This window comes from Triticum urartu, chromosome 1A (assembly GCF_056163025.1).
Source record: "Triticum urartu cultivar PI428250 chromosome 1A, HENAU_Tu73, whole genome shotgun sequence".
Lineage (NCBI taxonomy): Eukaryota > Viridiplantae > Streptophyta > Magnoliopsida > Poales > Poaceae > Triticum > Triticum urartu.
Window position 1 is genome coordinate 313,652,256 of NC_141873.1, and position 72,089 is coordinate 313,724,344.

General features: G+C 45.7%; 1 protein-coding gene and 1 long non-coding RNA gene across 5 annotated transcripts; one reads left to right on the forward strand and one right to left on the reverse strand.

Moving 5' to 3' along the window:
- Window positions 1–31,629: 31,629 nt before the first annotated feature.
- Window positions 31,630–32,154, forward strand: LOC147991016 (uncharacterized). The gene has a single exon (XM_087538491.1). The coding sequence runs from the start codon at window positions 31,630–31,632 to the stop codon at window positions 32,152–32,154; it is 525 nt and encodes a 174-aa protein (XP_087394617.1).
- Window positions 32,155–32,765: 611 nt separating this feature from the next.
- Window positions 32,766–49,876, reverse strand: LOC125510377 (uncharacterized). 4 transcript variants are annotated; one of them, XR_015602050.1, is made up of 6 exons: window positions 49,298–49,876; window positions 48,342–48,813; window positions 36,355–36,478; window positions 35,443–35,647; window positions 33,864–34,040; window positions 32,766–33,090 (listed from the first exon to the last, which is right to left on the reverse strand). It is a non-coding gene; the product is annotated as an uncharacterized LOC125510377 (long non-coding RNA). The 4 variants fall into 4 exon arrangements; XR_015602047.1 differs by lacking the exon at window positions 32,766–33,090 and having other exon boundaries at window positions 33,622–34,040; window positions 48,342–48,565; window positions 48,753–48,813; XR_015602046.1 differs by lacking the exon at window positions 32,766–33,090 and having other exon boundaries at window positions 33,618–34,040.
- Window positions 49,877–72,089: the final 22,213 nt, after the last annotated feature.

Consider the following 72,089-nt stretch of genomic DNA (forward strand, 5'->3'; position numbering starts at 1 on the left):
TCCATCAGCCTTCTTCCATCAAATCCATTCTGAAGAAACGCATCCTTAACTCAGCACGGTGACAATAGCATCAGCGGGCGATGACATCACGGATAACCGTGTTTCTGCTCTTGTCATTCCCATGAGCTATCATTCCATAGTTGATATCTCTTGCCTTAGGGTTTTCTTTGACAAAACTTCGAGTTCTCATACTCCTTGTTTCAGTCTTTCTCCGATACACCTTGATCTCGGGTATTGACAACTTCCATAGTCTGCCAAGTTCCATAAGGGTAGCCTTCCTAGGTTATACAAATCTGGAAATTCTTCAGAGCCTTCAAATTCTACTTGTCTTCGGTCTTCAACCGTTGTAGTTTCCATTATTCAGATGCACGAAAAATACTCTTCATTCCAAAGTGGTCTTAGTTGTCTGATATCTTGTACTTCTTGGAGTGGTCTCATCAGTCGAATCTTCGTGTGGTCAAAAGAGGAAAGGGGTATCTCACTAAAGGGAATTTTTGAATAAGCTCAGAAGAGAAGAGAGGTAAAAGATCTTTTTGAAAGGAAAAGTTGTAGAGAAAAATCTTTGCTATGGGCTTGCCAGTTTCTAGGGTCACGTCCTACAGTCAACATGTGCTCTGATACCATCTTGTAGCGACCTGACCCGAATGGATCAAGTCTCTGTGCTTAAGTGTCATCCCTGGATCGGTATGCTGACACACACAGTACTCGAGGATTTATAAAGAGGTAAATCACATGTGTAAAGTAACGTAAATACTATTACCTCAATCCAAAATAGCGGAAGTAACAAGGTTGTGGATTCCCATCAACACCAACGACAAACTTGAGTGTAGAAATCGTAAACCTAACGTATCACTTACTCGTCGTAAGATAATCCTGCAACATGAGACGTTGCAGCCACAAAGGGTCAGTACATTGAATGTACTGGAAAATTCACACCATAGAGAATGATGAACAAAGGCTATCACTACATGCATATTTGGCTGGTGGAAAAGCTCTATGGTTATAGTTTTTGCAAAAAGCCATTTTTTCCCTACTACAAAAGAATAAATTTTATTTAACTATCATGGTGGTTGTTGAACATTGAGAATGGTTGACAGCATTCTCAATCCCAATTAAATAACATCATTAAACCCAACAAACTTAATTTAAAGTAACGTGATGAGATCAACAGGATAATCCAAGTACCAGAGACTCATGATGTCCATAACCGGGGACACGACTAATCATGATTAGTTTGTACACTCTGCAGAGGTTTGCGCACTTTTCCCCACAAGACCCGATCTCCTCCATTGGATTTCTCGCACTACAAGGTGTTTGAGAAACGGATGACCGAGACATAGTCTTTCAGAAGCGTTTGCACCTTACGATGGGTAGACCGTTCCACCTACAACCCCTACATCTGCTAGTCTACCACTGTAAGAGTTCACACGACTTAATCAACTATGCTAGAGCCCATAATAGCTTGTGGCTGCACACAGAAGTTTCTAGCATGAATAATCTTATGATCCCTTTGAGCCTGGGTGGCGGACCGTAGGATGATCACACGGTATATCCCCGGGATCTCCTAGGACAACACTAGTATTTCCCCAGGTGTCCGGGCAAGTCCACTGGTATATCCCCAGGGTGCCCCTAGCAATCCACCCAGATGTGTATTAAAGTTGCCACCTTAAGTTGAACCATTAATTAACAATCTCACATTTGTCATGAAATACTCTCAAACCCAATCCACGTCTACGAGCATAGCATGGCAATGTAAGCATAACGTAATAGTAACTCCCAAGGTTTGAATGCAGGGCAATAGGTTCCTACCTCATCAACTACTTCCCAATACCCACATGTTATCGATCCTACTCATGCAATGTTTGAGGTTGAACTAATGCATAAAAACTGGGTGATAAAGGGGTATGATCAAAGTGTGAACTTGCCTGCAATGTTGATGAAGATGATTCGCACTCAAAACTCTTGATTTCTCTACTCGTCACACTCCGGTCAATCTATCGTAAGCAAGCAATAGTAACCACACATAAGCAATCACTCAAAAGATCAGAGAGATCGAAGAAGACAATTCGGAAAACATCAAAACCAAGCAAATAACTCTTGCAACATAAAACAATTTCTAACAGTACCAAAATTATATGTATTTGGCCTTATCAGAAAGTTTAGGTCAAGAGCTTCGATTTGCAAAAAGAATCAACTAAAACGGAGTTACGAAACTCAAGTTATGGTCAAATGAAGTTTGAATTCAAATCTGATCTAATTCAAAATTTTAAACTTTTCAAAAACATATTTAAGTTGTTTTACTGGATAGAGGAGATCATAACGAAGATGTGGGCGTTGGTTTCGTTGGATTTGGACAAACAAGTAAAAAGTTGTGCTTGTTTGAAGAACAGGGACTATTCTGTAAATAAAGTATTCACATCTAGGTCCCTGGCCGAAAATAACAGAAAAAGAAAAAGACTAAAAGGCGAACGTTCGCTTATAAGGTCTAAGCAGCAGACGTTCTCTATATAATTAAACCTAAACAAAACTGGTTTTAAACGAAAACTAAACCAAAAGAAAAAAACGGTGAACCGGGCGGTTTTACTCGGTTTATACCGGTTCGGTCGGTTCGGCGGTTCGGCGAGAAAAACCGATGACCGGTGACGACGGTTGGCGGCGGCAGCGGGGCTCCGGCGAGACGGCGGCTCCGGCGAGGCAGCTAGCGACGGCGAGCAGCGCTTGGGCGGCGGCTTCGACGACGAGCGGAGGCGGCGGCGTGGGAAGTGAAGCGCGGCAGCGGCGGCGAGTGCAAGCGGCAGCGGTGCGGTTCGGCGATGGTGGCGGCAGCAAGTGCGGCGGCGACGCGAGGCGTGGGCGGCGGGCTGCGGGTCCAGCGGCGGCGGGTTTTATAGGGGAGGAGCGGAGGAGACGTGCGGGAGGGGTAAGGAGAGGCGGCGCGAGGAGTCCGCAGCGGGGACGGCGGCCATGGCGGCGCAGCGGCGTGCTGCGGGCGGAGTCCCGCCCGGGAGGAGACGAGCGGGGCGCGCGGGCGAGCTGGGCTAGGCCTCGGCTGGGAGCTGGGCCGGCCCAGTTTCGACGGAAAGATTTTTTTTAAAACATTTCCAGAGAATTAAAATAATAAAACGAGATAATTAAAAATATTATATAGGCATATAATATATCAAAAAATTTAGAAAAAGATTTTCTATAACATGAACATTTTTCTAGCATTAAAGAAAATTCACACAAATTCAGATAAATCAAAGAGTGCTACCGGTCTATTAAAATCCAGCAAAAATCATTTTAAAAATACCAAAATGATTTCAATTTAATTTTTCTCCAATTTTCTAATGTAGGGAATCATGTTACCCTATTTTCCATGTATTTTATTTTTGGAGAAAAATAATTTGAATAAAACTCAAATATCTCCAAATTGAAAATAAATTCCAATGAACTTTGAATTTAATTCTTTGAACTCCCAACTCATATTTCATATAATTTGAAGAAGTCATTTTATCTTCGCTCGTGAAAATCATTGAGTTGCATAAAGTTGCAGAATTGGAAATATTTTCCAAATGAAATTCAAATATTTTCAACACCCCTGGTCATTTAAATAAATGGAAGAAGTCATATCATCTTCTCTCTAGGGTTTTGTGTTGAAAAGAATTTGAATTCATGGAGATCAGAAAGCAAATATGAAAGTTTGGGTAAGTCCTTTTATTCCCTCTCTTTTAACTTTCAAAAAGTTTCGATCACTCAATCAATCACACAGCAATCAAACAATAAATCAATCTATCTATTTATTGTAACATTCCAAAATTTAGAATTTTGGGATGTTACAGCATATTACGCCATTAAAGAGCTCAATTATGATTTCAAACTTGCCGGTGAGAAGAGGTTATTTGACATTATCTCACTTGATGAGTGGAGAACCCAAGCCTATGAGAATGCCAAACTGTTTAAAGAAAAAGTTAAAAGATGGCATGACAATAGGATACAAAAGCGTGAGTTTAATGTAGGAGATTATGTATTATATACAACTCTCGTTTAAGATTTTTTGCAGGAAAACTTCTCTCTAAATGGGAAGGTCCTTATGTTATCGAGGAGGTATATCGTTCCGGTGCCATAAAAATCAACAACTTCGAAGGCACAAATCCGAAGGTGGTGAACGGTCAACATTATATCTCAGGTAATCCTATAAATGTTGAAACTAATATTATTGAAACCGTAACCCCGGAGGAATACATAAGGGACACTTTTCGGAACGTTTCAGACTCCGAAAAGGAATAGGTACGTGGTACGTTAAGTAAACCGACTCCAAAATAGTTCTAATGGCAATATTTCTTTGTTTTGGAATATTTAAGAAAATAGGAAAATAAGAAGCAGACTGGAAAGGACACGGGGATTCCACGAGGGTGGGAGGCGCGCCCCTGCCTCGTGGGCACCTCATGTGCTCTCCGGACTCCGTTTTCTTGCACGACACTCCTTTTGGTCAGTAAAAATTCATTATATAATCTCCCAAAGGTTTTGACCACCGTATCACGCAAATATCTCTTGTCTTTGTTTCGAGCTATTTTTTGACAGATCTAGGTCGTCATGTCATCTTCAAGTGCCCCCAAGGACAAGTTCTTCGAGTAGGTCATCAACCTCTACCTCGCAGAGGTGATGCAACACCCTCAAACCATTGAGATGTGTGAGGGGTTGTTGCACATCCGCGATGTTGAGGGACCAAGGAGGACCGGAAGCACGGAGGCAAGGCTCGAGGCATGGGAGCAACAAGTTTTCAAGTGTCGGGAGATGGTGGAGCATGGACTCGACTCCAATCACATTATGATCACGTAGTTCACCAACAAACACAAGCTAGACGTCAAGGACATTGGGGAGGCCATCTTCAAGCTTCGTGAGAAAATCGAGCACCTCCAAGCCCAGATCTATGACCTGCAAAATCAAAACTGTGAGTATGAATATAGATTCAAGAGGATGAGTTTGGCTGCAGATTTGAGGATTCAGGAGACTCGGTCATCCTTCTAGGATGGTGAGCCTATGCCTTGGAAGAGGGACGACAAGCCTACATCATCAACAACTCCACCTTCTTCACCAACAAAGAAGAACTGGGTATCTGTTATGGGCACTCCCTTTGGCAACTGCCAAGCTTGGGGGAGTGCCCCGGTATCGTATCACCATCACTTTTATCTTTACCGTTTTTCTTAGTTCGATCCTTTTGGTAATATCTTGATCTAGTAGAATAAAGTTTTAGTATGATCTAGTTGTGAGTTTTGCTTTATGATCCGTCTATGTAATCGAGTCCGTGAGCTATATAATAAAGATTAGTTGAGTCAAGGGCTTGATTATTTTGCTATGATCTTGAGGGAATTAAAAAAAGAGAAGAAATAAAAAGAAATAAAAAGATCATATGGATCTTATGGAGAGTAATGAGCTCACTTATAAAGAGTATGATGAATAAAAGTTGTTGAGAGTTGACAAACATAGTTTTGGTCATCGTTGCAAAGAATAGGAAGTAATAAAGAAAGAGAGGTTCACATGTAAATATACTATCTTGGACATCTTTTATGATTGTGAGCACTCATTAAAGTATGACATGCTAAGAGTTGATGTTGGACAAGGAAGACAACGTAATGGGTTATGTTTTCTTTCATCTGAGATATATTATATTGTCATGGATCATCCAACATGTTGAGCTTGCCTTTCCCTCTCATGCTAGCCAATTTCTTTGCACCAAGTAGAGATACTACTTGTGCTTCCAAATATCCCTAAACCCGGTTTTGCCATAAGAGTCCACCATATCTACCTATGGATTGAGTAAGATCCTTCAAGTAAGTTGTCATCGGTGCAAGAAATAAAAATTGCTCTCAAAATATGTATGACTTATTAGTGTGGGAGAAAATAAGCTTTATACGATCTTGTGATGTGGAAGAAATAAAAGCGACGGACTGCATAATAAAGGTCCATATCACAAGTGGGAATATAAAGTGATGTTCTTTTGCATTAAGATTTTGTGCATCCAACCATAAAAGCGCATGACAACCTTTGCTTCCCTCTGTGAAGGGCCTATCTTTTACTTTTATCTTCTACCTTACATAAGAGTCATGGTGATCTTCACCTTTCCTTTTTTACATTGTATCCTTTGGCAAGCACAATGTGTTGGAAGGATCCTGATATATATAGCTAATTTGATGTGAGTCTTCATGAACTATTATTGTTGACATTACCCTTGAGGTAAAACGTTGGGAGGCAAAACTATAAGCCCCTATCTTTCTTTGTGTCCGATTAAAACTTCATACCCATAGATATTGCGTGAGTGTTAGAAATTGTGAAAGACTAAAAGATGGTTGAGTATGTGGACTTGCTTAAAAGCTCTTATATTGACTCATTCCTATGTTATGATAAATTGCAATTGCCTCAATGACTGACATTAGAGTTTGTTGGTTCTCAATGAAGTTTATGATTCATACTTGAAATTGTGATTGAATTGTTACTTTAGCATAAGAGATCATATGACAAAATATACATATGTTTATGTTCTAAGAATGATCATGCTGCCCTCATGTCCATATTTTATTTTTATCGACACCTCTATCTCTAAACATGTGGACATATTTTTTGATTTTGGCTTTCGCTTGAGGACAAGCGAGGTCTAAGCTTGGGGGAGTTGACACGTCCATTTTGCATCATGCTTTTATATCGATATTTATTGCATTATGGGCTGTTATTACACATTATGTCACAATACTTATGCCTATTCTCTCTTATTTTACAAGGTTTACATAAAGAGGGAGAATGCCGGCAGCTGGAATTCTGGGCTGGAAAAGGAGCAAATATTAGAGACCTATTCTGCACAGCTCCAAAAGTCCTGAAACTTCACGAAAGTTATTTCCAGAATATATAAAAAATACTGAGCACAAGAAGTACCAGAGGGGGGCCACCCACCAGCCACGAGGGTGGGGGCACGCCCTACCCCCTGGGCGCGCCCCCTGCCTCGTGGGCCCCCTGGTGGCCCTCCGATGCCCATCTTCTGCTATATGGAGTCTTTCGTCGAGGAAAAAATCATAAGCAAGCTTACGGGACGAAAATCCGCCGCCACGAGACGGAACCAATCTAGGGCTCCGGCGGAGCTGTTCTGCCGGGGACACTTCCGTCCGGGAGGGGGAAATCATCACCATCGTCATCACCCACGATCCTCTCATCGGGAGGGGGTCAATCTCCATCAACATCTTCACCAGCACCATCTCATCTCAAACCCTAGTTCATCTCTTGTATCCAATCTTTGTATCCAAACCTCAGATTGGTACATGTGGGTTGCTAGTAGTGTTGATTACTCCTTGTAGTTGATGCTAGTTGGTTTACTTGGTGGAAGATTATATGTTTAGATCCATTATGCATATTAATACCCCTCTAATTACGAACATGAATATGTTTTGTGAGTAGTTACGTTTGTTCCTGAGAACATGGGAGAAGTCTTGCTATTAGTAGTCATGTGAATTTGGTATTTGTTCGATATTTTGATGAGATGTATGTTGTCATCCCTCTAGTGGTGTCATGTGAACGTCGACTACATGACACTTCACCATTGTTTGGGCCTAGAGGGAGGCATTGGGAAGTAATAAGTAGATGATGGGTTGCTAGAGTGACAGAAGCTTAAACCCTAGTTTATGTGTTGCTTCGTAAGGGGCTGATTTGGATCCATATGTTTCATGCTATGGTTAGGTTTACCTTAATACTTCTGTTGTAGTTGTGAATGCTTGCAATGGGGGTTAATCATAAGTGGGATGCTTGTCCAAGTAAGGACAGTACCCAAGCACCGGTCCACCCGCATATCAAATTATCAAAGTACCGAACACGAATCATATGATCATGATGAAAACTAGCTTGACGATAATTCTCATGTGTCCTCGGGAGCGCTTTTCTCTATATAAGAAATTGTCCAGGATTGTCCTTTGCTACAAAGAGGATTAGGCCATCTTGCTGCACCTTATTTAATTTTATTACTTGCTACGATAGATCCCCTACACCTGTGGGTCATCAAGATGCTGCCCATTTGCTATTTTTAGTGGACGCTAACCCTGTTGTACTTAATATGCATTTCCATGTACTTACACAGGGTCATAACGGTCGATGTTGTTGTTTGCCGTCGAGGTTAGCTGCATCTCATGTCTTACAGTATTTCACATCATTTGTGCAATTGCAGTTTAACTTCTACCATTTAATGGTTGCCTGTAGGTACATCTGTCGGTGCCACTGATCCACGCTTCAACCCGGAGGAACAGCTCGCCTCCGCCGTCGCTGACTTTGGGCAGGCTCTGGCCAAGATGAAGTGCCCCAGCAACTACCTCTCAGGACTTACCAAGTATGTACTCACCAGTTCAATCTTACCAATACCAGTTGCAATTAATGGCTATGTTCTGTACAGTCAATGTATTAAGCATGTTCTAGTAAACATGCCTAACACGTTTTTGCTACTTTCCCTACCTTTTTATAGACATCTGGGACATTGTATGATCTGGTAGCACCTGCCTTGTGATGTTTAACTATGCGAATTGCATTTTTATTAGTACCGGTTTCAATGTCTATTAAGCCTGTTGCAATTAACAGTTGAATCCATTTTTAAATAGTTGTATTTCAATGGCTACAAACTTACAAAACATGACTTAGGATGTTGTTAAGCCTGTTGCAATTAACAGTTGTATCCATTTTTTAATCTCTCCATTTGCTACCATGCTACTCTCTGCAATGAAGATATACTAGAGATGATGCCCATTTGCTATTTTTGGTGGATGCTAACCCTGTTGTACTTAACATGCCTATCCATGTACTTACACAGGGTCATAACGGCTGATGCTGTTGTTTGCCATCGAGGTTAGCTTCATCCCATGTCTTATAGTATTTCACATCATTTGTGCAATTGCAGTTTAACTTCTACCATTTATTGGTTGCCTGTAGGTACACATGTTAGTGGCACTGATTCACGCTTCGACCCGGAGGAACAGCTCACCTCCGCCGCCGCTCACTTTGGGCGGGCTCTGGCCAAGATGAAGTGCCCCAGCAACCACCTGTCAGGACTTACCAAGTATGTACTCACCAGTTCAATCTTACCAATACTAGTTGCAATTAATGGCTATGTTTTGTACGGTTGATGTATTAAGCATGTTGTAGTAAACATGCCTAACATGTTTTAGCTATTTTCCCTACCTTTTTATAGACAGCCGGGCCATTATCTGCTCTGGCAGCACCTGCCCTGTGATGTTTAACTCTGCCAATTGCATCTTTATCAGTACCGGTTTCAATGGCCATTAATCCTGTTGCAATTAACAGTTGTATCCATTTTTAAAGAGTTGTATTTCAATGGCTACAAACTTACAAAACATGAATTAGGATGTTGTTAAGCCTATTGCAATTAACAGTTGTATCCACTTTTTAATCCGTCCCTTTGCTACCGTGCTACTCTTTTGCAATGAAGATATCACTACAGATGTTGCCGTTTTATTACCATTTGCTTTTTTGGTGGATGTTAACACTGTTGTAGTTAACATTGGCTTTCCATGTACTTACACAAGGCTACAATGGGCGATGTTGTTGTTTGCCGTCGAGGTTAGCTGCATCCCATGTCGTGTACACCATCTATTCCTAAATATAAGTATTTTTAGAGATTCCAATATATACTACATAAGGAGCAAAATGAGTGAATCTAGATTCTAATCTAAACTATATCTATAATTCTATATACATCCATATGTAGTTCATATTGAAATCTCAAAAAAATACTTGTACTTAGGAACATAGGTAGTTGTATTTTACATCATTTGTGCAATCTTAGTTTAGCTTCTAGCATTTACTAGTTGCTTGTAGGTACATATATGAGCGGTACTGATCCACGCTTCGATCCCTTTTGCGTATGGGGCAATGAGATATTCATGAACAAGCGTCAAGTGAGGAAACTAAGAAATATTGTTAGGCGAAAGAAACGGGTGATTGGAATTAAGCTCTTTATTTACACTTTGTCCAATACAACAATGAACTTTAGGATGGTAAGTAATGTGTTTCCTTTTCCCCCTGCCCACAACAAGTTACTCTATTAGACCTCAGTATCTGATATTTTTCTCTTTTCAGTGGTTTCCGAAGCTATTTACTGATGATTACCTTGCAAACTACATGACCAGAGTGGATGCAACTAAGATTAAAGTATATAATTCATGCTACCATGATAATGCTCTAGAAGTCTTACTGAAAGCGGTGAAGGATGGGCAGGCGATCGTCACAAGGGGTTGGACAAAAGTGGTTCGTGCCTATGGCATGCAGGAAGGCACATTATGGGCATTCCGCTTCTTCAACACCGTCGGCAATCAAAATGATTTACACTTGTATCTTCACCTTTACCGCCTTTAAATATTGTGGTTCATCATAGTTAATTGTTGCCTAATCCTGTAATTACTAAACATATTGTACTGGCAATTTCATTTATGGATTCGTTGTTGAACCATTGTGCTGAGAATTTGAATTGCACGTTTCATATTTCAAATTTCCAATTCGAATAATAAACTACAGGCAAAAATAAAAATATACAGGAGCTAATAAAATAGTGTGCACACGGTTACAAAGAAAACAGCATGTGCGATGTAAAAATAGAACAGGCGGTCATGGAACTTTGCAAACGGTTCTGGCAGTAAAAGCGCTTATGATGGATAGCCCAATGCCACACAGTTTTCTACATCAAATCGTGTGTGATGTAGTTCATAAAGCAAACAGTTAGCCAAGGCAGAGCGTGTGTGATAGTTACACCTTTCACACACGAGCATATACATAAAACTGTGTGGGATGTACATACGAACGGAAACATTTTCCCTGGATTGACTGTGTGGGATGTACGAAACGTTTTCCCTGGATTAACTGTGTGGGATGTACATAAGAACGGAAATGTATTCCTTGGATTGACTGTGTGTGATATACATACCTAGGGAAATGTTTTTCTGGGATTCACCGTGTGGGATGTACATACCTACAAAAATGATTGGGTTTCGATGCCTCGCCAGATCGCACCCGAGCTCATTTGGTGTCCGAGGATGGCCTATCCCCGACGATTTCTGGGTCGTGTGGGAAGGACCCCCTATCGCCCACACTCACTTGGCGACGGTTCCAAATGTCGTCACGGAAAGGGGTTAAAAACCATTTGTATAGCACCGACGCGTACCAATGTCCCCTCCAACATATATATATGAGGGGCGGCACCGCTAGAAAAAACATCAACAGTTGTTAGCCGTGTGCGGCGCCCCCTCCACAGTTTACGCCTCTAGTCACATTCACATAGTGCTTAGGCGAAGCCCTGTGCGGATCACTTCACCATCACCGTCACCACACAGTCGTGCTGACGGAACTCTCCCTCGACACTTTGCTGGATCAAGAGTTCGAGGGACGTCATCGAGCTAAACATGTGCAGAACTCGGAGGTGTCGTACGTTCGGTGCTTGATCGGTCGGAACGAGAAGAAGTTTGACTACATCAACCACGTTGTCAAACACTTCCGCTTTCGGTCTACGAGGGTACGTAGACACATTCTCCCCCTCTCGTTGATTTGAATCTCCTAGATAGATCTTGCGCGAGCATAGGAAATTTTTTGAAATTGCATGCTATGTTTCCCAACATGAACGGTCTTTGCGAAGGCCAGCCTCGCCCCTTCAAGGCACGTGGACTGCTTCACGGTATCAATCTGCGGCGATGCGTCACGCAGCCTCTGCACCAAGCCAAAGTAACTATCCGAAATAGGCTCAGTGAGCCACAACCGGACGCAGAGATCCTTTAGGGCTAGCTCTGCCATCCGATGCGGCTCCATCAGCTGCTTCATCTGGTTGATGAGGGGCGGAGGGTGTTCGGGTGCCTGGAACTGCGACCAGAAAAGCCGCCATTCGGAGTCCTCCTCCCACGTCGCGTAGTGCTCTGCCATAGCAGCCGCACTCTTCGAAAGCTCAGCAAAAATGCCTGCAGAGCGTCAGACCCGCATCAGCAAGGCAAACCGGTTGCCGCCAAAAACACTCTGCAGCAAGTACTTCTTACCATCTGCGATCCGCCCCACTTGGCGGAGCTTCTCCTGGACAACCCGCACCTTCGTCCTTGCTTCCTGGAGCTCTTTGTCCACCTTCGATAGCCTGGAGGACTACTCTTTTTGCTTTCTCTCAAGGGCCTCACACTTTGTGACGACATCCTTGAGCTCCACCTGCACTTCGGCCACTTGAGCCTCGTGCTTCTCTCCGGCGATCTTCGCCTTCTCAAGCTCAGCAGCTACCTTGCCGGCAGCCGCTCTCTTTTCGGCCGCCTCGGCCTCGGCCTTCTTCAGCGTCGCCTTCAGGCTCTCAACCTCAGCAGCGGCATCCGCATTCATCATACACCATATGCTCAGCATACAATTCGGAACATAAGCATCCAGCGGTGCCAACTATGTACTTTGATAGAAGCTTACCTTGTGCCTCGTCAAGCCATTTGTTGATGAGGTCAAGCTCTTGATCGGAGAGTTAGAGCTTCCAATCCATCTCCTCCAGGGCAGCGACGTTAGCAGCTGCGGCCAGGGATGAGGCATGCGACATCAAGTCAATTCTTATAAGTCTAACTACTGGCTTACGGATACTTGACCCTCTATAAGGTTTTTGCAATCCTCGTAGAGTCTCAGGGGCTATTATATATATATGACCTGCTCATACTTTGACTAAAAAGGGTAAAGACCGTTCTTTGGGAAAAATACATTACTAGACTAACCTCAAAGCCTGTTAGAAGGCCTTGGACGGCGTCGTTCAGTCTGGTTTGGACGGACTGAACACCCCGTAGAACCGCACCCATGAGGGCACGATGCTCATCAACCATGACGGACTTGTTCACCAGCTCCTCCAGCGCGCCCGGGCAACCCGTCACCGCCCGGTTGTTGGTGTCCGGCGCGGGTGGCAGGACCTCAACCCCCTCCCCATCGGAGGGCGGAACCGGCACCTGTGAAGGCCTTGGGCGATCAGGTGTGGTCGGCTGGGAGGGCCCGGACGACCCGGATTCCCCTCCCGCACTAGCCAGGGGGGACGCACCCTCCTGGTCTTCGGTGATCGAGGCGCCAGCCTCGGCCATGGTGGCGTCGCCCTCCTCCCCCGTGTTCGGACGGGGAGGGGTCTTCCAGGACAACACTTCCCCGACCTCTTCGGGGATCAAGGGAGGTGTGGAGCGCGACGCGGATCCGCTGTTCGCCAATTCGGCGGCAGAGACTTCCCCTCCGAGGTCTACTCCGCGGGGTGGCCACGCGGTGGGCTGAAACGTCATACAATCAGCTTCCATGAGTAAGGGACTATTGAAAATAAAGCAACTACAAATACCAAAATACGTACCTGGCAGCAGGGAGCTTGACCCTGGGTTCCCTCTCCGGAACTTTCTCGGATGCCACAGACTCCTCTTCAGAGTCCGAACTGTCACAGGTTCAGCTTGGGCCTGCACTGCCTCTTTTGGGCCCGAGGAGGTTGTTCCTCCTCGACGTCCCCCGACGACGCCCTCTTCTTGGAGTGGGAGGAGGCGCTCTCCTCCTCGTCCTCCTCTTCGTTCCCGTCTTGGGCAGACGGGGCGGCAGTGTCTCCGGACTTGGTGTCTAGACGACCTCTTCGGCGGAGGCCCTCTCTAGCCTCCGGTAACTCCTTCTTCTTCTTCCCCTTCTTTTCTGGCGCCTTGTAAGGCGCCAAGACAACCAACCCCTCCAGTTGAGCCGATCGAGGCCCTTCGGGTGGAGGAGTCGGGCTACTGATCTTCTTGGACTTCTTGAGCCAGCCCTGTAAAGGCCACAAACGGATGTTGAGATCAGGTTTTGTGCGGTATGTCCTCTCAAATATGGACCGGGGAAGGGATTAATTACCTCCTTCGGCTGGGTTGCGGCGTCGAGGCTGGCGTCTTCATTCTCGGCTGGCCAGTCCTCCTGGGACTTGAATAGTTGACCCCACACTTTGTCATGGGTTGTCCCATAGAGGAACTGCATGGTGGCGGGATCATCAGGCTTGTAAGCCCACGTGGGGCTGGCCCTTTACTGATGTAACACCCACGATGCAGATATATCTCCCATGTGTCGGGGCACGACTTAGAGGCATAGCCGCATGGTAGGTTTGTCGCAAGAGGGGTAATCTTCACACAATCCCATGTACTAAATAAGAAAGGGATAAAGAGTTGGCTTACAATCGCCACTTCACACAAATACAAGTTAAACATACATCATCCAGAATACAATCAAGGTCCGACTACGGAACCAAAATAAAAGAAGAAAACCCCAAATGCTAGATCCCCGGTCGTCCCAACTGGGCTCCACTACTGATCAACAGGAAACGAAACAAAACAACGATCAATATCTTCATCAAGCTCCCACTTGAGCTTGGTTGCATCACCTGCACTGGTATCATCGGCACCTGCAACTGTTTGGAAGTATCTGTGAGCCACAAGGACTCAGCAATCTCACACCCTCGCGATCAAGACTATTTAAGCTTAAAGGTAGGAAAGGGGGTAGTGAGGTCGAGCTGCAGCAAGCACTAGCATATAGGGTGGCTAACTAAGGCAAAAGAGAGCGAGAAGAGAAGAAAAGCACGGTCGAGAAGCTAATAATGATCAAGAAGTGATCCTGAAACTACTTATGTTCAAGCATAACACGAGACCGTGTTATCTTCCCGGACTTCGCCGAAAAGAGACCATCATGGCTACACACGCGGTTGATTCATTTTAGTTAAGTTAAGTGTCAAGTTTTCTACAACCGGATATTAACAAATTCCCATCTGCCCATAACCGCGGTCACGGCTTTTGAAAGTTCAAAACCCTGCAGGGGTGTCCCAACTTAGCCCATCACAAGCTCTCACGGTCAACGAAGGATATTCCTTCTCCCAGGAAGACCCGATCAGTCTCGGAATCCCGGTTACAAGACATTTCGATAATGGTAAAACAAGACCAGCAAGACCACCAGATGCGCCGACATCCTGATAGGAGCTGCACATATCTTGTTCTCAGGGCAACACCGGATGAACACTACGTACAGCTAAAACCATCCCTCAAGTTTCCCCGAGGTGGCGCCGCAAGTGGCTCTGGTTTGGACCAACACTTAGACAAGCACTGGCCCGGGGGGGTTAAAATAAAGATGACCCTTGAGTCTGCAGAACCCAAGGGAAGGTTATACGTTGTTAGGCAAATGTAAAACCAAGGCTGGGCCTTGCTGGGGGAGTTTTATTCAAAGCGAACTGTCAAGGGGTTCCCATAACACCCAACCGCGTAAGGAACGCAAAATCAAGGAACATAACACCGGTATGACGGAAACTAGGGCGGCAAGAGTGGAACAAAACACCAGGCATAAGGCCGAGCCTTCCACCCTTTACCAAGTATATAGATGCATTAATTAAACCAGATATAATAATGATATCCCAACAATATCCATGTTCCAACATGGAACAAACTTCATATTCACCTGCAACTAGCAACGCTATAAGAGGGGCTGAGCAAAGCGGTAACATAGCCAAACAACGGTTTGCTAGGAAAGGTGGGTTAGAGGCTTGACATGGCAATATGGAAGGCATGATAAAGCAAGTGGTAGGTATTGCGGCATAGCAATAGAGCGAGCAACTAGCAAGCAAACATAGAAGTGATTTCGAGGGTATGGTCATCTTGCCTGAAATCCCGCAAGGAAGAAGAACGAGTCCATGAAGAAGACAAACGGACGTAGTCGAACGAATCCTCACAACTCCGGAACGAAACCGAAGCTAACGAGAGAAGCAACCCGGAAAGAAGCAAACAACATAGTAAACAACCATCACATAAACATGTCATGATGCACAACCAAGTACGATGCATGTCCGGTTTAATGAGGTATGGCATGACAAAGTGCAACAACCAAAACTACAAATTAAGTGGAGCTCAAAATGCAACGGGTTGCATGTTGATGGAACACCACATCAATTATTTAGTTCACTCTCATTTAGGTACTCAACAATATTAAATGTTGTTAAACATGGCAAGAGGAGAAGCATAAAGAAATTATCTATTTTAGGCAAGTTTAAATGAGGCCGGAACGCCAAACAACAATTCCGGTAAAACCCCATATGCATTTAGCAATTTAAGGCAAACAACAATTTTAAACATTTCAAATGTTATTATCATGATGCGGATGACATGTGCAAGTTTTATGCAAGTTTATGAAAATGTTGATAAGAGCATGTTATGAAGCATTTGTCATCGTGACAGAAACGAAAGGGGTGCCACGGCAACGATAACGGGAATGGTACCACGGCGGCGAAACAGAAATGATGCCACGGCAACATTCCGCTGATCTGGTAGCTCACGGGGATACCGGTGCAAAAGGAAAAGTGACGGAAGCGTGTCATGCAAGGATGGTGGGGTGCTCCCGGATACCAGGTGTCCCACATGACGGTGGCAAGGCAAAAGAGGGGCTTCGTGCAACGAACAACTCCGACACGGAGCAAACACGGGCATCTCATACACCACACATGCATTCGTTGACGGGTGGTCGTTCTCGGCGGTATACCTTTAAAGCATGCAAACGGGACGGTTTGAGTTCGTCGAGGGAAGTAGAGGAAGTAGTCGTTCCCGCGATGGTAGTATAAGTAGTGGTACTATCGGTCCTCGACGGTAGTGGTACTATCGATCCTCGGCGATGGTAGTGGTACTTGGTGAATCTGAGTTCTTCGCAGGTCGTCATCGAACTTGGTCAAAAAAACACGGCGTGGGTAGACGTTCACTCGACGGTCTTTGGCAACGGTCGTCGCACACGGTTCATAGACGTTCAGGTCTTCCGTAGAGGTACTCGACGCCTCCCGGATGTGTAGTCGTACACGCACGTTGATGAACTTGACGAATCCGAACTCTTCGAGGGTCGTCGTGGTGCTCGTTCATGTAGTAGTCGTACACGTGTCTTCGGCGGGAGTCTTCGGCAGAGGTACTTGACGTCCACGGGTATATTGGGGTCTTCGGACTTGCCGGCTTGATGTGGTCGATGTGGACGGCTAGCAGGAGGTACTCGTGGACGTCGGTGTTGCGTGTACGTTCAACGGAATGGGACTTGACGAAAACCCCGAAGATGTCCTTGGCGTTTCCTGGTTCGATGGTTGCGGCTTGCTCCGGCGCGGGGAAAGGCAAGGAAGAAGGGCGCGTCGAGTAGAGCAGCAGCGAGGAGGTGTGGTCGTGGTAGCCGAACGAGGCAGGGGCAGAACTTGGGGAGGCGATGCGATGGCGGCGCGGTGAACACGTACGCGAGCAGAGGCATGACGTGAGGCGAGGACGAAGCAGAGACGACCCGAGCTCGCAGGTGACTGGGGCGCCGCAGCATGGTTCCGTGAAGCAGAGGCAACGGCGGCTTGCTGGAGGATCCTGGCGGCCGGAGGTAACCGGGACGGTCGCTGGGCTTGGGGAGGCGCCGGACTTGCTAGACCTCGCGATGAAGACCCCGGGGAAGCAGGGAACGAGGCGACGATGGCGGTGCTCCACTCCTCCCAGTGCACCTTCGGTGAGGAGAGTTGGCAGCGGGGACGTGGGCGCAGAGCGACGCGCTTTAGGGCCGGCACGGTGGCCTCCATGGCCGGCGGCCGTGCGGTCTGAAGGAGCTCCAGGCGCGGGCTCGAGGCCAAGGCGGCGGTGAGGCGGGTCGAGGGCGGCGGCGCTGGAGAGAAGCGATGAGGGGAGGAAGGGAGAGGCCATGGATCGGGCGAAGGAGCTCCTCTCCCTCGGCTCGATGCGTGCGGGCGTGTGTGTGGCGGCGGAGGAAGGATGGGATCGAGGGGGAGAGGGTGAGTGCCGAACGGGAGTGCTAGGGTTAGGATGGGCTTCTGGTAGTGGCTTCTGCTGGGCCTTAGGCGCAGATGGCCCAGGGGAGGTTGGGCTGGCGCAGGAGGTAGGGAGGCCCAGCTGGGCTGGCTGAGCTCTGGTGGTGCTGGACTGGGCTGCGCTGGATTGCTGTTGCTGGTACTGTTTCTGCCTCTTTTCTATTTCTTCAAACAGAAATAAAAGGGCAAAAAGTACGGAGGGATTGGAGGGGGTGGTGAGAGATATGAAAATATCCTCAGGACCCTAGAATTATGCCCTATTTCAATAAAATGATTTGGGGGGTTTTAGAGGTTGAAAAATAATTCAAGTTTGAATTAAATTCAAACTTAAGCCATTTTAAAACCTAACCAAAACATTTCCAAAAGAGGTGAAATTTGGCGGAGGGGTTTAGGACAATAAGTTTGACTATTTGGGAGAAAATGAACATTAAAGGAGAAGGGAAAATGGCACTCATAGAAATGGAAGAAAAGGAAGGAAGGAGGGGGTGATGGTGCAAGAACCACACATGGAGCATGCAACATGATGCATGAATACAAACACACAATGCACATGATGGGGATGCAATGCAAATGACAATATGCACAAATGCAATATGATCAAGATAAGCATGGCAATTAAATGAGTAGAAACAACATAACAAAAACAAAAAGAGACCAAAAGATGGAACCCCAAATGGAATTGGATGGAGATCAACATGGATATAATGCCAAATTGGGAAAAGTTACATATGGGGTGTTACAACACTCCACCACTATAAGAGGATCTCGTCCCGAGATCTAGGATGGCACCGGAGAGAAATGAAAAAGGAAGAGAAGAGGTACAACTAAGTTGCTTCTTTGACAAATGAGTGAAACCAAAGAACCTTGAGAGGTTGAACAACTTGAAAGAAAGAATACAATGAAGATGAACAAAGTTGAAAACGCTCCATTAGAAAAGAGGAACGAGGAAGACAAATTTGGACAGCACTCCGGTTGAAAAGAGATGCAAGACTTGATATGTTGAAAAGAACTTGAGCAGAGGACACAACACTCCGGTTAAATGGATAAGCATGAAAGAACATGATCCTCACAAATCGAGATGATTAGAGAATATTGCAACAGCACTGTCGGGGATATACCCCATGGCGTAAACCGGCCGGAAGTATAAACCGGCCGGACTGGATGACTCACTGGTAACCCGCCCGGAACTTGGCGGTTCACGGGCTACCCGCCCGGTCTTGGCGGTTCATTAGTAACCCGTCGGGCGGGCCAGATGGATGACGAGGCCCATGGCCCAGAAGGCCGGTTCATGTTTAATGGTGGGCCGGTTTATGAGAAAAGCATAAGGAATATTCCCTTACAAAGGAGGCAAGACTAGGACTCCACTTGTAATAGAGTAATCCTAGTCCTAATAGGACTAGTCATGTAAACCGCCCCTTCAACATATATAAGGAGGGGCAGGGCACCCCAAGAGGGAGAAGATTCACAAGTTCCACAGGTTGGACAAGTTAGGTTTAGACAATAGCTCTCGAGATAGAGCACTCTTGTAACCGTGATCATGATCATCAATATCAATGAAGCAGGATGTAGGCTTTTACCTCCACCGTGAGGGGCCGAACCTGGGTAAAACCTCGTGTCTCTCGTCCCGCTCAACCCCTCTCAAGCTACCACATAGATGCGTTGGCCTCGCGACTAAGTCCTAACACTAAGGGCCGGCTCATTACAATGTGATGAGTCGGGTCTTCAATAAGGTGAGCAAAAAATGACTTTGCATTAGCCCCCAAGTGTCATGGTGCATGCTTGCAGCGACATGAGACTTGCATATTTGATATAATCTTCAGTTGAATAATGTAGCCCCCAAGTGCCGGGTCGTGAGCCTGCAGCGACTCGGGACTATTCCTTCAATTGTCACGGCAGATGTCATGCTCGAAGAAATTGATGGGTTTAACTATCTCATTCTTGACAACTTGCGAATCATGAAACACGAAAGAAATTGTCAAGAATGACATAACACCACCGCAAGAGACAAGATAGAAAGAATTGCACTTCGGAATGCAAGATGAAGAGAGCTTGAACTCCTGATAACAAGACATGTGTTGAACACCATGTTTATTTTAGAGTATAACTTGGCAGATCAAAACTTCGAGGGAAATCTTGACGAACAACTGAAGAATGAAAGGAATCCTTGATGAACCACCATGTAGAGCCTCCATGAAGAACTCCAGTAAACAAAATGATGATAAAAAGAAAGAGAAGTTGACAACACAAGGTGAAGCCTTATAATGATTTAGATCGATCTCTGTGGTGATATAATTGCGAGAGCTTGGAACTCCGGGAAAGAAAGGATGAAACAATTTAAAACCGAGAACTTGATGAGCCTTCGGAATAAGGAATTGAATTTACTCGATGAAACAAGAATAAGAATTACATTATGCTTATCCTTCACCAATTTAAATTGATGACAAGCAACGGATTTGGCATACTACTTATTCTTGTAGAAATGATTAAGATAGATATAGCGTAAACTTGAGAAAGTCTTCAACGAACCACCGTCAGGATTTGAAAGAACGAATGAATTTATATGATAACCAAGGAATAAAACTCATGAATGAACCACCGTAAGAATTGAAAATGAACGTAGCACAGGCACAATTCACCAGGAAGAATTGGAAAACGAATGAAGATACTTGCTAGGATTCATATACATGAGAACGAAGAGATCACGAGCTGATTAGAGAATACTTGAGCGATGCACCGGTAAGATTTGGAGAACGAGAGCTAAAAGCTGGAACGAGTAATTCTGAGATGATGAGCTCCGGAGAATCAAACTGAAAAGACTCCTGAATTGTTCCTGATGGGTGAAAAGAATTTTCACAATTGAAAACAATTTATGAGAGGATGGCCTTAAGCTAGAACCATGAATCTTTGGAAGAATGGATATGATTGCAGAGAAACTCTCCTTTGGTCTTCAAATCCGAGAATGACGATGAGAAACACCACCATGAACTATTGAGACACTCCGGAATAATAAAGAATAGAAAAGTTGAACCAATGCTGAAAAGAATTTGAAAGATCTTGGAGAAAGACATATGACTGATGATAATTCATTCTTGCGTCAAACTTTGAAATGAATTTGAGAAGCTCCAAGAAAATTTGAAGAGTCAGGTAAGATCCTGGGAAAAGACCTGTGGGTTAGGGCCCACTCAAAAGAAACATCGTTGAAGAGATTGCTTGAAAAGAGAGATTGCACCGGTTGAAAAGGATCGACATGACAATCTCGATTATCATGAAGGATTAGTATTCACATAGAAATGTGAGAACACCGTTTCGGAAAGGTATGGAATCAACACTTGACATCGAAGCAACTCGAATACCACAACTCAAAACAAAACAAAGGTTTGGCTTGCAAAATAAGCCGGAAACAAACATATGATAGATCCCATATCTTATCATGTGTCTGTTGGAAAGATTATTCTAGGAGCTACTTAAATTACCACCTATAAAACTCCCGAAACTTTCTGGTTATGCAATCAGGTGTTGGGGATACAGGGGAAGCATAATATCTCACCCAAAACTAGCAAATCCTACATCCAGCTGTATCCATCCTTCAACACATAACCAAGAAAACTTCGGAAATCATTTACCTCAACCTTCGAAAAGCATCCGTTATACGAGTTATGGCAATACTCCCGAACTCCCGCCCCAGTACTGGGTGGCGTCGAGGTTATCTCACCAACAACTGCATAAAAGAGATTTTCAATGTCGGCAAACTCAGGTATTCCAGAACTGCAACGATAAAATTGTGACGACAACACCTCGGAGCTCAACTCCCCGGGACACTGCCACAACCCCTAAATGTCAGGAGGCACCAAGAACAAAGTTCTCGTCACAAAACCATCGGAACGATTCCAAGATACCCGCGTGATCCTATTTTTTCGTGAAATTTGAGGAGAGAAGAGTCAAAACTCTACGTCAGGAGGCCTCACCAGAGCGACAAAGGGACTGGGGAGTAAAAAGAATCCTACTCTCCGATATATATAATCCTAAGACTCAAAACATTTTGTTCTAGACTCAATAGCGTCAGTGATTCGATCAAGCAGGGGGCTCCTAAGTCGGGGAAGGCTCTGATTACCAACTTGTAACACCCACGATGCGGATATATCTCCCACGTGTCGGGGCATGACTTAGAGGCATAGCCGCATGGTAGGTTTGTCGCAAGAGGGGTAATCTTCACACAATCCCATGTACTGAATAAGAAAGGGATAAAGAGTTGGCTTACAATCGCCACTTCACACAAATACAAGTTAAACATATAGCATCCAGAATACAATCAAGGTCCGACTACGAAACCAAAATAAAACAAGAAAACCCAAATGCTAGATCCCCGATCGTCCCAACTGGGCTCCACTACTGATCAACAGGAAACGAAACAAAACAACGATAAATATCTTCATCAAGCTCCCACTTGAGCTTGGTTGCGTCACCTGCACTGGTATCATCGGCACCTGCAACTGTTTGGAAGTATCTGTGAGCCACAAGGACTAAGCAATCTCACACCCTCGCGATCAAGACTATTTAAGCTTAAAGGTAGGAAAGGCGGTAGTGAGGTGGAACTGCGGCAAGCACTAGCATATATGGTGGCTAACTTAGGCAAAAGAGAGCGAGAAGAGAAGCAAAGCACGGTCGAGAAGCTAATAATGATCAAGAAGTGATCCTGAAACTACTTACGTTCAAGCATAACACGAGACCGTGTTCTGTTCCCGGACTCCGCCGAAAAGAGACCATCACGGCTACACACGCGGTTGATTCATTTTAGTTAAGTTAAGTGTCAAGTTTTGTTCAACCGGATATTAACAAATTCCCATCTGCCCATAACCACGGGCACGGCTTTCGAAAGTTCAAAACCCTATAGGGGTGTCCCAATTTAGCCCATCACAAGCTCTCACGGTCAACGAAGGATATTCCTTCTCCCAGGAAGACCCGATCAGTCTCGGAATCCCGGTTACAAGACATTTCGACAATGGTAAAACAAGACCAGCAAGACCGCCCGATGCGCCGACATCCTGATAGGAGCTGCACATATCTCGTTCTCAGGGCAAGACCGGATGAACACTACGTACAGCTAAAACCAGCCCTCAAGTTTCCCCGAGGTGGCGCCGCAAGTGGCTCTGGTTCGGACCAACACTTAGACAAGCACTGGCCCGGGGGGGTTAAAATAAAGATGACCCTTGAGTCTGCAGAACCCAAGGGAAGGTGACAGGTTGTTAGGCAAATGTAAAACCAAGGTTGGGCCTTGCTGGAGGAGTTTTATTCAAAGCGAACTGTCAAGGGGTTCCCATAACACCCAACTGCGTAAGGAACGCAAAATCAAGGAACATAACACCGGTATGACGGAAACTAGGGCGGGAAGAGTGGAACAAAACACCAGGCATAAGGCTGAGCCTTCCACCCTTTACCAAGTATATAGATGCATTAAAGTAAACAAGATATAATAAAGATATCCCAACAATATCCATGTTCCAACATGGAACAAACTTCATCTTCGCCTGCAACTAGCAACGCTATAAGAGGGGCTGAGCAAAGCGGTAACATAGCCAAACAACGGTTTGCTAGGAAAGGTGGGTTAGAGGCTTGACATGGCAATATGGGAGGCATGATAAAGCAAGTGGTAGGTATCGCGGCATAGCAATAGAGCGAGCAACTAGCAAGCAAAGATAGAAGTGATTTCGAGGGTATGGTCATCTTGCCTGAAATCCCGCAAGGAAGAAGAACGAGTCCATGAAGAAGACAAACGGACGTAGTCGAACGAATCCTCACAACTCCGGAACGAAACCGAAGCCAACGAGAGAAGCAACCCGGAAAGAAGCAAACAACATAGTAAACAACCATCACATAAACATGGCCTAATGCACAACCAAGTATGTTCTACCTCTTGAGCACTGTGTTGGTTTCCCCAAAGAGGAAGGGATGATGCAGCAAAGTAGCGTAAGTATTTCCCCTCAGTTTTTGAGAACCAAGGTATCAATCCAGTAGGAGGCTACGCGCAAGTCCCTCGTACCTGCACAAAACAAATAAATCCTCGCAACCAACGTGAATAGGGATTGTCAATCCCTACACGACCACTTACGAGAGTGAGATCTGATAGATATGATAAGATAATATTTTTGGTATTTTTGTGATAAAGATGCAAAGTAAAATAAAGTCAAAGTAAAGAGCAAAGGAAATAACTAAGTAGTAGGGGATTAATATGATGAAGATAGACCCGGGGGCCATAGGTTTCACTAGTGGCTTCTCTCGAGAGCATAAGTATTCTACGGTGGGTGAACAAATTACTGTTTAGCAATTGACAGAATTGAGCATAGTTATGAGAATATCTAGGTATGATCATGTATATAGGCATCACGTCCGAGACAAGTAGACCGACTCCTGCCTGCATCTACTACTATTACTCCACTCATCGACCGCTATCCAGCATGCATCTAGAGTATTAAGTTAAAAACAGAGTAACACCTTAAGCAAGATGACATGATGTAGAGGGATAAACTCATGCAATATGATGAAAACCCCATCTTTTTATCCTCGATGGCAACAATACAATACGTGCCTTGCTGCCCCTACTGTCACTGGGAAAGGACACCGCAAGATTGAACCCAAAGCTAAGCACTTCTCCCATTGCAAGAAATATCAATCTAGTAGGCCAAACCAAAATGATAATTCGAAAAGACTTGCAAAGATAACCAATCATACATAAAAGAATTCAGAGAAGATTCAAATATTGTTCATAGATAGACTTGATCATAAACCCACAATTCATCGATCTCAACAAACACACCGCAAAAAGAAGATTACATCGAATAGTTCTCCACAAGAGAGGGGGAGAACATTGTATTGAGATCCAAAAAGAGAGAAAAGCCATCTAGTTAATAACTATGGATCCGTAGGTCTGAAGTAAACTACTCACACTTCATCGGAGGGGCTATGGTGTTGATGTAGAAGCCCTCTGTGATTGATGCCCTCTCCGGCGAAGCTCCGGAACAGGCCCCAAGATAGGATCTCATGGATACAGAAAGTTGCGGCGGTGGAATTAGGTTTTAGCTCCGTATCTGATCGTTTGGGGGTATGTAGGTATATATAGGAGGAAGGAGTACGTCGATGGAGCAACAGGGGGCCCACGAGGATGGAGGGCGCGCCTGGGGGGAGGGTAGGCGCGCCCCCTACCTCGTGGCCTCCTCTTTTGTGTCTTGACGTAGGGTCCAAGTCTCCTGAGTCTTGTTCATTGAGAAAATCACGTTCTCGAAGGTTTCATTCCGTTTGGACTCCCTTTGATATTCCTTTTCTTTGAAACCGTAAAACAGGCAAAAAACAACAATTCTGGGCTGGGCCTCCAGTTAATAGGTTAGTCCCAAAAATAATATAAAAGTGGATAATAAAGCCCAATAATGTCCAAAACAGTAGATAATATAGCATGGAGCAATCAGAAATTATAGATACGTTGGAGATGTATCAGTATGATGCATGTCCGGTTTAATAAGGTATGGCATGGCAAAGTGCAACAACCAAAACTACAAATTAAGTGGAGCTCAAAATGCAACGGGTTGCATGTTGACGGAACACCACATCAATTATTTAGTTCTCTCTCATTTAGGTACTCAACAATATTAAATGTTGTTAAACATGGCAAGAGGAGAAGCATAAAGAAATTATCTATTTAGGCAAGTTTAAATGAGGCCGGAACGCCAAACAACAATTCCGGTAAAACCCCATATGCATTTAGCAATTTAAGACAAACAACAATTTTAAACATTTTAAATGTTATTATCATGATGCGGATGACATGTGCAAGTTTTATGAAAGTTTATGAAAATGTTGATAAGAGCATGTTATGAAGCATTTGTCATCATGGCGGAAACGAAAGGGGTGCCACGACAACGATAACGGGAATGGTGCCACGGCGGCGAAACGGAAATGATGCCACGGCAACATTCCGCTGATCCGGTAGCTCACGGGGATACCGGTGCAAAAGGAAAAGTGACGAAAGTGTGTCATGCAAGGATGGTGGGGTGCTCCCGGATACCGGGTGTCCCACATGACGGTGGCAAGGCAAAAGAGGGGCTTCGTGCAACGAACAACTCCGACACGGAGCAAACACAGGCATCTCATACACCACACATGCATTCGTCCACGGGCGGTCGTTCTCGACGGTATACCTTTAAAGCAAATGGGACGGTTCGAGTTCGTCGAGGGAAGTAGAGGAAGTAGTCGTTCCCGCGATGGTAGTAGAAGTAGTGGTACTATCGATCCTCGGCAATGGTAGTGGTACTTGGTGAATCCGAGTTCTTCGCAGGTCGTCATCGAACTTGGTCAAAAAAACACGGCGTGGGTAGACATTCACTCGATGGTCTTCGGCAATGGTCGTCGCACACGGTTCGTAGACGTTCGGGTCTTTCATAGAGGTACTCGACGCCTCCGGATGTGTAGTCGTACATGCACGTAGATGAACTTGACGAATCTGAACTCTTCGAGAGACGTCGTGGTGCTCGTTTATGTAGTAGTCGTACACGTGTCTTCGGCAGAGGTACTTGACGTTCACGGGTACATTGAGGTCTTCGAACTTGCCGGCTTGATGTGGTCGGTGTGGATGGCTAGCAGGAGGTACTCGTGGACGTCGGTGTTGCGTGTACGTTCAACGGAACGGGACTTGGCGAAAACCCCGAAGATGTCCTTGGCGTTTCCTGGTTCGATGGTTGCGGCTTGCTCCGGCGCAGGGAAAGGCAAGGAAGAAGGGCGCGTCGAGCAGAGCAGCAACGAGGAGGTGTGGTCGTGGTAGCCGAACGAGGCAGGGGCAGAACTTGGGGAGGCGCTGCGACGGTGGCACGGTGAACACGTACGCGAGCAGAGGCATGACGTGAGGCGAGGACGAAGCAGAGACGACCCGAGGTCGCAGGTGACTGGGGCGCCGCGGCGTGGTTCCGTGAAGCAGAGGCAACGGCGGCTTGCTGGAGGATCCTGGCGGCCGGAGGTGACCGGGACGGTTGCTGGGCTTGGGGAGGCGCCGGACTAAATGGACCTCGCGATGAAGACCCCGGGGAAGCAGGGAACGAGGCGATGACGGCGGTGCTCCACTCCTCCCAGTGCTCCTTCGGCGAGGAGAGTTGGCAGCGGGGACGTGGGCGCAGGGCGACGCGCTTTAGGGCCAGCACGGTGGCCTCCATGGCCGGCGGCCGTGCGGTCCGAAGGAGCTGCAGGCGCGGGCTCCAGGCCAAGGCGACGGCAAGGCGGGTCGAGGGCGGCGGCGCTGGAGAGAAGCGATGAGGGGAGGAAGGGAGAGGCCATGGATCGGGCGAAGGAGCTCCTCTCCCTCGGCTCGATGCGTGCGGGCGTGTGTGTGGCGGCGGAGGAAGGATGGGATCGAGGGGGAGAGGGTGAGTGCCGAACGGGAGTGCTAGGGTTAGGATGGGCTTCTGGTAGTGGCTGCTGCTGGGCCTTATGCGCAGATGGCCCAGGGGAGGTTGGGCCGGCGCAGGAGGTAGGGAGGCCCAGCTGGGCTGGCTGAGCTCTGGTGGTGCTGGACTGCTGCTGCTGGTACTGCTTCTGCCTCTTTTCTATTTCTTCAAACAGCAATAAAAGGGCAAAAAGTACGGAGGGATTGGAGGGGGTGGTGAGAGATATGAAAATATCCTCAGGACCCTGGAATTATGCCCTATTTCAATAAAATGATTTGGGGGATTTTAGAGGTTGAAAAATAATTCAAGTTTGAATTAAATTCAAACTTGAGCCATTTTAAAACCTAACCAAAACATTTCCAAAAGAGATGAAATTGGCAGAGGGGTTTAGGACAATAAGTTTGACTATTTGGGAGAAAATGAACATTAAAGGAGAAGGGGAAAATGGCACTCGTAGAAATGGAAGAAAAGGAAGGAAGGAGGGGGTGATGCTGCAAGAACCACACATGGAGCATGCAACATGATGCATGAATACAAACACACAATGCACATGATGGGGATGGAATGCAAATGACAATAGGCACAAATGCAATATGATCAAGATAAGCATGGCAATGAAATGAGTAGAAACAACATAACAAAAATAAAAGGAGACCAAAAGATGGAACCCCAAATGGAATTGGATGGAGATCAACATGGATATAATGCCAAATTGGGAAAAGTTACATATGGGGTGTTACAACTGACTGGGAAGGATCCAACGCTTGAGCATTATTTGGACCCCATTAGTCAATTTGGTGCCAGTCTCCATCACGCTAGCGATGTGCTTCTCAAGCATCTTCACCTCAGCGGCGGATCCCTAGTTCGGACCTTTCGTGCATGAGGTCAATCTCACTAGGGGGACGGATCTGAACTCGTGAGCGGTCGTCCAGGCCGCATCCCTTGGTTCTGTGATATATAACCACTCCTTTTTCCACACCTTGACGGTGTCAACAAACCGGCCATCCGGCCGACTCGGGTCAGCTTGCTGATCATAGGTCAACCACGGTCTGCCTGGGCGCCGCTAACCACCTTGTGCTCGATGTTGAACACTTTTAGCCATAGGCCAAAGTGCGGTTAGACTCGTAGGAGGGCCTCAAAGACGATGATGAAGGCCAAGATGTGGAGGAGAGAGTTGGTGGCTAGATCATGGAAATCTAGCCCGTAGAAGAACATCAACCCCCTCACAAAGCGGTGCATAGGAAATCCTAGCCCCCAGATAAAATGGGGAAGAAATACTACCCTCTCACCCGGCTTGGGCGTAGGGATGATCTAGCCCTCCTCGGGGGGGGGGGCAATGGGCGATGTCGGTCGATAAGTAGCTGGCCCGCTTCAGCTCCAAGATGTCGTTGTTGGTGACGATGGAGGCGTCCCACTTGCCGTTTGCACCGGATTCGGCCATGGCTGGGGCTAGGGAGGAGCTGGACGGGATTTTCCGCGGAGCAGGAAGGAAGGGCGCTGGAGCTCTGGAGATTGCAAAGGCAACAATGGAAGGTGGAAGAAGGCGTAAGATGTTAACTGTAGTTGTTCCCCTCTTTATAGGCCATGAAGGAGCCTAGGGTTCCCCTTTTCATGCCGTGGGCTTCTCCACTTCCCGATGTACTCGCAGCGTTATGCGTGGGTGGGGAATCGAAATCATTGATCATACCCCCTAAAAAATAAGGCACGATCTCTGCCTTGATGAGACGTGCCAATGGAGGGGCGGCCTTGAGCCGCGCATCAAGAACTGACAGTCGTTCGAAGTTATGATCGGCCGTGACCCTTCGCTAAAAGTTGTCAGGCGTGGGCACTGTTCACACTCGAGCACTTTGGCCTCCAAGGCTAAGTAAAGTGGACGCTTCGAATTCCGAAGACTACTCAAACTCTGAGCACACGCAGGACATGATGAGGAACTTACCTCGCAAGCCGAAGACTATGAAGTGTGCAGATGCCGGACACAAGCCCTGACGTCGGAGGCTAGTTCGGGGGCTACTGAGGGAGTCCTGGATTAAGGGGTCCTCGGGCTACCGGCCTGCTGTATACAGGCCGGATTGATGGGCCACTGAGGGGTCAAGCTATAGTGTGGATGTGTGACCGGATAAGGAATCTTCGGAGCCGTGGTGTGCCCTCCAAGCCAAGATTAGACGAGATCTTTCCTTCCTTGTAACCGATCGCATGTAACCCTAACCCTACTGGTGTCTAGATAAACCAGAGATTTTAGTCTTTAGGCTAGAGCAACATCCATCACCCCATTAACCTAGGGTTTAGCTCGCCTGATCTCGAGGTAGATCGACTCTGTAACCATATCATACATCAAATACAATCAAGCAGGACATAGGATTTTACCTCTTCGAGAGGGCCCGAACCTGGGTAAACACAGTGTTCAACGTCCCTTTTTCCCCATTGATCCAAGATCCACAGTTCGGGACCCCCTACCCGAGATCCGCCGGTTTTGACACCGACACCGGGGCGTCTTCGGCGGCGCTGACGAGCTCGATAATGCGTACGTGCCAAGAGTCGTACCCAGCCTCGGTGGGACGGTAGCGCAACAGCACCTGTGCCATGAGCAACACAGCCTGTGGAGCCGGCGGGTCGCGGCAGGCAAGCGAGGACACGGTGGCGGTGTGGGCAGGCTACTAATGTTGTTGCGCCTGCGGCACGGACGGGTGAAGTGAAGAGGCTTGCTCGTCCCCCACCGCACCCTTGGTGGCCGCACGGGCACGGAGGCGGCGGTTGTCGTTGACGATGGGCTTCGTCTGGACCCGACCAGCCCTGCGCAGGGCGCGCTCACATCACGCGTCGGCCATGTCGGTGTCGAGCTTGAAGGCGCGAAACCGAGGGGCCCTACCTGGCGCGCCAAATATCGGGGGATTGATTTGTGCTAGGGGAAATCCTCCAAAACCCTAGTTCGAACTCGGTGGCCCTGTTTCACTACCTAGCAACTAGATGGCGATCTTGGCGTGGCTACAACGAGTGAGGCACGATGGAGAGACACAAGGCACGACAAGGACACAGAAAGTTACCCAGGTTTGGTTACACCATGTGGTGTAAAACCCTACTCCTGCTTGGTGGGTTTGCTTGTGTAGATAGTGCTCTTGGAGCTACAAGGTAGGTGAAGCTCTCATGGGTCGATCGTGTGATCCCCTTCTACGGTGGCAGCACTACCTCTTTTATAGTCGACTTGGTCATCATCCCCCGAAAATATGGTCGGGAAGGGTTGCCACACAACGGCAGTTCAAAGGGGCACAGGTGCTAAGTCTTATCCTGACAAAAGTAGCCTTCGCCTGCTAAAGACCCGATCCTGGCATGCGGGTGGGCTCGGCAATGACGCCTGCCCTAGCGCGTCGGGCCGTCCTAATCTTCTTGCACCAAAGTGGTAAGCTTTGGAGCCTGCTTTGGTGGCAGGCAGACGCCGCTGCTCCCTTATCACCAAAGAAGAAACTTGTCCTGGCCGCGCCCGCTGGCACAATCTTCGCTGTCGTCATCTGGTGCGGGCGCGTCACCCACGTGATGGTCACATGGTCACGCGACCGGCGCCGCGCAGCTCCCCCGCGCGAAGGGCCTTGCGGGGGGGGGGGGGGGGGGCTCGCGGGGCCGCCTGTCGCTTGGTCTTCTGTGGAGTCTCGCCTTGCGAGAAGGGTCCTCGCGAGGTGTCTTGCTTCGTGGCACCCATGGCTAGGCCGCCTCTTGAGGCCTTCTCCAGGTGTTGCTTCCTAGGCCGTAGGCAGTGGGCTCGTGGTACCCTGGTTTTCATTGGGTCGACAGTATGCCAACTCTCACTTAACCTTATCAATATTTGCCTTATATGTGTTGCAAGGAAATAATGGGAGACACTGAGGTTTACCATCGAGATTTGCACATACATGATCCTTTGGCTAATAGCACATTATTGTGCAATTGCAGAAACCATTCTAATATTTAGATTCTTAACAATTTAGTCTTGCACATGTAGGTCTTGCTATCAGAGGTTTAGACCCACTGTTCGACCCGTTTTGCATATGGGGAAATGAGATGTCCATGAATATTACTCAAGTCAAGAATCTCGGGCAGATTTTTAGGATAAAGAAACTAGCAACGAATAACAGCAAGAGTTTTGTTTGTACAATGAATAAGACATCAGTCAAGTATAGGACGGTACTAACTCTTTTACCATGTAGGTTGTCAGGCATATATCTCGTAACCCTAGGATTTGCGGCGACCGCGACGGAAAATGCAAGGGTCTGTTTGAATTAAGATGTCATCTAGCAAGTCTAGCGAGAAGAATAAAGAAGGGCAGAGCTACCGAAATTACGTATTAACGTAGAGGACACCTTTATCTGGTACTGGACGACGGATGGTCAGTTCTTGGCGAAGTCTGCATATGAGGCAAGATTTATGGGAATGGAAGTATCACCCACGGCCGCATTCACGTGGAAGTCAAGAGCTCCACTCCAGTGTTGTTTTTTCGCTTGGCTTGCCCTGAAGGGACGGGTGTGGACTTCGGACAGACTAGCGAAGCTAGGATTACTACACCAGGATACCTGCCCGTTCTGCGATCAGCATGATGAAACAATCCAGCACCTGCTGGTGGGATGTGTATTCTCGAGGCAAGTGTGGAGATGGTTGAGCGTGAGAACAGGCAGAGACGCTTTCGAGCCGAGACATGAAGAGATTTTAGAGGCATGGTGCATCAGGCAGGACCGAAGCAGACAAGACAAGAAGAACATTCAGGTCTTAAGCCTCCTTGGCATGTGGCTAATCTGGAAGCATCGGAATGGCATCGTCTTCAATGGCGCGACGCCATCGCTCGCGAAGATCACGCAGCGCGTGACAGAGGAGGGCATCTTGTGGGCGAAGGCAGGACTGCTCAAGGGTGTAATTAGAGATTTCGAGGAGGGTAGTCTAGCGTGGGCGGCACAGAAGTAGTTAGCCTACGAGATTGAGGTGGATGCGGCTTGCCCGCTTGTACATCTGATGTAAAATGTGGAGCGTTGGGGAGTCTCCCCCCTCCTTCTTTAATGTATGATATGCACACTCGTGCGTATTCGAGAAAAAAATGACTTTGTTTCCTACTGTTTTTAGCAAAGGATCCATGCCGTGTGATGATCCTGGCGGCGGCTCATATCCATTATATTCGAATACACGCAACAAGAAAATGAAGATACCCGTTTAGAGCTTTGACTACGGTACAACTTGAGTCTTTCTGAGGTGCTCATAGAGATAAAGTGTGCGTGTGTGTTTTTATAGAAGTGAGTATATGTACGTATATATAAGCGCTTGTGTTTGTAATGTGTTAAAAAACACCTGTCCCGTAGAAATCGGAGCCGCTAGAATTGTGTTTCCATGCTTGTCATGTATGGCTCTGGACCCATCCTTTGATTCCCTGGACGAAATTATAACAGATAACCTAACAAAACTAGAAGATACAAAACTAGAAGATTGCCCGTGCGTTGCTACGGACGTTTAATTTTTTTATCATATATATATATATATACTTAAAACTTGAAGAATTTTTTTGCCCCTTACAACGACATCGCTTTGGGACACTTGTTGATGGATTCCTTTTGAACGTCCACATAATCCCCTTTGTTACACCTTTTCTATTTTATTGTGCTACACACATTGACTTACGGTGATTTGTGTTATACAAATTAACTACAACACATGGAAAAATATTGCCAGACATATACTAATTATCATAGGTTGATGCATGCATCTCCTAATTATCTAAGGTACCAATAATCAACACGGGCGGATGTCATACATGAGTCATCGTGTTGCAATGCTGATTTGGCACTTGAACAAGACATGGTGTTACTACTTTTTAGCTCTTTAGACAATTCTTCTAAGGACAACTCCGCCCTTCATCATCATGTAGTTTTGTAACATGAACCAAAATAAGATTAGAGTTTAGAAAGTATAATCAATTGTTATGAGAGAATAGTGTATGTTATGCTAAAATACCATGTATACTAAAGACATTGCCACATGGATTAAAAATGAAGTAAAGTTATATATCAAAACTGTATCTCCGCCAAAGTTTCATCTCGAGCTTACTATTAACCTAAGGGATTGCAACAATTAAAGCTAAAAAATCATAACACAGTAGTAGGAATTCAACAACATTCATTATTCCATAGAGGTTCTGGAATGGACAAGATGCAAAACCAACAGGACAAGCAAAGCATAGTAGTTTGTATGAAAATGATTACCAACAGGAAAGAACAATTTTCTTGAAAATTTTCCTTTTGGAGCTACTGAAATGCACTTTACTATTAATCTAAAAATACATGCACTTTACTGAGATACGAAAAATTATGATGCTGCAATAAAACTCTATAATTGAGTAGAAAATGAGCAAAAGGCAGTGCTCCATGTGTCTGGGCACGATGTCCCAGACATTGCGGCTGCGGAGGTTTAAAATTCATGTGTGTTATTTAAAATGAAAACATAGGTTTTAAATGTAAACACAAAGAAATATGTGTTCTCTTAAAGAAAAGGTGTAAAGAATGAACTATATACACTGGATATTCATTACACGAATCAAAGGTAGAAGAGCTACTTCAGGACAAAAAATGTATATATTACAACCAGTTCTATCTATATGTAACCATTCGTCATTAAGCTCAATATACCTTATTTTTTGCCGAAGTCAAGATCTATTGCGGCTCAATTCAAGCAGCTTCAACACTGAACCTTCAATGTAGAAATGCAATCCCTTGTCTATATAGTTGCACAATCAAGATTGCAATATTGGCATGTATCTCAAGAGCAGCAAAATCATATGCTCCTGGGTTCTGGCACTTGCCCAGCTGATATAACTCAAGCAAGAAAACATATTCAGTAAACTAAAATTGAAACTTTTTAGAAAGAGCCATTAAATAGTTGCTACGAGCTACAATGCATTAATGTCGTCTCCAAGGTCGACGCTCATTTCTCCCTCATACGTCTGGACGTGTTTGGACATCAAACGGGCGCCCAACAGGCTCCCCAAAATTCAGCTGACTGGACGGTTCGGACTTCCCCAAATCCAAGCCATATGTGTGGGGAAAATGTGATTGCCCGGAGTATCTATCATGTTATCCACAACACACGATCCAAAAGAGAAAAGAAAAATAAATCATGACACACATTTCTCTTTTCCTGCTGGACCCTCCCCTTTCCTCTCGGTTTCATGCCGTAGCGAAACATTTCTTGTTGGAGTCCTCTCCTTTAAACCAGAGAACGCCCACCTCAGCTTCGCCATGGCACCCTCTCGCTTCACACCATACTTCCCCATGGACTGGCAAGAAGGAGTCTCCCGCCAACCACCCCGCTCTCCGCCCCAATCCCCTCCCCGTGTTCGTGTCGATCCGTGGACTGCTGGTGCATTGCCATGGAATAACAGAAAATGCACCAATCACACAGTTGTTCTAATTTAGAAATGTGAGTCGAATATGATGACGTGTGGCTGCCATTCATATAATGGCAACAAATACCAATTATCTCTACCTCTTCTTTCGTCCGGTAGTCATTGTCTCCTTAACCACTCTCAAAGACAAAGCGACATGTATCTCCTTGCCACCTGCTACTCCTTCCCCGGGAAAGTACACATGGTCGATGAGCGTCCGATGGTTGAACGCGGTCGAGGCAGCCTCGTTGTCGCTCGCGCTCATGACCAGTGGCGAGCTTCGCGTCCTCGACGGCACCGCCAAAGACGACAAGTCCATGCACCACACGGGGCCTAGTCAGGCGTTATCCTCGACTACAACAGCCTCCAGGTGCATGACATGGACCACAACAGTGCTTGTCGTGGGGCACGAAGACAAGGTGTTGGTTGAAATGTCTAGGAAAGAAAGAGGAGGAAGAAGAAGGTAATAACGGCAAATATAACAGTCCGAATAAACGGAGTTCACTTTGCTGCGGCATCAGCCCTGACAAGTGGGTCCCGCATGTCATAACACGTTTAAAACCAGCAAAATGGTCATCTAACGCAAGTGGTAGTTTTTAGGCAAAAAATTAGCATAATCTGGTTTTTTGACGTTTTTTAAACCGGTAGTTCTGTGGGACCGATGAAACCTGTAGTGTGATAGTTTTATGACAAATACTCTCCACTATTGGGGCATATCATAAGCACCTACATGTGACATGTGGCAATGCAACAAAGCGTAGCTTTTCAAAGAAAGATAACTGTAGCTTGCTCGGCAACTAAGACAGAAAAGCTTACTTTCCTACCTAGCTTTGACGGAAACTCTGGCCAGGCTCCATAGGGCGCCAGAAGGGATGGAACGGCTATCTGTTACCTTGGCTCACCGAGAATCATAGCAGCAGATCACTGCCGCCTTACACACAGACCATATCTACCAGCTAGCACTGCGTTCACACTCTTCTCTGCTCTCCCTCTCTCTCCCCTCATGAGCGCAAGGGAAAAAGAATGACACTGGAATCAAATAATAAATTAGGATTAACAACAACCCATTAGGTCAAGGACAAAGAATATTCTGAAGAAAGATGGCACGATACGATAATTTTGATAGCAAAATTCCATGTCTTTTTTATCACAAAATTGTTTGTCTTTTACAAATGCAACAAAATGATCCTTGATAGAATACATGGATATAATTAAAAGGGACAACAATACAAAATAAGGATTAGATAAGCTTCTAGACTAACCTTTTAGCATTTAGTCTAAACATGGAATAGATAATTTCAGTAATCATTTATTTATTAGAAATGTAACCTGATGTGTGGCTCACATCTGCAAAACAATTGTTCAGTGGGCTTGGGGCTTGAACCTAAGAAAAACTTATATGAAATTTTAGAGAAGATCAATGCCAAGTTGGGCCCGTCACATTGAGCTTCATCCCAGCTACATTTTATTTTCGACCAATAATAAGCTACAATTCTCCTGTTCTGCTATGATAAGTAACGGAATCCATTCTTAACTACAACTAGTAGAGGAATATCATCAGACATGTGGTAGTTGCTCTTAAAGAAGGCGCAAGACAAGTAGACAACAAGTCAAAAGCTTATAAACCATGAACATTATCCAGTGAGCCTCACCAAGATGCAATTTTTGCTAGAACTGAGTGTCATGGTCTACATATAGTAACAGAAGTAGGACTGGAAGAAGTGGGTGAGACAAACCTGCACCAAACTATCAATTTTGAGCAGCGAGAGGCCATAGCGCTTAAGTGACACGAGCAAGTTGACAAGGCCTTGCAGCTTGCGGTGCAACCAAGAGCTCCCTAGCGGTGGTGGGATGGTTTCCCTGTGCAGAGATAGAAGTCATGAAAACAGAGCAATTTTCAGTTTCGATACAAAATTCAAGGAAGAAAACTTTTCACCTACAATCAGATCAAGGGATCCATATCAGAGCATGAAAAGTATTCATTTAGTACCAGTACTGATATGAAACAATCTACGGAATTCAAAATCAAGAAAATATAGTATAGAAGATTATATGTGCAAATTCCAGCAGTGAATTACAGGGTACGAAACAATCTACGGAATTCAAAATCAAGAAAATATTGAAGGAAATATGCCCTAGAGGCAATAATAAAGTTATTATTTATTTCCTTATATCATGATAAATGTTTATTATTCATGCTAGAATTGTATTAACCGGAAACATAATACATGTGTGAATACATAGACAAACAAAGTGTCACTACTATGCCTCTACTTGACTAGCTCGTTAATCGAAGATGGTTATGTTTCCTAACCATAGACATGTGTTGTCATTTGATTAACGGGATCACATCATTAGGAGAATGATGTGATTGACATGACCCATTCCATTAGCTTAGCACCCGATCGTTTAGTATGTTGCTATTGCTTTCTTCATGACTTATACATGTTCCTATGACTATGAGATTATGCAACTCCCGTTTACCGGAGGAACACTTTGTGTGCTACCAAACGTCACAACGTAACTGGGTGATTATAAAAGAGCTGTACAGGTGTCTCCAAAGGTACATGTTGGGTTGGCGTATTTCGAGATTAGGATTTGTCACTCCGATTGTCGGAGAGGTATCTCTGGGCCCTCTCGGTAATGCACATCACATAAGCCTTGCAAGCATTGCAACTAATGAGTTAGTTGCGAGATGATGTATTACGAAACGAGTAAAGAGACTTGCCGGTAACGAGATTGAACTAGGTATTGAGATACCGATGATTGAATCTTGGGCAAGTAACATACCGATGACAAAGGGAACAACGTATGTTATTATGCGGTCTGACCGATAAAGATCTTCGTAGAATATGTGGGAGCCAATATGAGCATCCAGGTTCCGCTATTGGTTATTGACCGGAGACGTGTCTCGGTCATGTCTACATTGTTCTCGAACCCGTAGGGTCCGCACGCTTAAGGTTTCGATGACAGTTATATTATGAGTTTATGAGTTTTGATGTACCGAAGGAGTTAGGAGTTCCGGATGAGATCGGGGACATGACGAGGAGTCTCAAAATGGTTGAGACGTAAAGATCGATATATTGGACGACTATATTCGGATATCGGAAAGGTTCCGAGTGATTCGGGTATTTTCGGAGGAACCGGGGAGTTACGGGAATACGAGGAAGAAGCAATGGGCCTTAATGGGCCTTAGTGGGAAGGACCAGGAGGTGGCACGCGCCCCTCCCAAGCCCAGTCCGAATTGAACAAGGGGTTTGGGGCGCGACCCCTCTCTCCCTTCCTTCCCCTCTTTCCCCCTTTCCCCCCTTCTCCTAGTTGGACTAGGAAAGGAGGAAACCTATTCCAACTAGGAGTAGGAATCCTACTCCCTGGCGCGCCCCTCCTAGGGCCGGCCTCCTCCCCCTTGCTCCTTTATATACGGGAGCAGGGGGCACCTCTAGACACACAAGTTGATCTCTAAGATCGTTCTCTTAACCGTGTGCGGTGCGCCCTTCCACCATAGTCCCCGATTGTAACATCCCAAATTTTCAATTTGGAATGTTATACATTAGATTATCATTGCATACCATATTTTATTTTTGCATTTTGGTTGATCCTAGAAATTCTACGCAACTCAATGACCCACGGAGAGAGTTGGGGATTTCGTTATTTTCATATTTGAGTTTTCTCAAATTTTGAGAATAGGATCGTTTGATTTTATTTATTTTATCATCAATTATTTCTATTACAAAAATATGAGAGAGGGAATAAAATGACTTTCCCAAAATAAAGAAATATTGAGGATTTAATAATAAAATCAAATAAGATTTTATTTCTGAGTTTTTCGGTGTTTTATTTGAATTTAGGAAAAATGTGCGTTTTTCAAAATTGCATTTAGGTCCCAAATAAATGTTCACCTTGTGCGGCTTGATTTTAGAAGCCCGTGAAAATTTATTTCGGAATTTTTGGAGTCCGTTTAGTATTTCTTTTTATTTTTCTTCTGCGCGTAATATTAAAAAAAACGAACCGACCTACGGGCCGTGTCCGACTAGGACTCCGGCTCGAGGTGGCCTTTATAAGCCGGCCCAGCCCCGGGGGGGGGGGGAACCCTAGCCCCAGCCCCGCCCCGCACCCGCGCCCGCCGCCGCCGCCAGCGCCGCCGCCGCCCCGCTCGCGCCGTCGCCGCCGCGCCGCCTCGCCGCCCCGCCGCCCCGCCGCCTCGCCGGAGCCGCCGCCCCGCCCGCACGCTCGTCGAGGTTCGCCGCCGCCTCGTTTTCCGTGTCGCCGTTTTTTTTCGGAAAACCGTTGGTTTTTCGTTGGTTTTTTAGATTCGGTTTTTTTAAATAGATCGGTTTTCCGGTTTATTTAATTAGCGAGCGTTCGTCCGTTCGTTTGTTCTAATGAACATTCGTCGTTTTTCTTTTTCTCAGATTAAATCCGTGATTTTTCCTGATCCGATTTTCGTTTTAGTATAACTTTTCGCTCGTTTATCGGAATGAGGCGATTCAAGCGCCTAGAGTTTCATCTCGAAACCCTCTATCCGTTTAATCAACTTAAACAAGTTTTTGCTATTGTAAAATTTGCCCTAGATCTAGATTAGTAGAACGAAGTTGTTTTCTTTCGCCGTTTGACTTTCGTTGCTTCGTTCGATTTGATTTTTTTTGCCAACCGGAGTTCTTAAGTTGAACCTTCTGGTTAGTTCTCTTATTTGAGTTTTACCCGTGCATTAGATGAGTACTTATTGTATGCTTGTTTGTTTATCTGCGATAGAGTATCCGGAGTGCGCCGCCTGTTACTTCAAATCTCTAGGTTTCCCGGATCATCAGCAAGGCAAGTAACACTTTGATCATACCTTTTCTACTACCCAGTTTTATTGCATTAGATCAAATCTTCACACATTGCATGGTTAGGATCTAATTAAATTGTGGGATGGGAAGTAGATGAGGTAGTACCTATTACCTATTTATTATCAAACCTTTGGGAGTTACTTCTACGTTTGCTTATTATGCCATGCTATGCTAGTAGACGTGGATTGGGTGAGTGATATCCATGACAGATGTGAGTTTTGTTAATTAATGATTTATCTAAGGTGGCAACTTAAACACACATATGGGTGGATTGAGGCACCTGGGTATTCCAGGACTTGCCTGTTTTCTTTTGGACCGCCACCTAGGTTCAAAGGGATCATGAGACTATTCATACTAGAAACTTCCGTGTGCAGCCACAAGCTATTACGGGCTCTAGCATAGTTGACTAAGTTGTGCGAACTCTTACAGTGGTAGACTAGCAGATGTAGGGGATGTAGGTGGTACGGTCTACCCGATCGTAAGGTGCTAGAGCTTCTGAAAGACTATGTCTCGGTCATCCGTCTTATCAAACACCATGTAGTGCGAGAAACCAAACGGAGGCGATCGAGTCTTGTGGGGAAAAGCGCGCAAACCTCTGCAAAGTGTAATAAACTAATCATGATTAGCCGTGTCTCCGGTTATGGACATCTTGAGTATCTAGTACCTGGATTTTCATGTGAATCTCAACATGTTACTCCAAATTAATTTTGTTGGGTTATGTTTAATGATGATGCTTAATTGGGATTGAGAATGCTGTCAACCATTTTCAATGTTTAACAACTACCATGATAGTTAAATAAATTCTATTCCTTTGAAGTAGGGAAAAATTGGCTTTACGCAAAAATGTAACCATATAGCTTTCCACCAGCCACATATGCATATAGTATAGCTGTTTCATTCCATTACTCTCCATGTGTTACATTGCCAGCATATTCCATGTGCTGACCCGTTTCGGGCTGCAACGTTAATGTTGCAGACTTTTCAGACGATGATTAAGGAGTTTTTAGGTCGTGGTTCTATACTCAGTGATGCCGTTGGAGTTGATAGACTCACTTATCTTCCAAGCCTTCCGCTGTTATCGTTATTAGATGGCCTTAAGCCATATTTATTGTAATAAGTCTCTTTTGAGACACTCGATGTAATAAGTGTGTGATTGCTACTCTGCTATAAATCCTCCGAGTACTGTGTGGTGTCAGCATTACTGATCCAGGGATGACACCGGAGCACAGAGATCAGACTGTTTGAGGTCTGGTCGCTACAGAGATGGTATCAAAGCACACGCTGACTGTAGGACACGACCACTAAGCTAAAAGACCTAGATCACTATTCACTCTCTCCTCCTCTGACCTCTCATCTTTTCTACTCTTTTAGGATGGCGGATGCAAGGAACAAGTTCACGCAACCGGATGAAGATACACCCTTTGGACGTCACTTGAAGGAAGTCACTAGATACCTGAACATAGGAGTACCAAGCTTCACAGGAACCTACAACGCCACTTTACCTGAAGAAGAGCGCTGGATGATTCAAGTTCAAGTTCCAGGAAGAACGTTCATGCCAGTCACTGAGCCAATAGAGTTTTCTTTTGATGCACCAACTTGGAGTCTAGGAAAGAGCATGGCAGCTCACATCGCCATGGGACGCATTGGAGAAGTCTACCGCAATGATCTCAAGGATACTATCTACCAGATTTGTGGGCGCCAAGATGAGCACTGGGAGATGATCAACACTAGGAAGGATAGATCAATTGCAGCTTTTATCCAGGAGTTAAACCAGCACATTCGACAACAGGAGAACCAGATTTGCGCCGACATGATAGATCTGAAAGGGATTTGTGGATCGCATTCATACATCTCAAGGGGATTTGTGGATAAGTATAACCTATCAACCCAAGCCCTTAGGTCACCCATGTTAGTAACCTCGCCTGGAGCAGAGTATGTGGCTAGTCTATGGTGTGATCGGTTACCATTAAGGATTGGTAACTATGTTTTTCCCTCAGACCTAATAGTATTGGAATCTCAAGGATTGGATGTGATATTAGGCATGGATTGGTTATCAAAGTATGAAGGGAATATTAAATGTGCTAGTAAGTTAATTTTGCTTACCACCCCAGAAGGGAGAAGGATCAAGTATGTATCCTGGCATGTGCCAAAGAGGACTCAAGTAAATTGCCTAACAGGAGTTGTGTAGGAGGAAGTACCAGTGGTAAGGGATTTTCCTGAAGTATTTCCAGAGGAGTTGCCAGGCATGCCACCGGATAGAGATATTGAGTTTTTGATTGAGCTATTGCCAGGCACAGGGCCAATATCAAAGAGACCATATAGGATGCCAGCAAAGGATTTGGTGGAAATTAAGAAGCAGATTAAGGAGTTACTAGATAAGGGATATATTCGTCCAAGTTCTTCGCCTTGGGGATCGCCCGTACTACTAGTGGAGAAGAAAGATGGATCGTTAAGGATGGTTGTTGATTATCGAGGATTGAATGAAGTAACGATCAAGAACAAGTACCCACTACCAATGATCAACGATTTGTTTGATCGATTGCAAGGAGCTAAGGTATTTTCCAAGATCGATCTGCGATCAGGATACCACCAGTTGAAGATTCGAGAACAGGATATTCCGAAGACAGCTTTTACCACCAGGTATGGGTTGTACGAGTATACCGTTATGTCATTTGGTCTGACTAACGCACCTGCCTATTTTATGAACATGATGAACAAAGTATTTATGGAGTTTTTGGATAAGTTCGTCGTGGTGTTCATTGATGATATCCTGGTTTACTGAAAGAATGAAGAGGAGCATAAGGAGCATTTGCGTTTGGTACTTGGAAAGCTCAGAGAACATCAATTATATGCCAAGTTCAGCAAATGTGAGTTTTGGTTGAAGGAAGTAGGATTCCTCGGACACGTTATATCTGGAGAAGGTATAGCAGTAGATCCCACTGAAGTTGATACCGTGACCAAGTGGGAAGTCCCAACAACAGTTGGAGAGATCCGGAGTTTTCTTGGACTCACAGGATACTACCGGAGATTTATTGAGAATTTCTCAAAGATTGCGAAGCCTATGACGGAGTTGTTGAAGAAAGATACCAAGTTCATATGGACAGAGGAATGCGAGGCTAGTTTTCAGGAGTTGAAGAAACGTTTGGTTACCTCACCAGTGTTGATTTTGCCAGACCAGACCAAGGATTATGAGGTGTATTGCGACGCTTCACGTCGAGGACTTGGAGCAGTGCTTATGCAGGAAGGGAGAGTTGTTTCATATGCCTCAAGACAACTGAAGCCTCATGAGTTGAATTATGCTACGCATGATTTGGAGTTAGCAGCCGTAGTGCATGCTTTGAAAACATGGAGGCATTTCCTCATTGGAAACCATTGTGAGGTGTACACAGATCATAAGAGTTTGAAGTACATTTTCACCCAGAAGGAGTTGAATCTCAGACAAAGGAGATGGTTGGAGCTTATCAAGGATTATGATATGAAATTGCATTATCATCCCGGAAAGGCTAATGTAGTAGCTGACGCATTAAGCTGTAAGAGCCATATCAATACGTTAATGATGGGAGAAATACCCAAGGAGTTAGCAGAAAATCTTCGTGAACTATGTGTGGAAATAGTTCCGAGAGGCTATGTAGCAGCATTGGAGATTCAGTCAACGTTGATGGATAGAATCAGGGAAGCACAGAAAACTAACAAAGAGATTGCCGCTATAAAGGATAAACTGAGCAAAGGAAAAGCTAAAGGATTTCGTGAGGATGAGCACGATACCCTATGGTTTGAAGACCGCGTTTATGTGCCCAATGACCCGGAGATCCGGAAGTTGATTTTGTAAGAGGCACACGATTCACCATATTCAATTCACCCAGGAAATACCAAGATGTATTTGGATTTGAAGAATATTTTCTAGTGGACCGGAATGAAGAAGGATATTGCGGAGTATGTAGCAGTCTGTGATGTATGTCAGAGAGTAAAGGCAGAGCATCAGAAGCCAGCAGGATTGTTACAACCATTGCCGATACCCGAATGGAAGTGCGATAAGCTAGGCATGGATTTCATCACGGGGTTACCCAGGACTCGTTCAGGCTATGACTCGATTTAGGTTGTAGTCGATCGATTGACGAAAGTAGCTCATTTCATCCCAGTAAAGACCACTTATACCAGTGCTAAGTTGACAAAGATATACATGACCAGGATCATATGTCTGCATGGAGTTCCAAGGAGTATCGTATCAGATAGAGGAACCCAGTTTACCTTAAAGTTCTGGAAGCAGTTGCACGAAACTTTGAGAACCAGGCTAGAATTCAGTACAACTTTTCATCCACAGACAGATGGACAGACCGAGAGAGTCAATCAGATTTTGGACAATTTGCTGAGAGCTTGTGCGCTAGATTACGGATCTAGTTGGGACGACAATTTGCCATATGCAAAGTTCTCTTACAACAACAGTTATCAAACCAGTTTAAAGATGACCCCTTTCAAAGCTTTGTACGGAAGGAGGTGCAAGACACCGTTGTCATGGGACGAAGTTGGAGACCGCCAGTTGTTTGGACCTGACCTGATTAAAGAGTCTGAACAGAAGGTGAAGTTGATTCGCGATAGGCTCAAGGTAGCCCAGTCCAGACAGAAAAGTTATGCAGATTCTAGACGTAAGGAGACAGTTTATGAAGTCGGAGATAAAGCTTATCTTCGAGTATCTCCACTTCGGGGAACAAAGCATTTTGGAGTTAAAGGGAAGTTAGCGCCACGATTTGTAGGACCATATCGAGTTTTGAAGCGTATGGGAGAAGTGGCCTACAAGTTGAAATTGCCTGAAGGATTGTCAGGAGTTCATGATGTGTTCCATGTTTCTTAGTTAAAGAAATGTCACGCGGAGATGGCTGACATACCTTTGAGAGACACAGTGCCATTGGAAACTATTCGGTTGGATAACGATTTGACCTACGAGGAGAAACCAATTAAGATCCTCGAGTCTGCCAGCCAAGTTACTCGCAACAAGGTTATCGAGTTTTGCAAAGTTCAGTGGAGCCACCACCCAGAGGATGAAGCCACCTGGGAGCGAGAGGAAGATTTGCTTAAGGACCACCCTCACCTATTTTCTAGCCAATCCGAATCTCGAGGGCGAGATTCATCTTAAGGGGGGTAGGTTTATAACATCCCAAATTTTCAATTTGGAATGTTATACATTAGATCATCATTGCATACCATATTTTATTTTTGCATTTTTGTTGATCCTAGAAATTCTACGCAACTCAATGACCCACGGAGAGAGTTGGGGATTTTGTTATTTTCATATTTGAGTTTTCTCAAATTTTAAGAATAGGATCGTTTGATTTTATTTATTTTATCATCAATTATTTCTATTTCAAAAATATGAGAGAGGGAATAAAATGATTTTCCCAAAATAAAGAAATATTGAGGATTTAAAAATAAAATCAAATAAGATTTTATTTCTGAGTTTTTCGGTGTTTTATTTGAATTTAGGAAAAATGTGCATTTTTCAAAATTGCATTTAGGTCCCAAATAAATGTTCGCCTTGTGCGGCTTGATTTTAGAAGCCCGTGAATATTTATTTTGGAATTTTTGGAGTTCGTTTAGTATTTCTTTTTATTTTTCTTTTGCGCGTAATATTAAAAAAAACGAACCGACCTACGGGCCGTGTCCGACTAGGACTTCGGCCCGAGGTGACCTTTATAAGCCGGCCCAGCCCCGGGGGGAAACCCTAGCCCCAGCCCCGCCCCGCACCCGCGCCCGTCGCCGCCGCCAGCGTCGCCGCCGCCCCGCTCACGCCGCCGCCGCCGCGCCGCCTCGCCGCGCCGCCGCCCCGCTGCGCCGCCTCGCCGCCCCGCCGCCCCGCCGACACGCCGCCTCGCCGGAGCCGCCGCCCCGCCCGCACGCTCGTCGAGGTTCGCCGCTGCCTCATTTTCCGTGCCGCCGTTTTTTCAAAAAACCGTCGGTTTTTCGTCATTTTTTTAGATTCGTTTTTTTAAATAGATGGGTTTTCCGGTTTATTTAATTAGCGAGCGTTCGTCCGTTCGTTCGTTCTAGCGAACGTTCGTCGTTTTTCTTTTTCTTGGATTAAATCCGCGATTTTTCTGATCGCGATTCCTGATCCGATTTTCGTTTTAGTATAACTTTTCGCTCGTTTATCGGAATGAGGTGATTCAAGCGCCTAGAGTTTCGTCTCGAAACCCTCTATCCGTTTAATCAACTTAAACAAGTTTTTGCTGCTGTAAAATTTGCCCTAGATCCAGATTAGTAGAATGAAGTTGTTTTCTTTCGCCGTTTGACTTTCGTTGCTTCGTTCGATTTGATTCTTTTTGCCAACCGGAGTTCTTAAGTTGAACCTTCTGGTTAGTTCTCTTATTTGAGTTTTACCCGTGCATTAGATGAGTACTTATTGTATGCTTGTTTGTTTGTCTGCGATAGAGTATCCGGAGTGCGCCACCTGTTACTTCGAATCTCTAGGTTTCCCGGATCATTAGCAAGGCAAGTAACACTTTGATCATACCTTTTCTACTATCCAGTTTTATTGCATTAGATCAAATCCTCACACATTGCATGGTTAGGATCTAATTAAATTGTGGGATGGGAAGTAGATGAGGTAGTACCTATTACCTATTTATTATCAAACCTTTGGGAGTTACTTCTACGTTTGCTTATTATGCCATGCTATGCTAGTAGACGTGGATTGGGTGAGTGATATCCATGACAGATGTGAGTTTTCTTAATTAATGATTTATCTAAGGTGGAAACTTAAACACACATATGGGTGGATTGAGGCACCTGGGTATTCCAGGACTTGCCTGTTTTCTTTTGGACCGCCACCCAGGCTCAAAGGGATCATGAGACTATTCATACTAGAAACTTCCGTGTGCAGCCACAAGCTATTATGGGCTCTAGCATAGTTGACTAAGTTGTGCGAACTCTTACAGTGGTAGACTAGCAGAAGTAGGGGATGTAGGTGGTACGGTCTACCCGATCGTAAGGTGCTAGCGCTTCTGAAGACTATGTCTCGGTCATCCGTCTTATCAAACACCATGTAGTGCGAGAAACCAAACGGGGGCGATCGAGTCTTGTGGGGAAAAGCGCGCAAACCTCTGCAGAGTGTAATAAACTAATCATGATTAGCCGTGTCTCCGGTTATGGACATCTTGAGTATCTAGTACCTGGATTTTCATGTGAATCTCAACATGTTACTCCAAATTAATTTTGTTGGGTTATGTTTAATGATGATGCTTAATTGGGATTGAGAATGCTGTCAACCATTTTCAATGTTTAACAACTACCATGATAGTTAAATAAATTCTATTCCTTTGAAGTAGGGAAAAATTGGCTTTACGCAAAAATGTAACCATAGAGCTTTCCACCAGCCACATATGCATATAGTATAGCTGTTTCATTCCATTATTCTCTATGTGTTACATTGCCAGCATATTGCATGTGCTGACCCGTTTCGGGCTGCAATGTTAATGTTGCAGACTTTTCAGACGATGATTAAGGAGTTTTTAGGTCGTGGTTCTATACTCAGTGATGCCGTTGGAGTTGATGGACTCACTTATCTTCCAAGCCTTCCGCTGTTATCGTTATTAGATGGCCTTAAGCCATATTTATTGTAATAAGTTCTTTTTTGAGACACTCGATGTAATAAGTGTGTGATTGCCACTCTGCTATAAATCCTCCGAGTACTGTGTGGTGTCAGCATTACTGATCCAGGGATGACACCGGAGCACAGAGATCAGACTGTTTGAGGTCTGGTCGCTACATCGATAATATTGTAGTGGTACTTAGGCGAAGCCCTACGACAGTTGAACATCAAGATCGTCACCACGCCATCGTGCTGACGGAACTCTTCCCCGACACTTTGCTGGATCGGAGTCTGGGGATCTTCATCAACCTGAACGTGTGCTAGAACTCGGAGGTGCCGTAGTTTCGGTGCTTGATCGGTCGGGCCGTGAAGACGTACGACTACATCAACCGCGTTGTCATAACACTTCCGCTGTCGGTCTACGAGGGTACGTAGATCACACTCTCCCCTCTCGTTGCTATGCATCACCATGATCTTGCGTGTGCGTAGAATTTTTTTCTAAAATTACTACGTTCCCCAACAAATATAGTATAAAAGATTATATGTGCAAATTTCGGCAGTGAATTACAGGGATGCTACAGGGACACCAACTTCTAATTCTTCCATCCTGCACAAAACAGTTACTTCGTCGAAGGCAAACTGAACAGATTCAGATCCTCGAGAAGAACTTTGGTTTGGAGTAGTATTTGCGAAATTCTCCTACGATGGTGAGGTTCCACTCCCATGCATTGCAGTGGTATTTTCTGAAGTCTCCTGCCATGGTGATACTCCACTCCCATGCATCACAGAGCTAGATATTTGATTATCAAACTATAACCCGCTCTGGTAAGTAGACAAGGTCCAACCTAAAAAAACACAACCATCTGGTCATAAATTACTAAGATTGTAGAGGTACATGCTTGTCTAACAAAGTATCACCCACTCTGGGTCCATCCTCAGAAGTAATAACACCAAGACCGCTAGAGGGCACGTGAACGAGCCAAATTCAGTGTGGTTTCACATTTCAGGCTACAGAAACTTAACAATAATAAAATGACCAGGCATGCATCAAATCACTGTTTTCAGTGGTGAATTGGTACATAGACATATAATCCTATGTTTTTAAGGTGACGCTTCGCTTTAAGGCGCTGGGGGGAGACTCGACGCCTAGGCGCCTAAAGCGGACGCCTAGGTGCCTAAAGCGGGCCTATTTGCAAAGCGCTGGGGGGCGCCTCAACGCCTAGGCGTCGCCTAAGCGTTGCCTTACAGACGCCTTAAAAACATAGATATAATCATCATCGGAAAGAAGAAGAGATCGAAGCAAGACACTTACGGCTTTCATTGTCGAGTAGGCGGTAGTGGTGTGGCCACCGTGGGGCACAAAAAAAGCTTCTTTTTCATCCCGATGGCCCTGCCGCGGTGCATCACCATCTGATCCTTGGCCATGGTATTCTCATACTTGCGTGCTTGGAAGTGCGCTAGAAAGATGGATGGTGCTAACATCGGTGTTGATAGCCGTTTGCCCAATCAGCACGAAGCAAAATATCCAGCCTGAGCCTGTATAGCAAACACATCCATAGAAAAACATATACTAATTTCTAACAGATCTTCAGTTCTTTTAATATTGTTGTTGCTGCTTCCAACAGAAATTGACCAACGCACTTCATCCAAAATAATGAGAGGAAAAGCACGGCAGAACAACAAAACACATGGGGACGAAAGTCAAAAAGGAGTCGGGAAGCACCATAGCAGTTGTGAGTTGTGAAGGACGTCAAACAATTGCAGTCGTCTCCAAGGTCGACGCGCTGGGATCACATTTGCTTCAGTCAAATTAAAGAGCCATTGCACATAGACTATGAACTACATGGCATTTGAAGTCAGCATTTCAATGCTCAAACTTTTGTTCTTCAAGCTTGACGTTTTTTATCACTTCTCTAAAAAAATTGTCAAGTTATCCCATGGGGAAAGCATCTGCATCATCTAGTCAATAGTTAATAGTTTAAATAACAGAATATGGTAGATTTTAAATAAGTGGAGTAGCAGATGTACTCAATCTGAACTATCATTTGGCTATAGAACTTTAATATCAAATCCAATGAATTGGAACTAAAGAAATACAGTAGAAAACAGCTTATAGCTCAATTTGACCTCTCCATTCAGCTTAAGAAATAAGTGCCAAATCAGACTTCGATGCATCTATTAACATATCGTATAGATACAATCAACACTATTAGAAAGAGAAAGAAGAAAAAAGCACGTTGGTGGTGGTCGTGTTTCAAATTGACTCACCTTTTATTTCCTAGGCTGTACCGCGGAACCTCTTTGAGCTGAATAGAAAATTGAAGATAAAATCAAGTGAGTTGATGGTGCTCCTCCTCAACCCCTGGTGGTGAAAGAAGAGAAGGGTGGGCTGACGAATCTCGACGGGGCTTGTTGAGGTCGAGGCGGTTGGCCGGAGCACGTCGTGCTCATCACTGGTAGGGATCATGTTATCGTCGTCGCCGGCCTGGACCGCTGGAGTCGAGCTCGATGGAAGGGCTACAACACCTCTCATCCCCACCATGGTGCGTGGTGGTACCACGTACGTGGTGCCCCTCATCGCCGCGGCATTCTCCAATCTCCACCTCGTCCCACAGGGCTCCGCTCCATGGTTGATGTCGTCCCCCCGCATTGGGATCACGCAGGCCGGTCACGGAGGAGGGGAGACGATGGTGATGGCTTGAGGAGGAGGATGGCGTGGGCGTGAGGAGGAGCACCATTTGGATGGTCAGAGCGGAGCGGAGGAGGGCTGCGGGCGTGCGGCGGCGGCGGCTGTGGGTGGAGAAGGGGAGAGGAGCTAGGGATTGGGGAGGGATGTGTTTTTTTTGGTTTTTTGTCCACTCGTATGGTGGGGGGTCGATGGGCTTCGCTCAATCGATGCGGTGGGAAGTGGTGGACGAACAAAAAAACCCATGAAAAAAACCCGACGAAAGTGGTGGGATGAAAATTGACCGGCGGAAACTATCAACTGCTTTACTAGGAGTAGAGATTAATCGTCACGAGTACTAAGTGTTGGGTAACATAGTAATTTCAAAATTTTCCTACGCACACGCAAGATCATGGTGATGCGTAGCAACGAGGGAAGAGTGTGATCTACGTACCCTTGTAGATTGACAACAGAAGCGTTTGGTTGATGTAGTCGTACGTCTTCACGGCCCGACCGATCAAGCACCGAAACTACGGCACCTCCGAGTTTTAGCACACGTTCAGCTCGATGACGATCCCCGGACTCCGATCCAGCAAAGTGTCGGGGAAGAGTTCCGTCAGCACGACGGCGTGGTGACGATCTTGATGTACTACTGTCGCAGGGCTTCGCCTAAGCACCGCTACAATATTATCGAGGACTATGGTGGCAGGGGGCGCCGCACACGGCTAAGAATAAGATCACGTGGATCAACTTGTGTCTCTGGGGTGCCCCTGCCTCCGTATATAAAGGCTCAAGAGGGGGAGGCCGGCCGGCCATCATAGGGCGCGCCAGGAGGAGTCCTACTCCCTCCGGGAGTAGGACTTCTCCCCCAATCCTAGTTGGAATAGGATTCGCGAGGTGGGAAAAGAGAGAGAGAGAAGGAGGAGGGCGCCGACCCCCTCTCTCCTTGTCCTATTCGGACTAGGGGGGAGGGGCGCGCGGCCCAGCCCTGGCTGCCTCTCTTCTTCTTCCACTAAGGCCCATTAAGGCCCATATAGCTCCCGGGGGGTTCCGGTAACCTCCCGGTACTCCGGTAAAATCCCGATTTCACCCGAAACACTTCCGATATCCAAACATAGCCTTCCAATATATCAATCTTTAAGTCTCAACCATTTCGAGACTCCTCGTCATGTCCGTGACCACATCCGGGACTCCGAACAACCTTCGGTACATCAAAATGCATAAACTCATAATATAACTGTCATCGTAACCTTAAGCGTGCGGACCCTACGGGTTCGAGAACAATGTAGACATGACCGAGACACGTCTCCGGTCAATAACCAATAGCGGAACCTGGATGCTCATATTGGCTCCTACATATTCTACGAAGATCTTTATCGGTCAGACCGCATAACAACATACGTTGTTCCCTTTGTCATCGGTATGTTACTTGCCCGAGATTCGATCATCGGTATTCCAATACCTAGTTCAATCTCGTTACCGGCAAGTCTCTTTACTCGTTCTGTAATACATCATCCTGCAACTAACTCATTAGTTACAATGCTTGCAAGGCTTATGTGATGTGCATTACCGAGAGGGCCCAGAGATACCTCTCCGACAATCGGAGTGACAAATCCTAATCTCGAAATACGCCAACCCAACATGTACCTTTGGAGACACCTGTAGATCTCCTTTATAATCACCCAGTTACGTTGTGACGTTTGGTAGCACACAAAGTGTTCCTCCGGCAAACGGGAGTTGCATAATCTCATAGTCATAGGAACATGTATAAGTCATGAAGAAAGCAATAGCAACATACTAAACGATCGGGTGCTAAGCTAATGGAATGGGTCATGTCAATCAGATCATTCACCTAATGATGTTATCATGTTAACCAAATAATAACTCTTTGTCCATGGTTAGGAAACATAACCATCTTTGATTAACGAGCTAGTCAAGTAGAGGCATACTAGTGACACTCTGTTTGTCTATGTATTCACACATGTATTATGTTTCCGGTTAATACAATTCTAGCATGAATAATAAATATTTATCATGATATAAGGAAATAAATAATAACTTTATTATTGCCTCTAGGGCATATTTCCTTCAGTCTCCCACTTGCACTAGAGTCAATAATCTAGTTCACATCGTCATGTGATCTAACATCAATAGTTCACATCTTTATGTGGTTAACACCCATAGTTCACATCGATATGTGACCAACACCCAAAGGGTTTACTAGAGTCAGTAATCTAGTTCACATTGCTATGTGATTAACACCCAAAGAGTACTAAGGTGTGATCATGTTTTGCCTGTGAGAGAAGTTTAGTCAACGGGTCTGCCATATTCATATCCGTAAGTATTTTGCAATTTTCTATGTCTACAATGCTCTGCACAGAGCTACTTTAGCTAATTGCTCCCACTTTCAATATGTATCCAGATGAAGACTAAGAGTCATCCGGATCAGTGCCAAAACTTGTATCGACGAAACCCTTTTACGACGAACCTTTTGTCACCTCCATAATCGAGAAACATATCCTTATTCTACTAAGGATAATTTTGACCGCTGTCCAGTGATCTACTCCTAGATCACTATTGTACTCCCTTGCCAAAATTAGTGCAGGGTATACAATAGGTCTGGTATATAGCATGGCATACTTTATAGAACCTATGGCCAAGGCATAGGGAATGACTTTCATTCTCTTTCTATCTTCTGCCGTGGTCGGGCTTTGAGTCTTACTCAATTTCACACCTTGTAACACAGGCAAGAAACTCTTTCTTTGACTGTTCCATTTTGAACTACTTCAAAATCTTGTCAAGGTATGTACTCATTGAAAAAACTTATCAAGCGTCTTGATCTATCTCTATAGATCTTGATGCTCAATATGTAAGCAGCTTCACCGAGGTCTTTCTTTGAAAAACTCCTTTCAAACATTCCTTTATGCTTTGTAGAATAATTCTACATTATCTCCGATCAACAATATGTTTTTCACATATACTTATCAGAAATGATGTAGTGCTCCCACTCACTTTCTTGTAAATACAGGCTTCACCGCAAGTATGTATAAAACTATATGCTTTGATCAACTTATCAAAGCGTATATTCCAACTCCGAGATGCTTGCACCAATCCATAAATGGATCGCTGGAGCTTGCATATTTTGTTAGCACCTTTAGGATTGACAAAACCATCTTGTTGCATCACATACAACTCTTCTTTAATAAATCCATTAAGGAATGCAGTTTTGTTTATCCATTTGCCAGATTTCATAAAATGCGGCAATTGCTAACATGATTCGGACAGACTTAAGCATAGATACGAGTGAGAAACTCTCATCGTAGTCAACACCTTGAACTTGTCGAAAACCTTTTTGCGAAAATTCTAGCTTTGTAGATAGTAACACTACTATCAGCGTCCGTCTTCCTCTTGAAGATCCATTTATTTTCTATGGCTTGCCGATCATCGGGCAAGTCAACCAAAGTCTACACTTTGTTCTCATACATGGATCCCATCTCAGATTTCATGGCCTCAAGCCATTTATCGGAATCTGGGCTCATCATCGCTTCCTCATAGTTCGTAGGTTCGTCATGGTCAAGTAACATGACCTCCAGAATAGGATTACCGTACCACTCTGGTGCGGATCTCACTCTGATTTACCTACGAGATTTGGTAGTAACTTGATCTGAAGTTACATGATCATCATCATTGGCTTCCTCACTAATTGGTGTAGTAATCACAGGAACAGATTTCTGTGATGAACTATTTTCCAATAAGGGAGAAGGTACAATTACCTTATCAAGTTTTCTACTTTCCTCCCACTCAGTTCTTTCGAGAGAAACTCCTTCTCTAGAAAGGATCCATTCTTAGCAACGAATGTCTTGCCTTCGGATCTGTGATAGAAGGTGTACCCAACTGTCTCCTTTGGGTATCCTATGAAGACATATTTCTCCGATTTGAGTTTGAGCTTATCGATATGAAACTTTTTCACATAAGCATCGCAACTCCAAACTTTAAGAAACGACAGCTTAGGTTTCTTGCCAAACCATAGTTCACACGGTGTCGTCTCAACGGATTTAGATGGTGCCCTATTTAACGTGAATGCAGCTGTCTCTAATGCATAACCCCAAAACAATAGTGGTAGATCGGTAAGAGACATCATAGATCGCACTATATCTAATAAAGTACGGTTATGACGTTCGGACACACCATTACACTATGGTGTTCCAGGTGGCGTGAGTAGTGAAACTATTTCACATTGTTTTAATTGAAGGCCAAACTCGTAACTCAAATATTTTACCTCTACGATCATATCGTAGAAACTTTTATTTTCTTGTCACGATGATTTTCCACTTCACTCTGAAATTCTTTGAACTGTTCAAATGTTTCAGACTTATGTTTCATCAAGTAGATATACCCATATCTGCTCAAATCATCTGTGAAGTTCAGAAAATAACGATACTTGCCGTGAGCCTTAACACTCATCGGACCGCATACATCAGTATGTATTATTTCCAATAAGTCAGTTGCTCACTCCGGAGAACGGAGTTTTAGTCATCTTGCCCATGAGGCATGGCTCGCAATCATCAAGTGATTCATAATCAAGTGATTCCAAAATACCATCAGCATGGAGTTTCTTCATGCGCTTTACACCAATATGACCTAAATGGCAGTGCCACAAATAAGTTGCACTATCATTATTAACTTTGCATCTTTTGGTTTCAATATTATGATTATGTGTATCACTATGATCGAGATCCAATGAACTATTTTCATTGGGTGTGTAACCATATAAGGTTTTATTCATGTAAACAGAACAACAATTTATTCTCTTACTTAAATGAATAACCATATTACAATAAACATGATCAAATCATATTCATGCTCAACACAAACACCAAATAACACTTATTCAGGTTCAACACTAATCCCGAAAGTATAGGGAGTGTGCGATGATGATCATATCAATCTTGGAACCACTTCCAACACACATCGTCACTTCACCCTCAACTAGTCTTTATTCTGCAACTCCCGTTTCGAGTTACTAATCTTAGCAACTGAACTAGTATCAAATACCGAGGGGTTGCTATAAACACTAGTAAAGTACACATCAATAACATGTATATCAAATATACTTATGTTCACTTTGCCATCCTTCTTATCTACCAATCACTTGGGGTAGTTCCGCTTCCAGTGACCAGTCCCTTTGCAGTAGAAGCACTTAGTCTCGGGCTTAGGATAAGTCTTGGGCTTCTTCACTTGAGCAGCAACTTGCTTGCTGTTCTTCTTGAAGTTCCCCTTCTTCCCTCTGCCCTTTTCTTGAAACTAGTGGTCTTGTCTACCATCAACACTTGATGTTTTTTTTCGATTTCTACCTTTATCAATTTCCACATTACGAAGAGCTTGGGAATCGTTTCCATTATCCCTTGCATATCATAGTTCATCACGAAGTTCTACTAACTTGGTGATGGTGACTAGAGAATTCTGTCAATCACTATCTTATCTGGAAGATTAACTCCCACTTGATTCAAGCGATTGTAGTACTCAGACAATCTGGGCACATGCTCACTAGTTAAGCGATTCTCCTCCATCTTTTAGCTATAGAACTTGTTGGAGACTTCATATCTCTCAACTCGGGTATTTTCTTGAAATATTAACTTCAACTCCTGGAACATCTCATATGCTCCATGATGTTCAAAACGTCTTTGAAGTCCCGATTCTAAGCCATTTAAGTATGGTGCACTAAACTATCAAGTAGTCATCATATTGAGCTAGCCAAACGTTCATAACGTCTGTATCTGCTCCTGCAATAGGCCTGTCACCTAGCGGTGCATCAAGGACATAATTCTTTTGTGCAGCAATGAGGATAAACCTCAGATCACGGATCCAATCCGCATCATTGCTACTAACATCTTTCAACACAATTTTCTCTAGGAACATATCAAAATAAACACAGGGAAGCAACAACGCGAGCTATTGATCTATAACATAATTTGCAAAATACTACCAGGACTAAGTTCATGATAAATTTAAGTTCAATTTAATCATATTACTTAAGAACTCCCACTTAGATAGACATCCCTCTAATCCTCTAAGTGATTACGTGATCCAAATCAACTAAACCATGTCCGATCATCACGTGAGATGGAGTAGTTTCATTGGTGAACATCGCTATGTTGATCATATCTACTATATGATTCACGCTCGACCTTTCGGTCTCCGTGTTCCGAGGCCATATTTGTATATGCTTGGCTCGTCAAGTATAACCTGAGTATTCCGCGTGTGCAACTGTTTTGCACCCGTTGTATTTGAACGTAGAGCCTATCACACCCGATCATCACGTGGTGTCTCAGCACGAAGAACTTTCGCAATGGTGCATACTCAGGGAGAACACTTCTTGATAATTAGTGAGAGATCATCTTAAAATGCTACCGTCAAACTAAGCAAAATAAGATGTATAAAAGATAAACATCACATGCAATCATAATATGTGACATGATATGGCCATCATCATCTTGTGCCTTTGATCTCCATCTCCAAAGCATTGTCATGATCTCCATCGTCACCGGCATGACACCATGATCTCCATCATCTTGATCTATATCAATGTGTCGTCACATGGTCGTCTCGCCAACAATTGCTCTTGCAACTATTGCTATCGCATAGCGATAAAGTAAAGCAATTATTGGGCACTTGCATCTTATGCAATAGAGAGACAACCATAAGGATTTTGCCAGTTGCCGATAACTTCAACAAAACATGATCATATCATACAACAACTTATATCTCATCATGTCTTGACCATATCACATCACAGCATGCCCTGCAAAAACAAGTTAGACGTCCTCTACTTTGTTGTCGCAAGTTTTACGTGGCTGCTACTGGGCTTAGCAAGAACCATTCTTACCTACGCATCAAAACCACAATGATAGTTTGTCAAGTTGGTGCTGTTTTAACCTTCGCAAGGACCGGGCGTAGCCACACTCGGTTCAACTAAAGTTGGAGAAACTGTCACCCGCAAGCCACCTATGTGCAAAGCACGTCGGGAGAACCGGTCTCGCGTAAGCGTACACGTAATGTCGGTCCGGGCCGCTTCATCCAACAATACCGTCGAACCAAAGTATGACATGCTGGTAAGCAGTATGACTTATATCGCCCACAACTCACTTGTGTTCTACTCATGCATATAACATCAACATATAAAACCTAGGCTCGGATGCCACTGTTGGGTAACGTAGTAATTTCAAAATTTTCCTACGCAAACGCAAGATCATGGTGATGCATAGCAACGAGGGAAGAGTGTGATCTACGTACCCTTGTAGATTGACAACAGAAGCGTTTGGTTGATGTAGTCGTACGTCTTCACGGCCCGACCGATCAAGCACCGAAACTACGGCACCTCCGAGTTTTAGCACACGTTCAGCTCGATGACGATCCCCGGACTCCGATCCAGCAAAGTGTCGGGGAAGAGTTCCGTCAGCACGACGGCGTGGTGACGATCTTGATGTACTACTGTCACAGGGCTTCGCCTAAGCACCGCTACAATATTATCGAGGACTATGGTGGCAGGGGGCGCCGCACACGGCTAAGGATAAGATCACGTGGATCAACTTGTGTCTCTGGGGTGCCCCTGCCTCCGTATATAAAGGCTCAAGAGGGGGAGGCCCATATAGCTCCCGGGGGGTTCCGGTAACCTCCCGGTACTCCGGTAAAATCCCGATTTCACCCGGAACACTTCCGATATCCAAACATAGGCTTCCAATATATCAATCTTTATGTCTCGACCATTTCGAGACTCCTCGTCATGTCCGTGACCACATCCAGGACTCCGAACAACCTTTGGTACATCAAAATGCATAAACTCATAATATAACTGTCATCGTAACCTTAAGCGTGCGGAACCTACGGGTTCGAGAACAATGTAGACATGACCGAGACACGTCTCCGGTCAATAACCAATAGCGGAACCTGGATGCTCATATTGGCTCCTACATATTCTACGAAGATCTTTATCGGTCAGACCGCATAACAACATACGTTGTTCCCTTTGTCATCGGTATGTTACTTGCCCGAGATTCGATCGTCGGTATTCCAATACCTAGTTCAATCTCGTTACCGGCAAGTCTCTTTACTCGTTCTGTAATACATCATCCCGCAACTAACTCATTAGTTACAATGCTTGCAAGGCTTATGTGATGTGCATTACCGAGAGGGCCCAGAGATACCTCTCCGACAATCAGAGTGACAAATCCTAATCTCGAAATACGCCAACCCAACATGTACCTTTGGAGACACCTGTAGAGCTCCTTTATAATCACCCAGTTACGTTGTGACGTTTGGTAGCACACAAAGTGTTCCTCCGGCAAACGGGAGTTGCATAATCTCATAGTCATAGGAACATGTATAAGTCATGAAGAAAGCAATTGATACATACTAAACGATCGGGTGCTAAGCTAATGGAATGGGTCATGTCAATCAGATCATTCACCTAATGATGTGATCCCGTTAATCAAATAATAACTCTTTGTCCATGGTTAGGAAACATAACCATCTTTGATTAACGAGCTAGTCAAGTAGAGGCGTACTAGTGACACTCTGTTTGTCTATGTATTCACACATGTATTATGTTTCCGGTTAATACAATTCTAGCATGAATAATAAACATTTATCATGATATAAGGAAATAAATAATAACTTTATTATTGCCTCTAGGGCATATTTCCTTCACTAAGAGCATCTCCAGCCGTTGGCCCCCAGGAGGGGCTAAAAATCGCTCCCTGGGGCGCACCGGCGCTAAACCGCGCACTGGGGGCGTGATGCCCCCCAGCCGCGGCGCCCACGTTTTTTTGAAAAAGTCAAATACGGCGGAAACACGGCTCAAGTTTATCGCAAACATCAGCGAGTTCGTTCAAATTTAAACATATTTTACAAAAAAAGAAAAAAACTAGCACGGGCTGCCCCCGTCGTCTCCATCACCGCTCCTCGCCGTCTACCTCACCGCTCGCCGCCCGCCGCCCGCCTTTTCAGTTCTACATGCCGAGGAGGCAGTAGAACCGCGTGTAGTCGTCGCCGTAGTCGTCATCGTCGTCGTCTCCGCCGCCGCTGCCGTCCCTGCTGCATCCCTCCCCCGGTTGGCGCGGCGGGTTGGACGGTCCTGGGGCGTTGTCGTCATCACTGTCGAGGACGACGATGCCGTGATCGTCCTCACGCCCACGCTTGCGGGCGGCGATCTCCTCCTGGGTCCGGGTCTGCCGGGTCATCTCCGTCCGGAGGTAGTCGTCCCGCGTCCATCGTAGGGCGTCCTCGTCGGAGAAGCCGCACCGGGCTATCTCCTCGTACTCCTTGGGGAGGCCGGGCTCCGGATTGCGCTCAACGAGGACGAAGCGGCCGGTGGGGGGGCGTTGTCGTCGATGCGGACGCCGGAGCTGCAGGTGCGCGCACTGACAGGCATGTCCTGGGGCTCCGGCTTGACGGGGCGGAGGCAGGGAGAGCCCGACGAGCGGCCGGACGAGGAGGAGGACGCCCGGGCCGCTCCATCCGCCTCGGCGTCCAGGAGCTTCCATGGCGACGTGAGAAGGATGGGGGAGCGGGGTACTCGAGGCGCGGCGTGTTGCCGCCCTCGATGTACTCGAGGACGGCCTCCAACGTGCGGCCGGGCACGCCCCACCACTGGCGCCGGCCATTGGAGTTGAGCCTGCCGGAGGGCACGACGCCGTTGGTGGCCTCGAGCTGCTCGGCGTGACGGCGTCGGAAGTAGGGCTCCCAAAGCGGGCTGTCGGGGACGTACCGTGGCCCCTCCCTCGCCGCCCGGGGCAGGGACGCGCGGATACGTGCGATCTTCGCACGCTGCGCCGCCCCGGTGGGTGGTGGTGGCACCGGCACGCCGCCGGTGCTGATCCTCCAAGCCCCGGGCACCCGCATGTCTGGCGGGACCGGGTACTCGGCCTCGAAAAGGAGGCGAGCCTCGTCCTCGTGAAGATGGCGGCGCCCGAAGCCATTCGCCGCCGCGCCGTCGCCTGGAGAGCGCTCGGCCATTCTAATGGACTGGATACAACGAGAGGAGGAAGGAGGAGAAATGGGCGCGTCGGCGGTGGAGTGTCTATGCGTGCCTCCGGCGCGCTGGTGGTCGGCTTATATAGGCGGAGGCGCCGCGTGGTAGGCTTGGCCGGCGCGTTACGCATGGCTTGATGGCGTGCCGGCCGAGGGGACGCGCGTCGCCTGGCCTTCACTGCGCCGCCCGTGAGGCATCAATGGAGGCTGACCGGCGCGGCAGCGCTGAAAGTGCAACTATCCCTAGGTGGTTTTGGTAATTCATAACAACATATAGCTCATTGAGCTAACACTATTCCAAGTTGATTATTTCAGGAAAGCTCAATGATTGTCTTGGCATGGATATGAAAGTGGAACCCTCAAAATGCTAAGGACAATGGATTGGCTCAAGCTCAAAAGCTCAAGACTCTTCTTTTTATATTTTAGTGATCCAAGATCACATTGAGTCCATAGGAAAAGCCAATACTATCAAGGAGGGATGAGGTGTTGCTTAATGAGTCTCTTGCTCCATGTGCTTAATGATATGCTCCAAAACCCTCAACTACTTTCCCATATCCACATATGACCTAAACTCTAAGCCAAACTCGGTCCTACCGATTTTTCCTATCTGGCGCCACCGAGTTTCAATTGTCATTAGCCACTGCCAAACCCTAGCAATTCGGTCCTACCGATAAGGATCTCGGTCCCACCGAGATGGGGTTGCAAACTCTCTGTTTCCCTTTCGTAACTTTTCGGTCCCACCGAAAGAGCGAATCGGTCCCACCGAGATTGCAATGTAAACTCAGTGTTTCCCCTTTGTAACTTTTCGGTCTCACCGAGTTCCACTCGGTCCCACCGAAAGAGCAAATCGGTCCCACCGAGTTTGCCTGACCAACTCTCTGGTTAGCTAATTACCAAACTCGGTCCCACCGAGTTTGTGTAATCGGTCTCACCGAGATTACGGTATGCCCAAACCCTAACCGAATCGGTCCTAGCGAGTTGCATGTCAGTCCCACCGAAATTCCTAACGGTCACTAGGTTTACCATTTCGGTCCGACCGAGTTTTCTTATTCGGTCCCACCGAGATTGGAAATCTGTGTAACGGTTGGATTTTGAGTGGAGGCTATATATACCCCTCCACCTCCTTCTCATTCGAGGAGAGAGCAATCAGAACACACACATCATTCCTACTCATATGTTCTGAGAGAAAACCACCTACTCATGTGTTGAGATCAAGACATTCCATTCCTACCATATGAATCTTGATTTCTAGCCTTCCCAAGTTGCTTTCCACTCAAATCTTCTTTCCACCAAATCCAAATCCTATGAGAGAGAGTTGAGTGTTGGGGAGACTATCATTTGAAGCACAAGAGCAAGGAGTTCATTACCTACACACCATTTGTTACTTCTTGGAGAGTGGTGTCTCCTAGATTGGCTAGGTGTCACTTGGGAGCCTCCGACAAGACTGTGGAGTTGAACCAAGGAGTTTGTAAGGGCAAGGAGATCGCCTACTTCGTGAAGATCTACCACTAGTGAGGCAAGTACTTCATGGGCGTTGGCCATGGTGGGATAGACAAGGTTGCTTCTTCGTGGACCCTTTGTGGGTGGTTGCTTCTTCGTGGACCCTTCGTGGGTGGAGCCCTTCGTGGACTCGCACAACCGTTGCCCTTGGGTGGAGCCCTGCGTGGACTCGCGCAACCGTTACCCTTCGTGGGTTGAAGTCTCCATCAACGTGGATGTAGGATAGCACCACCTATCCGAACCACGGGAAAAACATCCGTGTCTCCAATAGCGTTTGAATTCTCCAAACCCTTCCCTTTATATTCTTGCAAGTTGCATGCTTTACTTTCCGCTGCCAATATACTCTTTGCATGCTTGCTTGAATTATGTGATGATTGCTTGACTTGTCCTAAAACAGCTCAAATCTGCCAAGAACTAAAATTGGGAAAAGGTTAAGTTTTTATTTGGTCAAGTAGTCTAATCACCCCCCCTCTAGACATACTTTCGATCCTACAAGTGGTATCAGAGCTTTGGTCTCCATTTGCTTGATCTCCATAGCTTTTGGTGGTCATAGCCTTGGTTTCACAACCTAGGAGAGTATGGCATCTAGCGAGGGAAATTATCACCGTAGAGGTCCTTACTTTGATGGTACTAATTTTGCTAGTTGGAAGCATAAAATGAAAATGCATATTCTTGGACATAACCCCGCCGTTTGGGCTATTGTGTGTGTTGGTTTGCAAGGTGACTTCTTTGATGGGAAAGAACCAAACCGTGAAGCTACCGCGGATGAGTTGAAGATGTTGCAATACAATGCTCAAGCTTGTGATATTCTCTTCAACGGATTGTGCCCCGAAGAATTCAACAAAATCAGCCGCCTTGAGAATGCAAAGGAAATTTGGGAAACTTTGATTGATATGCACGAAGGTACTGACTCCGTCAAGGAATCCAAGTTGGATGTGCTTCAAAGCCAACTTGACAAGTTCAAGATGAAGGATGGTGAAGGTGTCGCCGAAATGTACTCTAGGCTTGCTCTCATCACAAATGAGATTGCCGGCTTAGGAAGTGAAGAGATGACCGATAAATTCATCATCAAGAAGATCCTAAGAGCCTTGGATGGAAAATATGATACCGTGTGCACATTGATCCAAATGATGCCAAATTACAAAGATCTCAAGCCAACGGAGGTGATTGGAAGGATTGTTGCTCATGAGATGTCACTTAAGGATAAAGAGGAACTTCACAACAAATCAAGTGGTGCCTATAAAGCCTCATGTGAAGCCCCTACATCATCAAGTGAGAAACAAGACTTCAATGAAGAATTGAGCTTAATGGTGAAGAACTTCAACAAGTTCTACAAGAGTAGAAGCAAAGATAGAAGCTCCAAATCAAGGTCCTACAATGACAAAAGATCTTCTAGTCGAGAGCGAAACTGCTACAATTGTGGAAGACCCGGACACTATTCCAATGAGTGTACGGCTCCCTACAAGAGAAGAGAAGATTCTCCAAAAAGAAGAAGCAAAGGATCACCACCAAGAGAGAGAAGGAGTAGAGATGATCGTTATGAACAAAGATACTCATGGAGAAGCAAGGACTCGGAAAGGAAGGAAAAATCATCAAGGAGCTACACAAGACGAAGACATCAAGCTCATGTTGGTGAATGGGTATCCGGCTCCGACTCCGACAGCCACTCCGAGAGAAGTTATCACTCCGACTCCGAAGATACTCAAGATGAAGGTGTTGCCGGTCTAGCACTTGTGTCATCCAACTCCTACGACATATTTGACTCACCAAATGAAGGAATTGGAAGATGCTTCATGGCCAAAGGTCCTAAGGTAACACACCCCGAGTATGTTGATTTCAATAGTGATGAAGATGACTTGTTAGGTGATGATTTAATTGGTGACAACTCTAGTGATGAATACTATGATGAAAGACCAATTAATCATGCTAATCAAGATAAAACGAATGACAATGATAAGGAGAAGATTGAGGCTCTAACTAAAGAACTAAAAACTCTTAAGTTAGCTCATGACACTATCTTTGAAGATCATCGAGAACTTTTAAGGGCTCATGAGAAGCTACGCTTTGAAAAACTCAATCTTGAGCAAGAGCATGAGTTCTTAAAGGCAATCAATGATGATCTCCGCAAGAAAAGTTCTTCTTACATTGCCAAGCGTTTACTCTTATCCACTTACATGCCTCAAGTCAAATCTAACAAGAAAGATTCCTCCTCTAGTAGTAACAATGATCATGCCAAATCCAATATTGTTGCTTCTAGTAGTTCTCTTGATTCCACTAATGATTCTCTTAGCCAAGTTACACTTGAGCAAGAAAATAGCTTATTGAAGGGAATTATAGAGAAAGGAGTGTACAAGAGCCTTGCTGGGAGTAAGCAATCCGAGGAAATTGTGCGCAAGCAAGGAATGCACCGGAAGAATCAAGGTGTTGGTTTTGAACGAAAGTTCAATGCCAATGGAGTTGAATGGGAAGAAGATCAATACCCCAAGACGAAGTTTATCCCTCAACAAGAGAAGTATACTTCTTTCAAGGGGACACAAGCTCAAGATGATCTTCCACACAAGACTACGAGCAAAAAGGGAAGGACAAGCTTCAAGAGGAAATTGATGCATTTGAAGAATCTCCTAAAACCTTAGTCAAGTGGATTCCCAAGACTACTTCAAGCTCCACTTCATCAAGTACGACTACAACTCCAAGGATTCCCATCAAGATGATGTGGATCCAAAAGAAGAAGAACTAGAGAGTTCTTGAGGGTGACTCCGCCAACATACTTCACTCTTATCATTTTGGCAAGAACAAGTGCAATCAACTTCCACATCTTGCACTAGTCCAAGGAGTCACAAACCCTCTTGTTGGTAAGACAAGGGACAAGGTAACCTAAAGTTTTCATGGACATCATCTTTTGTGTGCATCACTCTATGTCTATGGATATCCTTGTTTGTTCCTTGTGGGACTAACCCATGTAGGTATTGAAAGTGCAATTCACTCAAAAGGATAGCTCCAAGAGACCTACATCAACATTGAGCATCCACATCTTCAATATCTACATGAAGTCATCATCGACAAAACCCAAGGTTAGTTCATCCCTCTTAGGGGGGATATCACATCTAGGGGGAGCTTTACTCTAAGACTTGAGCTAAAGCAACTCTAAAGATGTGAACAAAACAATGCTTTATGTAAAAGTGGTAACCCCACTTGAGCTTAAACGATGAGTATGACCTACGATCAAGTGTTCTCACTTGACTCCTAAGTCAATATACTCATATATAGATGACCTAGTCATCGCAAATTGCTTGATAGATGCTAGAATTGGTTGTGCATGCTTTGCCACATATTTCATTTGCTATCTTATTGTGTGAGCATGTTGGTTGCATATTTTACTCATTCAAGGACATCCACTTGTTGTTTTGATTGTTTGGCTTTCTTCTTTTGCCAAGTGGATGGACAAGAATGCCTAAGAACCTCCTCTAGCTATCTATGCTTTTCTCGTCTCAAACTCTATTCATGCTGCATCACAAAATTTGATCAAGTCAGATTCGAACCACTCTGTGTGAGGAGCGCTCGGAGTCCCCGATTCGTCATAGACTTAAACTTCCAAAACCTCTTTATGAATCTCGGTCTGACCGATGCTCCATTTCGGTCCTACCGAGTTCATTAAGTTGATCTAGGTTTTTGATCTCGGTGCAACCGATTTGAACTTTTCGGTCACACCGAGTTGCAATAACTGCACATAGTTTTGCATCTCGGTGCCACCGAGTTGATCCACTCGGTCACACCGACAGGGTCGGGCTATATATAGTGACGGGCAGAATTTTGGAAATTTCTCCGAAACCTCCTCGCCCGCGCGATAGCCTGCTCTGCCCTCGAGGTCTCCGGATCGTCTCCTCGCCGCCAGCAGCCTCCTGTCGCTGGTCTTCACCACCGTCAACGGATTTCTGCCCCGCCGTTGCCGCCGTAGCAAGTCCACGCCGAACTAGGGTATGGACTTGATCATTGTGCTATTCCTTAATCTGATTCCTAGCACATTGTGATTATCATGTATCTTGCCACGATTGATAAAATTCTATCCAGTCAAAACGCTCGTAGATTAGGTTTAATTCGAAAATTTTAGGGTTAGGTTTCCGCCGAAACCATCTCGGACCCACCGAGTTGAAAAACTCGGTCCCACCGATCTGGCTTTTGCCATTGCACAAGTTAAACTCGGTCTGACCGAGAATAACTTATCGGTGCGACCGATTTTGGAATTCTGTGAAACCCTAGCAGTCTTGGTGCCACCGAACTGTGACTCGGTCTGACCGAGTTCACCAGTTCTGGTGCCAAAACTGCTTCGGTGTCACCGAGTTTGAAAATCGGTAGATCCGAGATGCTTTCTGTGGAAAACTAAAACTAAGTTTTTGAATTAATCTTTTGCAAAAATCTCTGCTTTTTTGTGATGCTCATCCACTCTATCTCTTCTATAATCTATTCACAGGGTCAGCAGTCAGTTGCAACATGTCTGATCAAAGTGACAGCCAGAACCTCTCAGAGCAGCAAGTTGTGATGAGTGAGGGCACTAGCCCCTCAAGTTCTTCTGATGATGGCAGCAAGAGCACACCCAGCAATCTGCCTAAGGCTGCCACACGTCAAAGGAAGAAGAGAACGTCTGATTCTGAGGATGAAGACTATGTGGCAGAGGAAGAGGCCACTTCCAAGAGGGTTGAGCCAGCTCAAGGCTCAAGGCCAGGCCTGAAAATCAAGAGGCCAGCAGGCAGGCAGCCCATGTCCAAGGCTAGAGCATCAACTGAGAAGCCTGCACCTGCTCCCATTGAGCCCATTGCTGCTGAGGGTAAGAAGAGGAAAGAGAGGGTAAAGAAGACTGTAGCCAAAGTGCTTGGGAGAGCCTCCATCATGGTAGAAGAGGAGGAGGAAGAAGAGGTTGCTGCACCAGCACCCAAGGCAGCCAAACTTATGGGAGATGCCATAAGGTCAGGGAGAGCTGCATCCAAGCCCAAGGAAGCTCCTAAGGCTGCACCTAATCCTAAGACAGCTCCAAAGAGAAACACAAGGAGTATACCTGCTGCAGAAAAGAACAAGGCCCCAGTGCCTGAAGCTATTGAAGAAGAGGGAGAGAGTGTCCTTCGGAAGCTCAAGCCCAAGATCCCAGACCACAACGATGCTCATCCTGTGGCTGAGGACATGAAGCTCAGGAGAGACTCAGGGCTCAGGAAATGGAGGGAAGCAGATCCATATGCTTCTAGGAGAAGGACTGCCGTGGACTACAGATTTCACACAAAGGAGCAACAAGATTTTTATGAGACTGTTTTGCTTGACAAGAAGCCAATCGTTTGTGACATGAGATGGGTCGACTGGACCTATATCAAGGAGAATGAAGAGCACTTTCCAGGAGTTCAGGACAGCTTCAGAGCGTGTGGAGTAGAGGACTTTGTTGGGCAGAAGCTCACAAAGTGGAACGAGGAACTCATCATGCAGTTCTACTCCACAGCTCACTTTTATCCGGATGGAAGGATTACATGGATATCATAGGGTACAAGGTACCAATCTACAATGGCTGAGTGGGCACAGATCATCAATGCCCCAGAAGAGCAAGATGAGGACTTGGACATCTATGCCAAGAAGAAAATGGACCATAACTCCATGTCCAACATGTACAAGGAAATTCCCAATGAAGCTCTTGACTCATTCAAGTTTGACTCAGTGCACTTTCTGCTCTCAGGATTGCCTACTATCAATTGGATACTAAGGCACACTCTGTTGCCTAAGTCTGGAGATCACAAGATGATCAGAGGTCACGCGATCAACCTGCTTCATGTCTTTGACGTGCCTCAGAAATTCAAGGTCATGAGTCTCATTGTGGAAACCATTAAGAGGACAGCTGCAGATCAGAAGAGGAGCTGTGGATATGCCCCTCAGATTCAGAAACTCATCAACTCCAAGATGGGCACGGGCATATATCTTTTGGATAAGGAACACCTGCCCATCCATCCAGATTTTGAGAACAATGAAGTTGTAATGACAGAGAATGAGCCATCATCTGCACAAGCATTTGCAAAGAAGGAGAAGGCGAAGAAGGAGAAAGCTGCCAGGATGCCTACTCAAGAGGAGGCATCTGAGTACTTCTTGAAGACGAAACAAGAGCAGCTCAGTTACTTGATTGCATCCTTGCTGAGAATTGAGCAAAGTCTAGCCAACCTCACTAAAAATCAGCAGAGCCTAGAGAGGATCATGGAACAGAAGTTCTATGACTTGGATGTCAAGGTAACAGAAGTCCAGTCTGTAGTGGAGCAGCTCCAGGAGGACATGAATGAAAGGAGAGGCAGGACCACAACTCATGCTTTTTCTAGAGTGCCACGAGGCCCGAGGTCGTCTGCACTGCCAGTTGCTGACACCAGAGCTACAACGTCTGCACCAGCCACAGCCTCAGCTCCAACTCCAGCGACTACTTCAGCATCTACAGAAGCCTTCGTCCTTGGAGTGATCCGGACTCCACCACCACCTGAGGATCAAGCCTGAGCGACGACTTAGCACTATGAATTTTCTAGGAACTTTTTGGTAACTTGTTGCCAAAGGGGGAGAAGATGTATAGATCATAGGCTTCGAGAGAGAGTGTGTTGCTTTTCTCTCTTGTTTTATTTGGTGGTCTTTTTGAAACTTTTTCTGCTTTTGAGTGCTTGATACTATGTCATTATGTGTGAAACATCGATGATCATGTGTTTGATCATAAGCTACACTTAATGTTTGCTTAATGCTTGCTTAAATATTATCATGCTATCTATCGTTTGTGATCATTCACTATTCTTGGTGATGAGTGCATGTATTTCATTCTTATCATTTTGAGCGCTCCACCAAGATGTATGTGACATGGAAGAGTAACCCATGACTCTAACTCCTTGTGCATTTGCAGTCCAAAGCAAATTTTATATATGCACAAATTTAGGGGGAGCTCTTACTTGTCACATACTTCTCAAAGCGACGATATACTTCATACTTATTATCATTTGTCGAAGCTTTGATCTATATGTTGTCATCAATTACCAAAAAGGGGGAGATTGAAAGTGCAACTATCCCTAGGTGGTTTTGGTAATTCATAACAACATATAGCTCATTGAGCTAACACTATTCCAAGATGATTATTTCAGGAAAGCTCAATGATTGGCATGGCATGGATATGAAAGTGGAACCCTCAAAATGCTAAGGACAATGGATTGGCTCAAGCTCAAAAGCTCAAGACTCTTCTTTTTATATTTTAGTGATCCAAGATCACATTGAGTCCATAGGAAAAGCCAATACTATCAAGGAGGGATGAGGTGTTGCTTAATGAGTCTCTTGCTCCATGTGCTTAATGATATGCTCCAAAACCCTCAACTACTTTCCCATATCCACATATGACCTAAACTCTAAGCCCAACTCGGTCCTACCGATTTTTCCTATCCGGCGCCACCGAGTTTCAATTGTCATTAGCCACTGCCAAACCCTAGCAATTCGGTCCTACCAATAAGGATCTCGGTCCCACCGAGATGGGGTTGCAAACTCTCTGTTTCCCTTTCGTAACTTTTCGGTCCCACCGAAAGAGCGAATCGGTCCCACCGAGATTGCAATGTAAACTCAGTGTTTCCCCTTTGTAACTTTTCGGTCTCACCGAGTTCCACTCGGTCCCACCGAAAGAGCAAATCGGTCCCACTGAGTTTGCCTGACCAACTCTCTGGTTAGCTAATTACCAAACTCGGTCCCACCGAGTTTGTGTAATCGGTCTCACCGAGATTACGGTATGCCCAAACCCTAACCGAATCGGTCCTAGCGAGTTGCATGTCAGTCCCACCGAAATTCCTAACGGTCACTAGGTTTACCATTTCGGTCCGACCGAGTTTTCTTATTCGGTCCCACCGAGATTGGAAATCTGTGTAACGGTTGGATTTTGAGTGGAGGCTATATATACCCCTCCACCTCCTTCTCATTCGAGGAGAGAGCAATCAGAACACACACATCATTCCTACTCATATGTTCTGAGAGAAAACCACCTACTCATGTGTTGAGATCAAGACATTCCATTCCTACCATATGAATCTTGATTTCTAGCCTTCCCAAGTTGCTTTCCACTCAAATCTTCTTTCCACCAAATCCAAATCCTATGAGAGAGAGTTGAGTGTTGGGGAGACTATCATTTGAAGCACAAGAGCAAGGAGTTCATTACCTACACACCATTTGTTACTTCTTGGAGAGTGGTGTCTCCTAGATTGGCTAGGTGTCACTTGGGAGCCTCCGACAAGACTGTGGAGTTGAACCAAGGAGTTTGTAAGGGCAAGGAGATCGCCTACTTCGTGAAGATCTACCGCTAGTGAGGCAAGACCTTTGTGGGCGATGGCCATGGTGGGATAGACAAGGTTGCTTCTTCGTGGACCCTTTGTGGGTGGTTGCTTCTTCGTGGACCCTTCGTGGGTGGAGCCCTTCGTGGACTCGCGCAACCGTTGCCCTTGGGTGGAGCCCTGCGTGGACTCGCGCAACCGTTACCCTTCGTGGGTTGAAGTCTCCATCAACGTGGATGTAGGATAGCACCACCTATCCGAACCACGGGAAAAACATCCGTGTCTCCAATAGCGTTTGAATTCTCCAAACCCTTCCCTTTATATTCTTGCAAGTTGCATGCTTTACTTTCCGCTGCCAATATACTCTTTGCATGCTTGCTTGAATTATGTGATGATTGCTTGACTTGTCCTAAAACAGCTAAAATCTGCCAAGAACTAAAATTGGGAAAAGGTTAAGTTTTTATTTGGTCAAGTAGTCTAATCACCCCCCCTCTAGACATACTTTCGATCCTACAAGCGCGCGTAGCGCGCAGCTTTGGCATTGATTCGCTGCGGGAAACAAGGCGATGAGGACGACGAAGCGGCGAGAAGAGAGTCGAGTCGCTGACGTGGCTGGCCCATGGCTCTTCGCGCCAAAAAAGATTCGCCCGACGCCCCCGATCGACCCCCAATGCGCCGGGTTCGGGTTGGGTCCGCCGGCGCCAATTTCGGCCCGAGCTGGCGAAAACTGGGCCCTTGGGGGCGCGACTGGGCCGATTTTTTGGCGCCGGCGGCCGAAAAATCGCCTGGGGTGCCTTCTTGGGGGTGCGGCTGAAGATGCTCTAAGGTCTCAATTTCTCAAGTTCATCATCGATTTCGCCGTTGCAGATTTCAGTGTTGTTTGGTGTCTTGGGTTCGCGCCCGATCACTCACCATCTCTTGAACGGTCATCTTCATCGGTTGCTCCTGGCCTCCCGTCCTGGCCTAGTGGGTCCGTGTGTGGCCCCGCGGCTGGGCCGGCGCCCGCGGAATCGTCGGCAGGGCGGAGGCAGTGACGCTTGGCCGCATCGTCGTGACTGGACCCTGCAGTGGAGCTTGTGTCGAAGGCGAGCTCGAGGTCCGTCCACCACGTGGAGTACCTCCCGGCGCCGCGATCGAGCAGAAACGCGGTCCAGAGCTCCTGGTTCATCTCCTCCTCGGACAGCACGCCCCGGCCGGGGACGAGGCCGAGGTAGAACCTCTGCCACGGCTCCGGCTTCTGCGACCAGTTGCTCTGCGGGCGCGGGGAAGGCATGTGAACCTCCCGATCTCGCCACCGGTCGGCCACCATCAAGCTCCCGCGGTCGACGGGGGCAAGGAAACGGATCGAGTCCGACCCGACCACGTAGCGCGGCCGCGGCTTCACCTCAGGTTCAGGTTCAACTTCATCTAAATCCAAGTCTTCACCGTCATCCGAATCTTCTTCACTGCTCCAGCACTCCAAGGTCGGCTCCTTGGTCTCCCGAACCAGCGACGACGGCTCGGCCGGACAATCTGCGCCGGCGTAATCACCGCCGGCCGCCGCCACGTCGCGTCGCGCGTTTCTTCTTTTCGCTGAAGGGATAAACGCCCTGAGATCAACAGGGCGGAAGATATCGGAGAGGCGGAACGGCCGACGCACACCCACGCGACGGCTGAGCAGGGACGGCCTGGGCCTTGGAGAAAGGGTTACGCGATCGTACCGAAGCTCGCGTAGAGGGGGCATGCCGGGCGATGAGAGAATGGACCGATCAGCGGCCTGAGGAAATTTCGGGTGATCTAGAGTTTGGAGGCAGCGGTTCAGTACATTATTCAGAAGCAACACGATATTTTTTATTAAAGAAAATGCTTGCACGATCTTAACGTAAAATCAATGACATAGGACTTAGATGTGCAATACTTAAAGCACATCTAGATGTGCTTTAGCAAAACTGATTGTTATTACCGGTTGTTTTTTTCGGTAACTAGAGCATTGTCCAATCATTTTAATAAAAGGAAAAAACGAAATTTATGTAGGGGTCCGGGTTGTGTAATTCTTCGATGCATGACCAGCCGGATATTGCAGCTATCTGCACATGGGGAAGCTATACTGGTATTTGGGTGTAAGTATACACCCATAACCCATTATTTCTAGCAAACATATTGAACATTTTTAACACTTTTAGTGTGATTTTTGGACGGTCGGTGTACACGTAGCACCACAAGGCGGGGACCAGCTCATGTCACCGTCGAGCCGCCTACATGTCCGTGCCAAGATGTGTTCTAGGCTTCTGCCTCCGAGCAACCCCAAGGAACACTAGTGGCAGGGGGAGGGGGTCACCATGACTGGGTGACCGCGGGCAACGACGATATCGATCGGTGTGTTGCTTGCCAACCTACGCTTGAATGCAACAAACCTTGCTACTCCACTTACGCACCTTACTATCACTCCACCGTGTCTCGATCTCGCGGCTCGCGCTAGCATGTTAGGCCACAGGTTGAAGAAAACACTTCATCAGTGTCACTCCACTGCACTCGATCTCGTGACTCGTCGCACCCTGTCAGCCTTAGATTGAAGAAATCAACACTTGAG

Bases quoted from the DNA above. Each gene is read 5' to 3' on its own strand.
- LOC147991016 (XM_087538491.1), top strand. From the start codon at position 31,630: ATGGAAGTATCACCCACGGCCGCATTCACGTGGAAGTCAAGAGCTCCA.